Here is a 72,089-nt window from a genome sequence, read left to right as displayed (position 1 = left end):
GTGTAGAGAAGTGTTAGTCCAGATAGATCAAGATTCCAGGGGTTAAAGATGCTTAAAGGGAAGGTATACTAAGCTACAGCAATGTCTAATAAAAAGAAGGTCTACAACTCTACCTCATGATGCCGATGCCCAGTGCGAAACACTGACTCTGAGGCACTTTGTACACCCGCTGACCTTTATAAGGATCCAAGAGTTCACCTTGACAGTCTTAGCAAGTCATGACCTCCTTTTAGGTAGAGGGGCAAACTGAGTGGTTAGTGCCACCATGGAAACAACCATCAAAGCTAGCTCAAAACCAACAGCTTCTTACACCTCGGACAGCACTCTTGGTAGTTCTAAACGACTGAGTCAAAGGCCAATACATTAGTGGAACAAATTCCGGTAGATGACAGAGCAAGCTGAGAGAGGGAAGCTGATTTTGCCTGGGAGGGTGAATGTCAAAAAGCATCGTGATGAAGCCATCTTGTTCCAAAAATCTAGTGTTTGGTAAACAGCCCCTTAATCCTGCTGAAGAGTATTCCTATACCAGTCCTAATGCCACCTCTTAGCATCTCCCAGCAGCCTGGGTAAGCTCATCCTCTTAGGTCTCTGTGTAGGATGACATCAGTTTCTCATTTCCTGTTAATTCCCCAGTTTATAGTAGCTTTCTGCAAGGGAAGTGTAGACATACCACAATGTGCTAAAATTTTAATTGCTATTTATAATTTTACACAGCACGATTGATCCAAGTATACAGCTGAGCTCCCAAGGCAGAGTTCCCACTAAATCTGGTCCCTGTCTGTTCCCAGGCAGGTGACTTCTCATGCACTTAGCATTTGCAAATGGAGTTTAAAAAAGAAAATTGTAACCGCTGAAACATCATCACAGGTCCTTCCAGGCTCTGTGGGAAGTCACCCTTGTATTCCTGACCTTCTTGGGCTATGGTTTAGCAGGCTCGATACTATGTAGAGGAAAATGTGGGTGCTGCCACCCAGAAAAGGGATAATGACTTAGCCACCTGGTCCACTGAGCCAAGAAAAGAATTTCTAAAAAAGTAGGGAAGATGGCTCTGTTATAAAGAATTGTATAGATTCCGATCTAATTTACATATGACGACAGCCAAGTATAGGGTTAGGGAGATGACATAGTGCATAAAATGCTTGCCTGTGCAATCATGAAGGCCTGAGTTCAGATTTCATGGAAACAACTGCACAGAACTGCACACATCTTTAATCCCAGAGCTGAGGAACTGGAGACGGTGGAAACTTGGAATTTGCTTGCTGGCCATCCTAGCTGACTTGGTGAGCTTCAGGTTCAATTAAAGAACCTGTGTCAAAAACTAAGGTGGAAAGCAACTAAGGAAGCCATCTATACCAGGATCTGGCCTCTACATGTACATGCATACACACACACACACACACACACACACACACACACACACACACACACACACCTGCATGCATGTGCAGAGACAGAAACATATACACACATAGCAAATCATTAATTCTTCAACTCTCATTAATAATTAGTTATGAGAGATATCAGTCTTGATGCCCAACCTGTCCTGTGGTACCAACATCTGCTTCTGTACATTGTAAATTCGAACGAGGCATGAATACCCTGATTGTCAGTGTAAGTACTCACAGTCAGTATTAACTATGATGCACAGAAGACATCCCTGATTGGAAGAAGCAAGATCTCCGACTGAGTGCACATTGTACTACTGCTTGCAAATACTGACACTGGATAAAGCTCCTATCTTTCCAGACTTCATTTCCTCCTCTGTGAAATGAGTACACAAAAGGCCTAGATGAGCAGAGAAGTAGCACACAGTAGGCATTTCACGAATTGCAATTTACTACCAATGGCAGTAGCATTCTAATAAGAAAGGAATACTACCACAGCAGGCTTCTGTAGACAGTGCCTCAAACAAACTTCCTGAAACCCAGTCGATGCTGTGTCCACCAGCCCTTTTCTGAACAAACACTTTCGCCTGCAACCGAATATAAACCAGCTTCTCTCCTCTCTCTGCAGACCCTCTAATTATCTCTGCTGTTTACAGCACCCAGCCTCTGCGCTACCAAATTCTCCATTATTCTGACAGCCAGCAAACTAGACCTGTTAGAACTCAGCACAACTTCTGCCTAAGGCAGGAACTTTGTGAGACCACAAATCGTCTTGGTATTAAAAGTCGGTGCATAAGAACTGCCCTTAGCTTTTGCGCTAAATTGCTAGTTTGAAGACATTCATTGCAGTATATTGTATTTCCACTATATTTTGCTTTAATAGACTTCGTGGTAAAGTGTATAAGAAGGGTTTTAGAGCCCGAGGTAGCACATAGCCCACTCTTCCCCTCACCATTTTATGTATTTTTTTCCATCTTTTGTATGTCACCTTATATTGTTTTGTTGCTTCACATACATAAAACAACCTGGCAGTCATAGGACAATGCCCAGCAGTTAGTTGGCGGCGTGTATTGACTTTACTGTTAAAAGTTGAAACAATCAAGCTAAAGATTCTGTGGTGTATTTTTCTACTACTTGCATGAGACTTTAATTTTAAAAGGGATGGAAAACATCCCTTTAGAGTGTAACAGCGCCTGCATCGACATTGGCTTATTTCTGTTCTTTCACACCCTCTGCCTAGCACAAGCAGCAGCCAGGGGAGGTACAAGAAAGTATTTGCCCAGCATTTGAATCTTCATGCCGTATGGCCCTGGTTCTTGGTTTCAGAGTTGGTCACAGGCTGAGTGATGCAGCTTGATGTGACTTGGTTTAGGTGCTATCTGTCATCCCGTTATCCTCTGTGGTGGCCTGGTATCTTGTGTTTCTCATCGGTGGCATTGGAGGTTAAGGGAAGAAAGGTTTTGCCGCTCTATCAGGCAGCCTGGAATGTTCCAAAGCTTACCGATTGGGTTTTTTTCCTGAGTCCTTCATTGGGACAAACGATTAAATGAGTCATTTGTTATACATCAACCCAAACTTTTGTACCCCTTTCCTATATAGAGGTAAAGAGAGGGTGGGTCTGGACATTTCAAGCTTCCAATAAAGCCATTTCTTTCTCTGGTCAACAGCCACTGCAGTGAGACAATGTGAAAGATTTCCAGATGCCACCATTTCACGGCTATACAAGATAACTTATCACCTAAGAGATTCCAAGGATATTAGGAGCTGTGTGCCAAGATGCTGGGTAAAGATCAAAATAAATCTGTCTATGGCATCCCAGTAGCACAGGGTTCCAAGGAGGATCTCTGATAAGAAATGACAGGAATGGAAAGATGAGGAAACTCAATGAGACATGGGATAACAGGGGTGAGTTTTATGGAAATCTCCAGGGAGTATTTGGGAAGGAAGGAGCAGAGGCCAGCAGGGGAATAGGAAGAAGAACTGGAGTGGTGAGCAGGGATAAAGGCAGGTGTGTCCTGGCTACGATGGGATGGAATGGGATTTTATTCTCTAGACAACAGGAATGTGAAAGACGTAAGGAAGGTGGTCACCTGACCCATTTCCCTAGTTCTATACTAAGAATGCACTGGAAGAAGACAGGAGTTGAGGTTGGCAAAGGAATTCTGAGAAAAGATCAGAGGTGCGAGATAGAATGATTTGTAGAGAGATCATCTTGTGTGTTGACAGTTGCATCACCTGTCAATTAAAAAAAATATGCCCTATTGGACGGCACAGAATATAAGGTGGGACATTCAGGAGTCAGGAAGAATCCTGAGATAGAATCAGGCGTTGGAGAGTCACCACCTGAAGATGTAAGGAAGGCAGATGCATGGTGCCCGAGCAGAGGTAACCAGCCATGTGGCAGAATGTAGATTAGTATAAATGGGTTATTTTAAATTATTAGCTGGCCAGGGAATGAACATAGCTCTGTGGCCTAGGTATTTTAAAATATCTATTTTTTGAGCCTGAGTCATTATTCAGGGAGCAGGGGGCAGGAGGAAAAATGGCTCATCTTGCAACAGTGATTTGTAACATGAAGGGCTTAGAGAAAGAAGGGCTTGGAAGAAATAATTTCAAGGTGACTTCTGGGTATGTTTATTGGAGTAGAATGAGGATGTCTACTTAAGCAATGAGCACATGGAAGCACTCCTTTTAAGATCGAAAATACCAGAAGGAGTGTGGTTTGAAGAATATCAATATTGAATTTTGCGCTTTTAAGTGTATTTTTCAGATATGAGCAGTCATAACCAACCACAGCTAAAGGAGGACTTAGAGCAAGAATACCTGATTTCACAAATGTCACAAAAGGAATGGTACGTATGAAACGCATAAGGGCCATGCAGAAAATGAGCAACTGTCATTGGTTGATCCTCTGAGATCTGCTACTGACTGGACAGTTCAGCAACCTCCAGTCTACCTTCTCTAAGTGCAAGCACCAAAAATCAAGAAAGAATCATTGATCCAGGTTAGGGAGAAAGCCTACCATTTGCTAATCAGTAAAGCATAAAGAAACAGGACTTCCCAGGATCCCTGTGGCTTCTGTGGCCTCATCCAGATGGTTTGGTGGTACATCTCTGGGAAGGTTGTGGTTTGTGAAACTGTGAGACATCTCAATGACCTCTTGTATACATGGGATTTCTTTTGACCTTTGGAATTGCCCCTTGAGATCAATGCTGTTACAATCATGTTACAGATAAGGATATTAACCCGGAAGAAGTTATTCAACCTTCAAGGCCACGCAGCTAATGGATGATGGAGTTATGAGTTAAACATTTGTCTGCAATGCCCAATAGATTCAGGCTATATTCACAGCTTCTCACAATGCACTTTCCCAGCTGTGGCCTTATTCTACAGTGTGCTGAGCACCCCAGAGGAGGGAAGAGAGTTTGGTTAAGCTTAATTATGTTCTAGTAGATTCATCAGACTTCTGGAATCTGAGATTTATGCCTTTGCACAGATGGTTAGCATGGTGATTAAAAGTGCTTCAACCCAGAGTTAAATGTGAGGTTAGAAAAGGAATGTGATTGCTTCTTTTTTAAAGCTTGGCCAACAAAGAGACAGCATCCTTCCCTTAGCCGTAGATGTCTCCTTCAGAAACTGTCCTGCAACTGGATCACCTGAGTCCTGAAGAAGCAGATGAGATTCATCCCAACTGAAGTAGGAAGGATACCTCCATTGGCATCAGAAGGGGAAGACTGAATATGGAAAATCAACCATCATAGAGCACATCTCCTTTCATAAAGAACTTGTGCATAGAGGAGCATCAACCTTTCAGTCAGAAGAACAGAAAAACTGATTCCATACACTTTCTACCATGCAGAACAGCCTCACATTTAAAATTAAAAGAGACACTTTAGTTTTTGATATGGTACTTACGTTAACTTCCAAGATATCAGACAAATCTTTTTTTTTTTTTTTTTGGTTCTTTTTTTCGGAGCTGGGGACCGAACCCAGGGCCTTGTGCTTCCTAGGTAAGTGCTCTACCACTGAGCTAAATCCCCAGCCCCATCAGACAAATCTTAATTCCTGAATTCTGCTGTTTCTTCCTCTTCCCCTTCCCCCTTCCTCCTCCTCCTCCTCTTCTTCTTCTTCTAGACTCAAACTTTTTTTATAAATTTCTCTATTTTTTTTCAGTTTCATCTACAAGAATATACACTTTATAAAATCAGGGACTTTGTCATGTTTATTGCCTTTTCAAGGTCAAAACAAATATTTGAACCAGCATCATCATTCATAAATACAAGTGATACAATAGAAAGCCAGAATATTGCTGAACACAGATCCCCAAAAAGTGACCCAAAGCAAAGAAACACTACTTTGCAAAAATTTATCATTTTTAACTCCACCATGTTCAATTTAACGGGAGTCCCTTTTATGGTGAAGAAGTTGAATTAAAAAAATGAAAACAAGGACACACAAATAAATCTGTATCTAAATGATGACAGCCTCAAATCAACCTGAGCCTTTCTAACTGTTTGAAGTGGCTCCAGGAACCTGGTAGGTGACTAAGTCTAAAACACACCTCCCCATCCTCTGACACATCCTCTTGTTACTTAACTTTCAATTAATACATCTTCTGCTTTCCCCAAGGAGACTGAGAAGAAAGTTCAGAACAGTATGAACTCTTCCTTCTGACCCCACTCCTATTAAGGCTGAGTTTGATCATGAGTACAAAGGCATCTTCCCCAGTTGTCCCTCCATTCTCACTGAGAAACCCTCATGATGATGCCCACTGGTGTGACCCTCTCTCTGCACCTTCACCTTTGATTGATGGCCTCTGATCATGGACTGCGTCTCCGCTGAACTGAGGTTTGAAACACTGGCAGGCTCATTGGATGAAGCATCTTCCTGGCAATCCTGACTTTGATCCTTGGAATTGTTGTTGTTATTATTATTATTATTATTATTATTATTATTATTATTATTAAAGAATTGTCTTGAGAACACTGAGTAGGCAAGAACATTCCCTTCATTGAACTAACTTTGTGATGGTTTCCCTATCTTCTTGTTTGGAACAGGTAGTCATGACATTGAATGTCCACCATAATCTGACTGTGAATTAAATACTTGGAACCTGGCCTCTCATCTACTTCCCTTCTGCTACTTCTTCTGTTGTGCATTAAGGAACTCTAAGTGGTACCCTATGCTGAGTAGAGAGCCTGAGACCAAGACCCTGTTCTTGCAAAGAAGTGTGAAGTCGCTCCTCTGCTTAAGGCTGGTGAGCAAACAGATAAGGACAGTCCAAAGGCTAAGGCAGAGACAGCATCTGGATCCCTTAATACCCAGGCCTGTTTCCCAAGCAAGCTGCCCTTGTTTTGATGGTAACTCGGCTCCTCCCTTCTGTAACTAAAGAAGAGCTAGTTCTTCGCATCTCCTTACCTCACCCAGAGAAGTCCTACTTACTCTAGAACAGCCAATCAAATCCTCAGTGACTGAGTGGATGGAGCTGAACTGTCAATTTTCTCCAAGTCAGATACCGAGGCTTGTGGAGATGAGTAGCCATTAGTTACAACAACAACAACAACAACAACAAGAAAAGAAAAAAAAAATTTCCCAATGTAAGTTTCACCTAGATTGCTCATTTTAAGAAAGGAGAGGGAGTGGGGAGCAGAGAGCAAAAGCAACTTCTGCAAAGACTAGGGGCCCAAGGGATTTCTGAAATCCACACCAACATGGTAAAAGAAAATGGACTCCACAAAGTTGTCATTTGAACTCCGCATGCCCACCCTGGTGCCTGTGCTCACATACATCTCATATATGCACAAGATAATAATAAAATTTAAAATATTCTTGAGTCCCCCAAAAAATTGCAAATATGAAAAATACAGAATTTATATGACATAAAATATTGATTCTCACATTCTATCTCAAATTCAATTCCCTGATAACTGACCTATTTAGCAAGAACTATTAATGTTACCAGATGATTCTCAACCTGAGAAGTCCCAAGACCAGAGAAATTCAGGAGGTGGCCCAGCAAGTTGTGCCTAACATGCCTTCTAGGAGTTGTCATCATATACGGATGTTTGAACTACTGCCCAAGCCTGTTTCCCCTGAGCAGAAAATTAAATGCCGGCCTAATAAATTAAATGATGCCTTGGCTGCCCCAATGAATAAACTCTGCCTCCTAAGAACATTCTTTAAAAGGCACACTGTGGATAATGTTGAACTGACCAAACAGAAACAGAAATCTAAGCAAGGCCATGAAATCACATGGGCCTAAAATCAGAATTTTCTGCTGCATTACATCTGGAACCATTGAAGCCATAAAGACATTTCCATCCTATGACTGGATACACACAATAAAATGAAAATGGCAAAAGGCAGCCAGATCCACAAAACTGGAGAAAATGCTGCCCCACACTGCTCTCTAAATTTCTAGATATTTTGGTGGGCAGCAGTAAGGTCTCCTTAATTTCTTGAGACCAACCATTGTTAAAATCCGATTTTTAGCCCTAGAACCTTTTTCCAAAACAAAGTTCTAATCCCTGAAGAACACTGCTGTCTTAGTGCTATGGCCTTCATCACTGACTCAGAGGCTCTCCAGACATTGTCAAGAAACCTTACAAACAGGGTAAAAGCAGGTTGAATCTTCCTATTGTACATACTACTGCCCTCTTAATTGTTGTCATCAAATATGCAGAGAAAAAGAAATTTATCAGGATTATCAGAGTCATTAAAACGGAAGAGCATCATAAACTAGACTCAGTTGAGGTCACCATACTCCATTTGAAAAGATGGCTTCTTGATTTGAGATCCACAAGAGAGGTAAAGAGAAACAGAAAGAGAGAGAGAGAGAGAGAGAGAGAGAGAGAGAGAGAGAGAGAGAAAGAGAGAGAGAGGCACAGAGAGACAGAGAGAGACAGAATGAGAGTGAGAGACAAAGAGACAGAGAGATCAGAGAGACAGAGATGAAGAGACAGGGAAAGGGGAGGAGAAAGAAAAAGAAAATGAGAGACCTCTGAAACATCTGGATGTTCAATCTGGAAATGCCTGAATGAAATGACACTTGTCAACATGGGCCCAAGGCACTCCTTCTTTTCCCCACAGTGACTTCTGTAGGTGGTTTACATAGCACAGTGCAGGGCTGTGTCTCTTCAGCAAACTTCTTCACAGCAGTAGGGGCAAACAGGGTTTCACATAACTTTCTGTTTCTCAGCAGAGCCAAGAGTCTCTCCCTCCCTCCCTGTTTTTGTTTTTGTCTTTGGTCTCAAGGAGGGGGGCAAAAACCTGGAGATGGTTAGAGAAGGAAAATAGCTTAATTAGAAGCAGGGAATCCTCAGAAAGTTACAGGGGCCTAAATTTGCCTTACATTCTCTTCCGTCTCCACCGTGTATTTGAGAAATTTGAAAGTATTCTGTCAATTTGGGAAATCATAAAAGGGAAATATAACATGTACACACCCTTCCACTCTGACAGTTTATGTGCATTTCCTTGAGGCAGATGCCCTGGGCTGATTTAACCTTGGGGTTATTGTGTTGAGAAAGGTATTGGGGTTTAAGGTTTTCCGATGAGACTTTGGTTTTTTGGTTGACCTTTGACACGACCTTTAACAGGAAGTGCCTCCAGAGAAGTAACTCGCCTTATTCATCTTTATGACCCCTGCACCCATCATCACAGGGCTGGGCACAAAGTGGACACTCAGAGAGTTTATTGAGTCAACATAGGTTGAATGTCACAACCCCAAACTTTCATTTACCATCTGTAAGAGATAATGACAAGAATTCACAGTGGAGTGGGTTATGTCCTTCAAGCTTTTGTCAAATGTTTTGAAATTAGCTCCAGAAAGAGTGGTCATCCCTTAAGAAATAATATGTCAGAGGTGGGTGTTAGTTTTGAACCCTATCCTCTTGTATATCAGTGTTCTCCTCATGGAGGTATATCCACTCTCTCAATATACTTCAATGCCAGGTTCCGGATGAAAAAACACTTTGCAAAAAACAACCAGTTAATTGCATAAAATAAAAACAGTCTCGTACAAAGCACCAGGTAGCTGAGAAAGGATTTAATTTGCAAACTGATGATAAGAAAAATCTATATAAGGCGAGAAGATGTTCTCACCCTTGGAAAGTATCCCAGAGGTCAAATGAGTCCCAGTACAGCCTGGCCTCCAAGTGTGTTTGTATGAACATACACTTTAATGTAGAAACTATTCAAATCCTGAAGCTGGGACAGTTTTATATAAACATCCTGGTCTTTCTGAAGAGCGACCAGTTGGAATCCCCTATCCAAAGCTGTCCCTTACACAGTCGTGTGCCACACTCTTTGGGAACTTCTTTCATGAGAGCCCTGGCCTGTGTGTTCTAAAGGCCCTGGGAGCGACTGCCATTATTATACTCCATGCAGCACTCTGAACGATGCAGGTCACTTCACTTGTGATTAACAAGTGTGCATTGTTTCTTATATGTAACTGAGGGGAGAGAAAGACCCATGAGAAATATCTCTTACAAATCAGTAATTTAGTCTTCATTTGAGAGCTGTTGGAATTCCTGATAGACTCTGAACACAATTGCCTTGGCCACCTGGAAACTTACTGGGAACCCTTTCTAAACCTCACACAGTTAAATTGGTCCAGAATCGCAATGGAATACCGAATCTTCAGAACAACTCCCTGTATTTTGCTCTCATCAATCAAGACAGAAATGTTCTTAGATTACTGATTGAAAGTAGAGTCCACAAGAAAGGGGGGGAAAGAAAATATTTAGGAGAGATAGGGGTCAAGTTTCCAGTTAAAAAACGGTAAGAAAACCTTCTTTTTCATTTTGTGATTCTGGAATGTATTCCACCAGACAGGACATGATATGACTGGCTGCTGTTAACACTGTGCTGCACACAGGGGGGGCAGCAAAAGTGAAGAAGAAGGTTCTGTTGGGATGTGGGAGAGCAAGACAGGAAAGGCGAGCAGGAGAGAGCTGGTCAGGGAGACAGAAAGGAGGACAGGGCTGGGAGAAGACTTGAAAAATTAGAGCAGGAGCTCGGAGCACTCGAGAGAGCAGAGGAAATGACAGTTGAAATTAGAGCAGGAGCTAAGAAGTGAGCAGAAGGGGATGACAGCAGCAACTAGGAAATTTAAGGTGGGCAGAAACTACAGAGACAAGTGGCCAAGAAAGAAAAGAAGGCCCAGGACTGGTGTGCAAACGGGACACATGCCCTACTATAGATCACAAAATAAAAAAAAGTATTTGTCATTCTGAAATGACTCTGAAAAGGGGAATGGAGTTTGCCCCAACAATCAATATTAAATTTTATGCCTGCTGCACCTTTCAAAAGCCTCAAGAAGACATTGATTCAAGTAAGTGTCGCGTTTCTTAAATGACCTTTTATGATTCACGTAACTGTTTTGCAGTGGTGACTTGAACCCTTGAGATGGAGAGGAGTAGAAACCAAAGGATGAATTTCTGCAGTGGCTGCCAGCCTCCAGAATGGTCTCTCTGGTCATTGTGGTTGGGGAGGGGTGGGCTGGCAGGAAGAAGAGCTGTTTTCTGTCCAATGTTCATGTGGAAAGAAGGCCTGGGGATTATGGGTTTGGTTGAAACTAGAATCTGTGGAAAGCTGAGAAGCTTGCTGATTGGTTGAGTGGTTTGGAAGAACTTTATAAGCTATGTTTTGTGGCCTGTTCTACAAGTAGAAAATATCTGATTCTAATGGAATGATTTGGAAAATTTGAAGGTGTGTTTCCCACATAAGGAGGCCTTTGCAGAACTAGCCATTCAGGACTGCTTTTGCAGGGGTTTACTGACATCTCCTTATGTCACACAAGAAAACACCCATACTGGGTCAGAAACCACCTGTGATAAGTACAAAACCTGGTATGGATAGAGCTGACCTCGTGTAGGTGGAGATTTATGTCTGGGCCTGAGCACATTTGTGACGTATTTATGGTTTGATTTTCTATAACGCAGAGGCAGCATTTCAGTCTGGGAATACACTCTTGTTAGCTAAGATATCTGGCTGGCTGGCTGGCTGGCTTGTTCTCTTGCTGCTAATCTACCTTGCCCAATGCCTGACTTTTAGATGTTATCTGTCTAGGAAGCTTGTGTCAGGTATGATTTTTCCTCAATTGGAGTCTAGTTCTTGGATTTTGGTGATTTGTTTTGCCTTCTACTTTGATTGATTGCCTGGATTCAGTTTCTTGGTGACCATGTTGCACCTGGAAATCTTTCCCAACACTTGCATGGGAGCAGCCAGTCTGTAAGATCTATCCTTCCCTGCAAGAGTCATTTGAGCAATATCATGATGATTACAAAATACTCCGATGTCCTTACTTCCAAGGCTTAGTCTATGAGTGCATATTTACATGTTATTGAGTTAGTATTCAACACTATCTTTCTCCCATTGGCTCTTGACTTCAACACACAAGCAGATATAAGTCTCATCAATTCTAGAAACTCCTTCAATCAGTCAACAGATGCTGAAGTTGATGTAATGTCCTGGGTAGTGGACTAGTAAAGAAAGCAAGCATAGGGATTGCAGGACAGCCTGGAACTCCACTTGGTTTAAACTATATGCACTGACAATGTATCCGACAACCAAGAACACTTCCAGCTGTGGCCAGCTCTATGTATACTTGCTCTTTAAATAATGAAAATGAGTTAGTCCCCTTTACAACCACTTGGCAATTGCCTCTTTCTACTAAACATATGCCAAGATGTAACTGGGACCCAGTCTGAATTGGTTTGGGTGCATCCACAATAAATCAAAGTCTATCCTTTGAATGAACGTTTAGGGGCAATTCCATTTTACAGCTTATGACTTTTAATAATTGGACATGCATACAATTTAAATCAGATGCATCCTAGGAAAAGGACATGTGCAATAAAGAAAAGCTAACATAACACAAGTCTATCCATCAAACAGAGAAACACCCACTCTATACCCCTAAAAACCACCTAAAACTTTCCTGAGACCCCATAATGAGAACCCTGAAACAGCAACTAGGACCAGTGAGTTATCTCTTAGCCATTTTGCCCATCGCCTCTCTTCACCGTGAATACAAGACTTGTACTTTCCCTTTGCCCTCAGCGCTTTGCTTTTCCTGTGTGCATTTCTCTAATTTTTCAAATAATAAACCAAGAACCTAGAAGAACCCAAGTTAAGACATCAACCATAGATAGCATTAGGCACTATTCAACCACTCCTTGATCAGTTGAGTTTCAGCCACTCAAACACTGGTTGACCATGTGCCAGAGTGTCTATCTAAGTGGTCCACAAAGAAGACAGATCACTGCTGAAAATAAAACCCAGTGTTTACATATCATGAGGCAGGAAGCACACAACGAGTAAATATCAGAGGTTAGAAGATGATGCTCTGAGCAGAGAAGGAGGAACAAGAAGCTTGGATGCCTGGGATTGTATTTCTCTAGGAGTAGGTTCAGCTACTACTTTACTTAAATAGTTGTGAAAGGAAGTAAAGGAGCAAGTCATGCCAACTTGGACGGATGACTCTAACAGTAAGGAGAAACAGACTACTCACAGAACCTAAAATACTGAGTATGTCTTGAGGCTAGTAAGAGACCCCAAAATTTAACACAGAATAATTGGCAATTAGTGAAGAATATGAGGTTGAAACACTGGAGCCACAACAATGACTGCAGATCGGTGGATTCTCAACTGTGGGGGCATGACCCGCAAAGACCATCAGAAAGCACAGATGTTTTCATGACGATTCATAACAGCAGCAATATTGCAGTTATGAAGTAGCAATGGAAATAATTTTATGATTGGAGTTTATGACGACCTAAGGAACTGTATTAATGGGTCGTAGCATTAGGAAGGTTGAGAACCTCTGCTTTACATTTTGTTGTAGGTCTCTTAACCCAAGACATGGACAATGTTAGTGCTGGCTGCTCTGGAGCAAAGACTCTTGGATGACCAGGTAGAAGACTGCCATCATGGTTCAGAAAGAAAGTGATAATGGTGCAGAACAGGATGGTGATGCTGAATATGACTGGAAAGGATCAGATGTTAATTATTTCAAAGGTAGACAGTATTTACTGATAGAATAGATCATGGCATGAAACAAAGGACAGAGAACATTTACGTTATCTTTTTTTGGGCAACTGGATCAGTGAAATTGTTCAAAAAAAAAAAAATCTCCGAAGCCAGGCTTGGTGGTGAACATCTCTAATTTCAGCATTCGCAACATGGAGCAGGGACACGACAGATTCCAAGCTAGCCAAGTCAGTCTAGTGAATTCAGAACAGCATAGTGAGATCCTATCTGAAGAAAGCAACAGAAAGGAGGGAGGGAGGGAGGGAGGGAGGGAGGGAGGGAGGGAGGGAAAGATATTTTTCAAAACAATGAAAAAATAAAGTTAAAGACAAGAGAGGAAAGGAAGGAAGGAAGAAAGGAAGGAAGGAAGGAAGGGAGGGAGGAAGGAAGGAAGGAAAGAAGGGAAGAAGGAAAGAAGGAAAGAAGGAAGGGAAGGGAAGGGAAGGGAAGGGAAGGGAAGGGAAGGGAAAGGAAGGGAAGGGGAGAAAGGCATGCCTCCAAACTCATAAATGTATAAATCTGGGCTTTCAGAAGATAGTGGTCGTAATGACTCATGAGTGTGTTCTCCATAATACTAATTTAGAGTTACTATTTGAATACCCACAGGACTCCACATCCATACACACTAACTGGAATATAGTACAGAGATCTAGGTTCAAGATATGATTTTGGAATTATCAATTTTACATGATAAAATTCAAGCTAAAGTCAGGAAGTTCCTGAGATAGAGGAAATAAGGATGAGGTAGGGTCAAGAGATAAATTATTATTGTGTGCTAATGCATAGGAGTTAGGTGTGTGAGGGAGAAATACTGGCAAGGCCCAAGATGTATCCAGGACATAGAAAAAGAAGGAGACAGCTGTATCCGGAACTCGAAAGAAAGAAAACTCTTGAGATACCAGTGACATGTAAGTTGAGAATTATAGATTGATCTGTAGATTTAAAGATCTGAGCATCATGGGGGCCTCAATATCACCTCTTTCAGTGATGGGGTGAGATGTGGAAAGCTGCCTTGAGGATCTCAGTAAGGCAAGCTCAGAGAAGTTGGAAGCTGCAATTGTAGGTGGAGAGTGCAAACAGGAACTGGAGAAAGATGGAGTCATATGCAATAAGGAGCACGGCGGGTATCAGTTCATAATACGTAAGGGGCCAGTGATGCTGAGAATAGAAAACTCTTCAGGCCATCATTGAGTATGCAGAAAGGGATGGAAGGCACCATACAGACATGAGTTTGATGTGGGAATGTTGGCTGATTGCTCAGTAAGACGTGCAGACTACTATACAGGGGCAAACGTGTGCAAATCCCTTCCTGCTTGCTTCTATTTTTTCTATTAATTAAGCTGGTAATTTTGTAAGGGGATCCCTGAGGATGGTGTGGAGATGTTAATGATTTAGAAATGCTGTTCTGAAGTAAAACTTGGAAATAGATGGACATTGGGCAAATTGAGGTAGTTTCACTGGCCACTTCTAGGCCTCTCTCCCTTTGCAGCTACAATCCACCACTGTGGAGGCAGCTGCTGGAGCTCCTCTTGGCTTCCCCAGCACCCTTCACCCGCCAGAGAGGCCCATGTCCTTGAGTTGGCTTAGGTATTTCCAGTTGGATCATCCATGTCGTCACCAGGGTGATCAGTGTTCCCTTGCTGTCTTCAACATTCCTGTGATAAAGTTAGTCTGACTTTTCTTCATCCTCTCACAGACACTTCTACAATGAACTCAAATGGACAGAGCCGTGTTTTTATAAGGCATCTCACAGGAAGCCTCAAACAGTGCCTTAAACAGAACGAGTATAGAAGAGGGAGCCCTGAGTGACTTGTGTGGGTTGTGTGAAGTCTCGACGTGTATAATAGTAATAATAATATGTGTTATTATTAAAAAGGACCCCAATATCTCACACCCATGCTAAAGCCTTCCTAGGTCAGGCTTAGGGAATCAGCAAAGCCTTCCTCTTCTCAAAGTGTGAATGCTGACAGACTGTACCGAAATCATTGGCTGTGGCCTTCTCCTCCTGGATGTTTGCACCCTGAGACTGCTCCACTGCAGAGTCCTTCTACCGAGCTAACACCTCCTCCCTGTGTTACATGTGATTCTTTGCTGAAGTTTGAGGTTGTTGCGTCTTGATGAGACTCTAAAGGAGAGTACATGGCCCACAAACCCCCAGCTTTTCTGCATCTGTGATAAAGGTATCTGTGTGTCTGTCCTTCCTTCATTCACGTATTACCCTAGTCAGTTTTCCAGGACAAGGCCATGCTTGGATGTGGCACACCTGGGCGTGGCTCACATAGTCAATGAACACTCGTGCAATATTTAATACTTGAACTCTTGTCTATGACATGATTTGTACTCTCTCCTTGTTTGATGGAGATGAATGCCTTAGATGCTCCCAAGTTTCCTCTGAATGCACCAGCACCGGTTAGATTCACTGACCCAGAAAAGACACCACCCCAGTTTGTCACAAGTTAGAAGAGAAACAGCAAACAGAACGAAAAAATATGAGAGAACTCGTTGTGTATTCAGAAAAAAATAAAATTCTCCATGGCTTTGCAAAGAGGCAAAAATGTCAAGTCAGCTCCACTCTGAAGCCATTTGGAGACATTTGCAACAATGAATGCATGATTAAGTTTACTGTTTAGTAAACAGTTTGCAGACATTACCCAAGAAAGAGTTATGGCGGCAGTTTACAAATAATTGCATTAGGCAGACTGCAATGCGAAGGCAGAACAAACAACTTGCCAATTCCACAGAATGTTTGCAAACAGATTCTCGGAGGAAATAGAATGAGTAAAGTGGAGGCCCTAGAAAGGGGTGTTGTTGGAGGCCGCCATGAGGAGGCTCTGAGGATGCCCTCAAGTTTGACCGAGAGAGTGAAGTATTAGTGAGAGGTGTTTATTTCTGCTTGGTCTTGGAGACAGAACTTGGCACAGATTTAAGAGCAGGAAAAAAGGGTATGACTCAGGGATTTGGCACTTAACAAATTCAATTGAACAAAAGTGGCAGAATCCTTTTTAAACAGAGTATATGTGATCTCACTGAAGGGGAACCCAAGTGGGAAAAGCCAACACTATTCATAGCAACCAGCCTCTCTAAACACTTTTGGGTGTATACTCATACCCAATATGAGAAACTATGGATCTTCATTATGCTAAATTAAAGATTTTGGTTTAACTAAACACACATTATATTACATACAATTAATTAAATGATATATTTATCATATATAGGTATACAGATCTGTATGTATTGTGTATGCATATAGTATTGTGAATATTTGTATAACAAGCATATAGGTATACATATAAAATAAATAGTAACTAGTTAATAGTATATACCATATCTGCATCAAGGTTATCTCCCATAGATTAATGAAGAGCAAACATACTAAGCTGTTTTATTCATTTCTTTCCACTAGCTGGAAAAGGATGCAGACACAATTATCAACATATTAGATGAAGCTAAAACAAACAAAGTATTAGACAATGCTTAAATTTCACAGTTGAGCACAAGAATATTGAGGATAAGAATTATGCGGTCGGGGTTGGGGATTTGGCTCAGTGGTAGAGTGCTTGCCTAGCAACCGCAAGGCCCTGGGTTCGGTCCCCAGCTCCGAAAAAAAAAAAAAAAGAATTACGCGGTCACATTAACTTGACTACTGTTTAAAAAGATACAGAGGCGTTAGGCTCTGTGGGCAAGGTTTCCTCCTGTGAAAGCAAGGGAACCTGAGTTCTGATCCCCAGCACTGACCTACTCTATGAACAGGGGTACATATGATTGCGTCTCTAACACTGGGGATGAGAGACAAGCAGATTCCAGGATCTTGCTGGTCAGCCAGCTGGTCAAATTGCCCAGCATTGGTTAAATAAGAGACACTGTCTGACCAAACCATGTGGAGAGTGATAAAGTGAGACACCCAACACTCCTCTGGCCTTTGCTTGTATGCTTGCAGAACTCACAAAAAAGGGAGGAAATTATTTAAGAAAGAGGCTTTTCTGGATAAGGAGTACCCATGAGGTACATTAGTGGTTAAAGGTTGGCCTATTTTCTTCAAATACATCCTGAGCATGTGGTTTCCTTTTTCTTCCCACTCCCTTTATCATGTACTGTTGGTTTCGTAACTATCCAATTAGATTTTCATTTGGTGTTTTGACTACTATGTGATGGGAGGAATTTCTTTTCTGGTCCAATCTATTTGGAATTCTGTAGGCTTCTGATATGTTTATGGATATCTCTTTCATTAGGTTAGGGAAGTTTTCTTCTATAATTTTGTTGAAGTTATTTACTGGCCTTTTAAGTTGGGAATCTTTGCTCTTTTCTATACATATTATCCTTAGGTTTAACCTTCTGGTGGTGTCCTGGATATCCTGGATATTTGGGGTTAGGATATTTTTGTGTTTTGCATTTTCTTTGACTGTTGAGTCACTGTTTTCTATGTCATCTTCTACCCCTGACATTCTCTCTTCTATCTCTTATATTCTGTTGGTGATACTTGTGTTTATGACTCCTGATCTCTTTCTTTCCTAGGTTTCTATCTCCATAGTTGTCTCCATTTGTGATTTCTTTATAGATTCTCTTTCCATGTTTAGATCCTGGATGGTTTTTGTTCCTTCACCTGTTTGGTTGTGTTTTCCTGTAATTCTTTAATTGTGTGTGTGTGTGTGTGTGTGTGTGTGTGTGTGTGTTTCCTCTTTAAGGGCTTCTACCTGTTCGCCTTCGTTGTCCTGTATTTCTTTAAAGGAGTTATTTATGTTCTTCTTAAAGTTCTCTAACATCATCCTGAGATGTGATTTTAAAACAGAATCTTGCTTTTCCTGTGTGTTGGGGTATCCAGGACTTGCTGTGGTGTGGGAACTGGGTTCTGATGATGCCAAGTGGCCTCGGTTTCTGTTGCTTAGGTTCTTGCACTTGCCTCTCACCATCTGGTTATCTCTGGTGTTAGCTGGTCTTGCCATCTCTGACAGTGGCTTGTCTCTCTGTAATTCTGTGTGTCAGCACTCCTGAGAGACCAGCATACGCCAGCATGATTCGGGTACCAAGAGCTGTAGCACAGGGTTAACTCTGGGGACAGAAGGAAGCCAGAAGGATCCTGTCCCAAACTGCTCCTGGGTTTCTGTGTCCTAAGGGCTCTGGTCGGGTCCCTCTGAGCTGAAGTGGTGGTCTCACCTGTACTATGAGGTGTGTCAGCACTCCTGGGAGACCAGCTCCCTCCTGGCAGGTTTTGGGTACCAAGAGCTGTGCCACAGGGTCAGCTCCAGGTGCAGATGTAAACCTTTAACTAGATTTTCAGAAGCAAAAAAAAAAAAATACATTTAGGAAAAGACTTAAGACAACCTTTGAGGTCAATCCCAAGTAACAAAATGTAGGGTCATTTGTTCACCAAAAGAAAGGACCAATGCACTTCTCTTCTGACAAACTCTAAAAACCAAACATAGACCAGGGAAAGTCCAGTGCATGGATTCAGAAGTTCCAGTTAAGTGCCTTCCCGACAACCCTGGGAAGGCTGTAACAGGTGCAGAACTTGTGGGTTTCATGTGTATTAATTCTGCAGACCTGTGCAGAAGTTGAGACTAAAATCACAGGCCAGGTCCACTACTACTGGATGTTTGTTTGCCCTGAAACCAGATGCAAAAGTCTGCCCTTTGTTTCTTGGGGGCACATTATTGCCACCAAGTGTCTCAGTTTACCTAGTACATTGCAAATTGTTCGCTGTGTGTAACCCTTTGGGATGAGGCAGATGAGGCCTGAATGAAGAGTTTACGGCAATTTAGCTGCAGAGCAATTCCAAACCTTAGCGGTTGGACAATCAAGAACTCCAGGGTTGGAAGCGAAGTAAAAGAGAACCTGAGGTGACATGAATCAAGAGCATCGGCTTCCCTTTTTCGCCTTCTCTTTCTGTCCCTGGAAAGGGACAGCATTTTCTCTTTATGAAAGAGGAAAAGAGAGAGTCCTGATTTCTGTACTAGGTGATCCCAATCACTAGACAAGATTGACAAGAAGTATTCAGTTATGTCTCAGATGAATGTTGTTGTGGATGTAATTGCTGAAACGAGACTCCTACTGATGGAAGAGAGATGATCCACGGCTCTCCCCATGTGTTAACTACATTGGAATACAGCCATGTTCTATCAATTTAATTCGTGTTGCAAGAAAAAAAACCAAAGTGCATGCCTGATAACCTCTTATTTATTTCATTTTATTATTTTTTTAATCCTGCAATTTTTACTCTGCAGTGCAGAAGAAGTTCACATTCTCAACTTGCTAGTATGGGTTAGTATTTTTCTACCAGAGTTTTTTACGGCATAGAGGCTTCTCCTGGTTTGTGGTATCCTTTGGGGGGTCAAGGAAGAAAACGGAAAACAAAAACAAACAAACAAAAAAAAGAATACAAAATGTTATACACCAGTCTTCACAACTTTGCAAGGAAGTTTTGACCTCAGTTACAGCAATGCAATTTTCAACTCTTGAGAGGTTTGATGAGAGAGGAGTAACTATAGAATGCCTTTTTAAATCCCTCTGATTCTAAAATAACCAAGATTAAGACTTAAATAATCTTTTATCCATCTGGGACACTCTGTTGCACATTTGAATGTGTGTGTTTCTGATTGACAATGCTTTTTAGTTTTCTATGTGTGTGTGTGCAGGTGTGTGTGTGTGTGTGTGTGTGTGTGTGTGTGTGTGTGTGTGTGCTGTGTCAGTGAGTGTGTGTGCAATTTGCTGTGCTGCATGCATGGAAGCCAGTCCTAGAAGTATAAACACATGCTACCCTGCACATCTTTTATGAATCTGAACTCAGGTCCTCATGCTTGTACAGCAAGCATTTTGCCCACTGACCAATCTCCCAGCCCACAATTTTTTATTTATAAACTTCTTTGTTGCTGTGGCATGCTGTCCCAAGCAAAGAGGCAAAGGAGAAAGTTTGTGATCCCTGAATTATCTCTTATTAACAAAGTTTACTGTTTCCTTTACTAAAAGAGGAAGTTTCCTTCACTTTCATCAGCACAAGCTTTATGCTTTGAAGATCCACTCAAGACCGTTTCAGTTTGATAGAGTTTGGCCTGGTCTTCTGACAGGAAAATTCCTTGGCCCTGAACTTAGATGTTATCCCATCATGAACTGCTTAGGAAGTCCTACACACTGAAGATGAGTTTTCCTTTTCAAGGCCCAAAGCAGCTCTGTCCATTTTTCCTCTGGGCAGTTGACAATGAGCTTCAGCAGCCGCCCTCATTCTCTCCAGAGTATATGAATGCAGTGTGGCAAAAGCACAGAGCTACTCAATATCTCGAAGCATAAATCAGGTTTTCTGATTTCCTTCTAACAAGCTGGGATTCCCTTTTGATCCACCATCCTTGTTGAATGTCTGCTTCGCATTTTGTGCTAGGCAGCGTGCCACGGACTGGATCTGCAAAGCCCCTTGTTCTCACGTTAAGTAGTCTATTAAGCAGGGGGAAAGGATCTCCACCAAAGTATTCTTTTCCCTGCAGTGTGATAACACAAGACATCAGCAAAGGATGAGCCGGTATGACTGAATGCCACCCAGTAAAGTCTGCATGCTCTCCATCCCCAAAGAGCATGTGCAGACAGCTCCAGCAAGCATCGGATGATGAAACGCCTTCAAATTTCCAAGTCTAGAATGCGTAAGATGAGGACAGTCGCACAGAAATTATCTACTCTGATGAGCGTCAGGTAGTCCTTCGAAAATTCCAGGGGTGGGTCGGTCCTGCCTACAGGAAGGGGTCTATTCAGGTTCCACATCCCTGCTGGTAGGCATCTGGGCTAAGGTCACCACCAGCTTTAAGACTAGATGCAAGAGAGTGGGTGGATACCTGAGAGGAAGGCAGAACCTCTCAGAAGGGAAGGGGATCCTGGATGGGAGTGGGGTTCTGTGAGGGGGAGATGAGGAGGGGAGGCAGTGTTGGGATGGAAAGACAAACAGACAGAATATTCTAGGTTCCGAATCTTCCTATCCCTCCCCTATCTTGTACCCATCAATACCTCCAGTCATAGATGCCTTTTGATGGTGGGTTCTTCTGGGAATATCAACTGGTAGAAGGGATTGCTCAGTTTTGAACTATAGAAGATCAACTCCTTCCTCTGTTCCTTCTTTTATTGAATAGTAAATTGAATAGTAAATAGAATATTGCTTTTATTTATTTCTGGCCACCAAATCGTCAAGAACTACTATTGAATGCTTCTACTAACCCACAATATTCTCACATGATGTACATCATCTCACTGATCTTTACTCTAACACTGGAGACAATCACATCTACCCAGTTTACAGTAATATAAACTGAGGCAGAGTGAGACTAAGCAACTTGCCTGCAGAGCCAGAGCCAGAACAGTCTGGAAAGAAGCCTGGCCCTAGGAACACTTTGCTACATTCGTTTTCTTCTGCCATCTCTATGACTAGATTGTAGACCTTTGTGGGTAGTGGTGAGGTCCTACTACTTCCTGCTAATGAAATACCTGTGCTCTTGATAGTCTAGTGGACATCACATGACAGTGATTGAGTGGGTGGGCGTGAAAACAAATCCACGAATGAATGAGCTCTGTAGAGAGTTAGTGGGAAAGCAGGGTTGCCTGTAAAACACTGTACAAGAAAAAAAGAGTAAGGATTTGATGCCATTTTTAGGATGGTAGTGACAGCAGGGTGATACAAACTTCTCCCTAGGACTTTACAAAATTCCCAAGACTGATATGGAAACCTGAGCCAGCATAAAGGTTTTGAGAGAGAAGATGTGTTTGCTTACTTGTAACATTTTGAAGCAAAAGCTAAGTTACTATGAGACATCAGAAGGACATTATTGCAATACAAAAAGTCCTATTTCTTCTAATGAAAAAAAACAAATAAAAACACAAGTTGTTTCAGATTGTACCTCCTGATATTAGAAACAATTAACATTTTTAAAGTTACCAGCACTGCTTTTAAAATGAAAATCAACTTATAATATCAGAAAAGGCAGTAATATAAAACTATGCCAATTCCATTTCCAAAGTACTATACCATATTAATATCTACTTTGAACTGCCAAGCGGCCAAACTCTTTAACTATGTGGAAAGTGTGGAAAGAATCAAGTCATTGTAGTTTACATCCACCATCCTTGGTATTGCTCTGAACTGTAGGAATCCTAAATCTGGTTTTCGGAATAATGGTCCACGCGCTACCCAAGCATCCCTCACTTGAATGTCTGTTGGGCAGTGCCTCTCTGACACATTCCTGCTGTGCAGTTAACAGCGGCTTGTAGAGCTCTTTATGAATCCCTTCTGCCTACTTCCTGAAAAAAAAAACATTTTCACAGAAGCATTAAAGTGGTAAATATCATATGTGGTATATAAATGGTACCTTCGCCTCTGTAAGAAAATACTAATTAATTGAAAAGTTGCATTGCAGATGCCAATTAAGTAGAGCATTTGTTTCTCGGCATAGTAATTTTAAACAGGGTCTGCTATAAATTGAAACGCAAGCCTCTAGAATTACAAAGCCAATACTTTGAAAAGGGAGGAAGGAGCTATCGTTTTAATAAATATGTCCTGTGAAATATCTTCAAGAGGCGATCCTGGTCGGTTCCAATAAAACGTATTGATCTTGATTCATAAATGTCATATTTAGAGATCCTCTCTTCTGGACCACACACTGCTAGGGAAGGATACACACAGTCTACCAGAAGTGAGTCCATCAACACACACCAACAAAACTTGTACGTGACATTCTTCCATCAGAGACATTCATGAGATACCTGATGTAGCCTCAGTCAATCCACCCAAAGAGACTGATGCCAGAGAAACATCTACTTCGTGGATACTGACCATAGGTGACCCATGTTTTGCCACTGTTTCTACCAGAAGACTTCTTATTGCAAGTCATCAGCTGACATTTCTAGGACTGGGGTTATCTAACCTGGAAAAGAAACAAAGGTGATTTATGGAGTAGCTGCCAGATCATTAGCTATCGGGATGTTCAGTTGGAATACTTTTTTCTTAGCACCTGGATATAGAGTTGATATCCACCAATACTTATTAGTTTTGATGGTTCAATCGCTATTTTTAAAGGAAATGTGAAGTGCTATAAACTGCACCACACAGCTTTGCGTGCAGATCTCAGAAAACATACAACCTAGTTCATCACAGAACCTCTGTCAGTTTCTGACTCTTCAACTATGCAATTATATTAACTATGTCAGGCGTGTTCTTAAGAGCATAGGATACTAAATGCAAGATAATTTGTAAATTCTAAACAGACAACACAAGTAATGTTAATCTCACAGGTATGTTCATGTTTATAATATCTTAACAGTATTCTAATATTAATCAAAAATTATAATTAATCCTAGGGTAGCATCACCTGTCCAAAGTTCTTAGCTCACATGTTAGATATGTGAAAAGGACAATTTCAGAAATTGTTAGACATGGGTTATATGCTAGGGCCTTATGATAGCGCTGGATAACATCTTGAATCACCTAGGAGATGGGCCTCTGGGATGGCCTATGAGGAATTACCTTGAGATGGTTAGTTGGTGTGGGAAGCCCCACCTACTGAGGGTTCCATCATTCCCTGCTTGGGGTCCTGGCCTGCATCATGGGAGCTGAGCAGCATCAGGCATTCATTGCTGTTTGTTCCTAACAATGGAGTCTACATAAGCAGCTCCTTCGAGCTCCTTAGACCTTGACTTCCATCCCCTTCATGATGGGCTCCACCTTGAACTATGCTCAGGAATAAACTATTCATCCCTAAGTTGCTTCTGTCAGAATATTTTAACCATTATCAATAGGGGGAGTGATTAAGGGAAACATTAATCATCATCTCAATAGACAGAGTCAATGCTAATCCAGTCAGGGAAATAAAGATATCTACTCTTGATAATGTGACAGAATCCAATTCCGATTGTCTTGGGTTAAGGGAGCAAGTGCTTATAAAGAACTCTAGTAAAGCTTACAGGACACCTGATGCTAAGCCATGACAACGTTAGTTTCTAATGGAGTTTCTGCTTCTAGGCAAGCAACTTGAAGTGATGCATCTAAAGCTGACATCCTTAAGCCTGGTCTGTGGGCAAGTCTATCCAGTGCCAAAGGCCATGACTACACTAATCCAGGTACCCCAGAAATTCCTGGACTTTCACTGTGAAGGAAGACCCTGTTCACAGAAAGCAAACCTCACCCAGGAGCTCCCATGAACAAATTATAGTTACCATTGAAAGCATCACCACAGTATTTGAGGTTAGGAAAACATATTGCTGAGGCTATAAAACACTCTAAACTAGCATTCCAAATGGCTCGCCTCAAGCAAGCACTTAAATTAAAGTTTCAGACAGCTGGCACTGGCATCATAATGACGGTTTCCCACAAAGGGATTGGCTAAACATGATTATTGTTTTGATAATTTATTGTCAACATCCATTATTTTCCATTATTTTATTCTGATCCAAGCATTTGGCTTTGTTTCATTTTTATTTCTATTGTCAACAGGTGATCAGATCTGGCTCTGATAATGCAAAGGAGCAGTAATTGGTGTGGACTTGGGGAGCCCTCTCTCCCTCTCCCTCTCCTCTCCTTCTCCCTCTCCTTCCCCCCACCCCCACATGGCACATGCACATGGGAGGTGGTGGGAAGGAGAGGGAGGGAGGGAGAGAGAAGAGGGGGAAAGGAAGCACAGTATAATTAACTTCCATAGTCTGATCATTTTTCCTGTCTCCTGAGAATTGTTTTTTGTTGGTAAAAGTGGAAAATGTACCAGTTATATATTCTTCGTAGTATTATTACAAAGAGAGAGGGGGGAGAGGGAAGGAAGAAGGGAGGAAGGAGGGAGGGAGGAGGAGGATTCCTAAATACTATCTAGAGTCCCTTGGAATATCTGGTCTCTAGGGTTCCTCTTTGTTAGAGTTAATAGAAGCAGGGAATGCCACAGTAGTTCTTTTGTAGCTTCAAGCCTGTACAGAACACTGGCAGCCTTGTATCTCTTTAGGCATGTGAGTGCTGGCTCACCCAAAACACAGACAATGTGGAAGATAGCTACTTGCCCTTTAGCCAATTCTAAAACACAATATTTTGCAGGCTTATTACCATATTTCCAGGGATAACAGCATCTCTGTTCATTCCAACTGGGTTGAGTTGGAAAGATTTTCACTTTCACCATAGAGAAATAAACATGACTGGCACCAAGGCTCGATTTCAGATTTCATCCAGATCGGCGAATTCACAGCTTCTCTATGACTTAGTCCTATAAGGCCATATTTTTGTCACTTAAATGTACCATAGTATCATAGAGGCACTTTAACCCCTGACTTTTAGCCACTGGAAACAGCCCTTTATGATTTGATAAGAAGGTAGGCACTGCATGTCACCTGGTGGTACGGGTCCCTGTAGAAATCAGAATGGTTGCCTAGGTTGTGATACTCTGTGCACAAAAGAACGCACTAAAAATATTGGAAGTCATGAGAGTTGAAATGCTTGGACCAGGCAAGGGAGTCAGAAATGACACCTTTAAGTACTTTTTTTTATTTTGAACACAACTTTTCCATTGACTTTAATTAACATTTCATTAAAGCCTGAGTTTGGAAAGCTCTTAATTGAGAAAGTATTTGCTTACTTGGCGTATTTGGGGGGCTGTAAAGAGACTATCTCTAATTAATGACCCTTCCAACTTTATAGTTCAAGGTCAACTTTGTTCTACCTCTACAGAAATTACTTATAGATCCTCTCTAAAGGACAGTCCATGCCAGAGTCATGATTTCTGTCTTGTAATAACAAGGCACAAAGTTGGCCCTCGTAGACTTTATGACTATACCGCCTGGCGACAAATTAATCCACTTAGCAAAGGTGAAGGTTCAATATTGGGGTTAACTAGAATTTAACTGGTCATTGTTCATCAAACTTCTCTCCTCTCCCCCTGACTTGTCCCCCAAGGTCTCTTAATACTGACATCATGTCCCCAGATCAAACTAAGAGTCTGACATAAGGCATCCTAAGTCAAAGAAAGTGGAGGAAACATAGTGGAGTGTACTGGGGTGACCAGTGTGGGATGGGTAGGTGTCCTGCTGTGCAGGACAGTAAAACTCTACCCCACCCCCTCCCACCCCCTCCCACGAATGAGAGTATTTTTATATAGTTCAAGTCCCTCCTGGCCTCCAGTTTGCAGTGCGGTTTGAAAAGTAATACATCTTTTCTTAGATATACCCCAGTTTCTGCTTTTTAATAGATATGATAATGAGCTTCTGGGTCTTCATTTCCCAGTGAGCAGAGAGCTCGAATAAATCTTTGATTGTTCACAACCCAGGAGAAGGTTTCGGAGCACTGGGACCCACTGAGGTCTTTCTAAACAACTATTATTTTAAGTATTTTTTTTAAATGTTGGACTTTCCTGGTGCTGTTAGATTTTTTTTGACAGTGTAGTCAGTGGTATGTATTTATAACGAACTTAGAATGCAATTCCTCTTCCTGTGAATGAGAAAGAGGAAAAGTTTCCAACAGTTTTCACAGCCATAGAAGATGCCGTGGTTCTGGCCACAGGGAAGGTTTCCTGCAGGAAAGGGAAAAGGTTTCTTTTAGATTTATACAAAACTCACATTTGCTAGAAGATCTTAAGGTTAGGCTTCCTCGGTTTCAAAATCCTGGAAAATGTTATTATGCTTTTCTGTAGATGGAAAGATAGCAATGTAGTCTAACTACTTTGCTGGGGACTGGTCATTATTTGGGAAGAAATGACTTATCCAACAACACAGTTCTTTGTTAACAAAATGTTTTCATATGCGGTGAAGGCAGTTTCTAAGATCTGAGAACTTTATATAAAGATTAAATTTTCTTGATGTTCTCTAAGTTAAGACATTCTTTGAACAATATTTTTCAATTATATTAACAACTCTAGAAATAGAAATCCTGATCGCCACAGAGACAAGATGTTGCAGGTTTTCATAAACTTAATGGAAAAAAATAGTATATAACCCTTCCCACCGTTTGGATTGAGGAGTGAGTTGCAATGGTATCTGCCAAATATTTTGATATGATCTCATGTTATGACTAAAATTATATATATATATGTATATATATATATATCCTTGAGTCATATTATTTTTATTATTGTAGCTAAGGTGACAAATTATTCTTCCATTAATTGCGAATTAATTATTAAAAAATTATCTTCATAGTATAAAAGACTTCATCTCTTTTCCTAGCCAGCTAGATCTGGTGGGAGAAACATTTTTATTTAATTTTTTTATTTGAGTCCTTATTAAAAAAAAAAAGGGTAGCTTGATCCTATCCTGTCCCCGTAGCCTTAGTCAATTGACTATGATTGAATGCTTTTTCTTATTACTGCTCACTGGGATCTTCTTATGAAATGTACATTTCATTTTTATCCAGGACCTGGGGATATGGGGCGACAGAGGAATATTACTTGAAACTCAGTACTCCACAGTCTGTAGCAAGCGCTGTGCTAAGAGTGGGGAAGAGTTATAATTTTAATTCTTTTTACAGTGACAAGGCTATTCTGCAGGTAAATGATCATCTGTTAAACCAAAGAGCACTGCCTTCCTGGGACATGGTGGTTCGTTTTAATTGGCAGACTGCAGATTCCTGTGCTGAACTTCAGGTCTCAGCATTCCTAAATTAAAAAAAACAATTATCGAAAAAGAGGGATATATTTACAATCTGCTTGTCCTGGAAAGAATAAATGGTACCTTATCTTATACAGCAAACCATTACCATGATTTTGCTACTTGACTGGCCAGATAGGTCGAGGCAAGTACCTGCTCTTCCACTCACTTTACCATCGAATCTCTGTCAGTTAATTTCTGAAAATTCACTATCGAGGGAGAGAGATGTAAGCTTTCACAGTGTCAAAAGGGGATCATTGTGTAACACTGAGCTTGCCCGTGGAGTGGCTGTGTTTAGCTGAGTCCCAAAGGCTTAAGAATATGGATGTTCAGCGGAAATGAAACCGAATCGAGCACTGCAATATCCTGCCACCAAGCAGAACCCACTGCAACCTCCTTTCTCCCAGTGAGCACCCTTGTGAGCTTCTCTGATTATGGAGCTGGTAGTGTCAGCACACATTGAAGGGGTGACACATACAAAGACTCCTGGATTCTAATGTCACTGGCAATGCTCTCCTGGTCTTTGCCTAAAAGAAATTTATAAATTAGAAGTAGTCATTTTAACACCAGCAATAAACCAGAAGTAGACAATTTTAAGCACCAACTCCAAGCAAGTCAGGACCACACCACAATATTTACAACTGAAAAGTAAGAAGCCCTCCGAACTATGACAGTGTCAAAACATGCCCATGTGTTTACGCACATTACTTTCAAGTTTTGCATCTCTACCGTACAATATCTATTCTTCAACTTGAAAATGAATAAGGAACCACAACAAATAGCTTCACGTCTTTTCAGAGTAGAAAAAAATGTAAAATTGTCTCCATTTCTCCACATTGGCAACTATAATAGTTTGAATAGAATGACCCCCATAGAACCACAGGGAGTGGCACTATTAGGAAGGATGGCCTTTTCGGAGGAGGGATGACCTTGTGGAGGGAAGTGTATCATTTGGGGATGGGCACTGAGTTCTCATATGCTCAGACTACACCAGTGTGGCATATAGTCTCCCACTGTGGCCTAAGGATCAAGACAGAGCTTTCGGCTCCTTTTCTAGCACCATGTCAGCCTGCCCACCACCACGCTTCTCACTGTGACAATGAAACCGTAAGCCAGCGCCAATTGAATGACTTTCTTCTTAAGAGGTGTCTCTTCACAACAAGAGAAACCCTAACTAAGACAGCAACAAAGAGTTTTCATCATCACTTTGTAGTTAATGCCAGATAAAATTCATTCCCACAAAATGAGGAGTCGGGCTTTGAGTCGGCAGTAAATTACTTGCTTAGTGGGAGCAGGACTCTGGATTTGACTTCTATCATCAACAATGGTGAAGACACCACCAACAACAACATACCCCACCACACACATACCCGGGGGGAGGGGGGAGGGGGAGAGAGAGAGAGAGAGCGAGAGAGAGAGAGAGAGAGAGAGAGAGAGAGAGAGAGAGGGGGAGAGAGAGCACAAAGAAGAGAGTTAAGAAGCTAATCAGACTAGAGTTAACTCTTTTATTCTCCTTTCTTCTTAATGCACTCATAACAAAACATTTGCTATTTAAATCTGTGGTCAATATTTTACAATCAATATTATTCAAATAAAAACATAAATGCTGGGGTTTTTTTTTTGAACCCAGATGTAGGAATAGACTTTCTTTTACATCTCTGAAAGGTTTAGCTTCTGCGATATACATGGGAACAAGTACCTGGTCTCTTCCCATTTGCCATACCCCCTCTTGGCCCAGTCAACTGATCTAGCTACCGGAGTAACTGGTGTAGTCTTCTGGGTGGCAGCAGACCTCTAGCTTGAAATGGATAGAGTCCTTATCCCTTAATTCCCTCATGCTTCTGTGCTGTCTGGTACAGTACTTAGAGATCGTGCCAGGCCACCCGCTGTCTCCCCATCATCTTTTACTCGCTTATATCACAATAACTTCCTCCACTCACCCCTTCTAGTGAATACACATGTCTGTTCTTTGTCTGAAACTGTAGGCAACATTTCTCTCCAAATAGCATCTTGCTAATCCTCTGTTCTGCCTTGAGCTCTGTGCTATCCCTCTGGTTCTGTACACTTTGATACAGTACAGACTGAACAGAGTCTGTAGTGTCAGATAGATATTCACTGGAAAAAATGGCAAAGTTCTCTCAATTTCTTGACAGACATTCTTTCCCAAATCCCTGTGGAATTTTACCCAACCAACCCTACCAGGCCTTTTAACTCTTGGCTGTACTTTCCTGTGAATGGTCTAACCTCGGCGTCTAGATTCCCTGCATGGCATAAAAACTGCCAAAACAATGAGCCAATCCTCCATTCTTTTGTATCCCTTTGTACTCCTTCTAATGCTCTTGCCGTAATTTATATACATTAAATAGCAATGCGTTGTGTTTCCTCAAAGACTTAAATACTGGATTCAACTTTGAGCTCTCCTTAAAGATGATCCCCCTCCATATGTGTTTGCATTATTAGAAAGTAATCCATCACCAAAGGGTACTAAATGACCGAAAGTAACTCAAAATATCAATTCTTAGTTCTGGTATTAACAAGAAAGATGACCAATAATTCTCTTAAGAGGCAGACACTTAACGTGTCTACAATTTCCCTGAGGAGTTCCAGAGAGCTGGAGGAGCAGAGGAGATACCGATCCTATACGCATGCTCCGTGGGGCAGTCAGTGTTTGCTGCAAGATGCTATTTCCACTACCACATCGCCTTATTGCTAGTGATTGAGATAGTTCTGTGAAGGTGGTTAAACACGTATAAGCTCCTTTCTACCAGCACTACCTGCTTTGATTTAAGGAAGCAAGTTCTCTAAATCAAGAAGACACGTAGCTGGAAACGTATTTCTTCAAAGCATTCAAGGTAGAATTGATTGAAAAAAAGTATCCTGGCTAATATTGTATCAACTCTACACAAGTTAGAGTCATTTGAGAAGAAGGAACCCCAAATGAGAAAATGTCTCCACCGAGTCAGCCTGTGGGCATGCCTGTGGTACATTGTCTTGACAGATGATAAATGTAGAAGAGTCCATCTCACTGTGAACCATGACCCTCCCTGGGCATGTGGCCCTGGGCTGTATAAGAAAACAGGCTGAGCAAGCCATGGGGAGCAAGATGGTAAGATGCACTCCCACAGAGCCTCTGCATCAGTTCCAGCCTCTGGGTTCCTGTCCCAGTAGAATTCATGCCATGTCTACCTTCACTGATGGACTGTGTGGTGGATATAGAAGAAAATAGACTCGTTCCTTATCAACTCGCTTTTGGTGACAGTCTGTTATTGCAGCAATAGAAACTCTAACAAGACAGCATGTTAACTAGCCTTGAACTGTGGAAAGGGGCCACAATATACACGTGTTTTTGGATTGTAAGTTAAGAATGAGAACAAAAAGCAGAAGAGTTCTACGATGGAGAGTCATGGCGAACTGTGTAAACTAGGGCGAAGTAGGTATAGAGAGGGCGATGCCTTTATAAAGAGGGGGTTCTATGACTTTAAAAACAAACTTTGTATCTATCTTTCCTCCATCATTCCTCGTTTCTCATCACTGCATCAAATTTCATGGAGTTAGGAACGTGCCCTTGTCTCCCCTCAACACTACCATGCTTCTTAGTCTCTTACACCCAGTGAGTGTGCTTAGACACAATCATGTGGTCTGAGCTACTCTCTCTGTTTATCCCACACAGCCCAACCACAGGTGAGTGGCACAATGCTAGGCTACCATATCTACCTTCCAAGTCTTGTGTCAGTGATACAAGCTGGGTGTATTTGAATCCTGTAGTACATATCTAGGATCATCCTTCAAGTTTTCACATTTTGTATATTTGTATTTAATTTGAATTTTCTTTAAAGTTTACCTCCAAAACAACACCACTTATTTGGGGTTATAGGACTTCAGTAGAAGTTTCTTACATATTATTTCCTCCAATGTTATTGGCAAAGAAAACTGAGGCTGCCTTTGGGGTTATTGTAAAGATGCATAGATACCGTGAGAACTCCAATAGAAGTGTTGGGTGTGTACAGGACACTCAAAATCTGACTGTTCCTCATCATAGTATTCATTTCTTAAATATGTTCACATGATACTTTGTAAAAATTCTTAACTTTTACATCTTCAGACATGTCAAGAGTTTCAGTTTTATCAACCCTAGTTATGAAAGACTCTTAGAAACAATAGAGGTACAACAAGTACTACCACTAGCCCTCATCCCCAGAATTCTGATGTCACTGTGGAGACCACCAGTGCCCCATAAGGGAAAGCATCATGCCTGGTGTGGTTGTCATTTAGAGATTGAAAGTGGGAACCAAAGATTAGAGAGCTTAATGTTGGGCAGATTCTGTTCCTAGGGTTGATGTTTCTTGGATTCTTGCATATATATTAAGAGTTTCTAGAAGAAAAGAGAAATCACTTAAGTACCCTTCTCCAAACATTTTTTTTCAATGTCTCTGTCAATATTCACGTGGGATATACCACTGATCCCGAGATTGTCAAAGGACATTTCTCCTAGATTAATAGCCTAAATTAATTAATTAGCTTCGTTCTCTCATTGCCTTAACTTCCTTTCCTCTCTCTTTTTTCTCCACCTCCCAGTCACTGTCCCTCTGTGTCTTTCCTTTCCCTTCTGGAGGGATAATTTACCTCCTCCTTAAAGATTTGCCATTCCCCCAAGAGTTTTGTATATATGAGCTATGAAGCTTTACTAATTTACATTTCTATTTTGAAGTCATATCTGAAACATACAGCCAGGAAAAAAATCATCCAGGGATTTTACAATTATTTTCATTTTAATCTGGGGAAAACTGGAAGAGAATTTATGAGCAGCCTTGGAAGCCATCGCAAGAAACCTCAGTGCACCTTGAATCAATTAGACTTGGAGAGAGTTTCGGGAGTGATGGCTTGCAATCAGTCAAGAAATCTGCAGTGGCTGGGTTCAGAAATGAATCCATTGACACTGTGATAGTAGGCAAGGAATCCAAGGCTCCTTGTGTTTGGCTTCTCCATGGTCACTAAATTTGAGCCTCCTGAAGTCAAACAAAGACAAGAAAGAACTCATCAGCTACACCCATCAGTGAGTTATTGATGTCAGGATCCTCTGAAGTTCCAGAAGGCTTGTATATGTTTTGTTTAAGCCTTCACGTATAGGTAAACAATTATCTCCATCATGTTTTAAGTTTAATGGCAGTCAGTCTCTCCTTTACTCAGTGTTAAAAGGGAGAGTGAAGTAAGGAGAGCAGAGAGGTTATTGTAACTGAAACATGAACAATATGGCTAGAGTCTGTTCTTTTCTCTCCTTACCTGTGTCTCTCCTCCAACAGCTCCTCCTGTCTCCTCCTCACCCTGAGGGGAAGGCCCTAGGCAGAAGACAATTGACATAATAACAGTTAAGCTTGGAGTTTGGGCAGGTTAATCAGTATCTCTGTGGCTGCCCATTGTTTATAAGAAAGAAGTCCCCCCCCCCCAGATTCTTGATCCCGAATAGTGGAGGGCTTGCAAGTCAGGGCCTTCAGCTCTCCAACAGGCAGAGCTGCCTCAATTTAATTAACTGCCTACCCATGCCCTGGTGTGACTTCGTGGCCAGGAAGGTGTTTCCCAAGGAAATCAGAATGAACGGGGGTGGGCAGAATGGGGAAAGAAGGGGGGTAAGGTTCAGGAGAGCAATAAGGCGTGGGTTAACAGCACTGCTTAAGATCAAGGGCTGGAGTCCTGAGATGCTGGCAGACTTGAAAACTTTAATTTACTGTCACTGTTAGCCCCCTTTGAGGTTTATGGTGGTATTTATATACACGGCATCAATCACATGAAACAAGGAGGGGATTTATAGTTTGTTTTAAAGACTGCAAATGCAATGTAATGCAAATAGCTTGCCTCATGGGCATTTACGTTTAATGGGAAAATTACAGATGCAAAAGATTGGTAGAACAAATTTTAAATTGACTTTATTACATCTAGTGCTTTTCAGAGAATACTATTTAAAAAAATGCAGGAAAAAAAAAGCTGTGGTAATGGAGTTCTACACTCGTCTCACAACTTCAGGACCACTTAACTGACTCTCTCCTTCTCTTTCTTTCCCTGTCTATTTTTTTGAGGTGGGGGATGGGGATGGGGTGTTGGTTTGGGTTTTCCTGCTAACACTATGTCTACAAGAAACTTGACTAAATGAAAAATCCTCAGGCTCATAAACTGATAAGAAACTAGATCCTCTTCATTTGATTTCATATTATTTTTCAGCCCCAACGAAAAACATTTCCATAAAACTTACATACTGTGTGGTTGCACATACATTTTCAGCCTTTTCTAAAACAAAGAGGTTTCATGAAAAAAAATCTTTTCTAATGCATTTAGGTTCACAGAAAATGTGAACAGGACACGTAAATCCTCAACGTATCCCCTGCCCACACACATTCATTGCCTCCCCCAGCAGAATGGTAATTCTTCAGAGTGATAATCCTATAGTGATATTTTTAAATCGCCCAGCACTCCAGGTGGGCCTGCATAGTGTTCACTTTTGGTGACATTCAGTTTGCGATCTGTGAAACAGACATGTCATAACCTATCATGCCTGAATATTTCTGCCTGCCCTGAAGACCATCCCTCTCCCAGCTACCCATCCCTAGCTCTCCACCCTTGCAGCCCCTCATCTTTTTCCTGTCCAAAGTTTTGGCATTGGCAGATGTCACACAGTACTCGCAAGTGTTGTCCAGCTTTTCAAAATCATTTCACACGACCATAGGCATATAAGCCCCATATTCCCACCCCACCTCTTCTAGCCCTCACAGTTTGCTTTTATTTTGAGAGTTGAGTAATGCTCTACAATAAAACTCTCCTAGTGTCTATTGATCCCTTCATCTATTGAATATGATAATGTTTGGTTTTGAAGAAACTCTCCACCTGTCTTTCAATGGAGCTAAGTCCAGTAGAGCAGGACTCCTGTAGCTTCATGGTCTGATTAGCACTTGGTCAGGGTTATGGAGTTAGCCATTCTAAAGGCTCCGTAGGTGTGTCTACTGCAGCTTGTCAGTAGATATGATGTGGAATCTCATCACATGTGCTTGTTTGAGGTGATATGTCTTTTAGGAGTTTTGGTCCATTTTGAAATCTACATTGTTTCCTTATAATTGGATTGTTAAGATTATGTCTTTAATCAAGATTTAAAGTTTAAGGGTAGACTAGTTCTCATGTGTTTTGTGTGTGTGTGTGTGTGTGTATACACGCACGCATGTACACATGTGCACGTGAGTGTGTGTATATGGGTGTGTTATGTATTTGCGTGTGTATGCATGTATATACTTACGTGTACATACATGTGTGAGAGAGATTGAGTGTGTGTGCACGCTTCGGTCTGTGCCTGGTGTCTCTTGCATAATGCTGATATTCATACTGACACAAACTAATGGACGAAAGTGCAGCCATACAATGAGGAGAGAGGCACTGCTTTTCAGCTGGCAGCTGGAGAGACTCCTCCCATGCACAAAAGCACTGTCCTCCAAAAAGTTAATGAAAAATTATTTCAGAAAAAAACCCCTGCCTCCTCTAATTTAGAAGCAACATCTAAATTGTATTCTAAAAATATTTTGCCCGTAATCTTCATATTTTTGTTCTTTATTACCTCCTTTTTCATAAAAGACTGAGTATCTTGCAAAAAATCCACAGGGTTATAAGTTCATAGAAGACAACATTACATTTTTTGGCTTTCTTATTTTCCCCCATACATACAAAGATATTTTTAATGTATTGCTCTTATATATTCCACAATTCAAGCAAACATGTCCTAAAGCCCATTATTAAGGCAGGAAAAAAATTAGTGAATTACTTTTTTTCATAACTTTTCAGTTTGTGTCTATAAAAATATTGACAGAAAAGAAACTCAAATAGGAAAGGAATTCAACATTTCAAATAGTGTGTGATGATTTTTACGATTCCATTTTACTTTTACTTGGACACTTGTGTTGGTGTGTGTAAGCACATTTATGTATATACATGTCGCTAAAGCTACTCACAGAGTCCAGAAGACATATTAGTGGTTGTACATCACTCAAAATGAGATGCTGGGAACCATACCAAGTCCTCTGATAGAATAGGACAAACTTTCGACTGGCAAGCCCCTTCTATACTTCCACTTGCTCCCATTTTTATTGGAGGCAGGGACATTTTTGTAGGGACTTGTCCTTATTTGCTGTCCAAACACAACTGCAATATAACCTACACATTAAAGCTGCATTGAACTATTAATAATAGTAATTAAAAAAAAAACGAGTCACACAAATAAGATGCATCTGTACCATTTTAGTCAGATCAAGGGTCTTCAATTGGTTCCAGTCCCCAAAGTTCATAAGAATGCTTCTGTCATGATGCTTGATTCATAAGATTCAAGAGAATCCTCTTCTCATCTTTTAATATTACTATATTTGATGGCCTAAAGTCCTTAGAATGTCCAAGGTTGTTGTCCCATTTTTGGCCATTGTATGGAATGATTGGAAGGAAGGGAAGAGTTCAATGGGCCCCAGTCCCTGACAGAATAATCTGTTAGGAGTTGTGTACATCCTTGTCGCCATCATCATAGTTGAAGGTTTGCCTCATGTCCACCCTTATTGGTTTGGAACCCCGAAGGCATATTCTTTTATTTTCCTCAGACACTCTGACTACATTTTAAAGCTCCTATAAGTAAAAAGGAAAAAAATTAATATCAAAAAAAATATCGCACTATATTCCAGTGTAGGCAAGATGGGTTGGGAACTGATATCAATTCTCTCAATGGATGTAACCCAAACATGATAACATGACAATGAACAGGTTAATTCCATGGTTGTCAGGTTAACTGTCTTCGGCACTCCCTTCATGAAACCAACATTTCAGTTGTGCACTGTGGTCTGATTTTACTAACAGAAGATTCATTTTAACCATCACATCAATAACTGCCCAGTATTTTCTGGAGTTTATTGTTTAATTGTCAATAAAAGACATGCCTGTACCTGTCCTGATTCAGCAAATAACTGGAAAAGGGGAATATCTGACCTAATTTATTAAAATAAAAATCCCTGAAGAGCATCTTGTCCTCGGTCCCTTTAAGCAGAATCAATTGTATTTATAAATACCCAGCATCTGACAGCCATAGGGATTAAGATGCTTGATTCATTTAACTCCTGAGGTAGATGGGAGAAAGGACTAGCCTCTACCTCTGTATTTACACAACAGACTCTGGGGTTCAGAGTTAATGATATATTAGCTACTATCAGGACCAATATAATTTCAAACCACAACAGCAAATGAGGGATACTTAAAGATGTTCATTTGGACAAATATCAAAGAAAAAAGGCATGAAATTTATATTAATAGCAACAATATAACTACCTCGGATGATTAATCAGTGTGTAAAATGCAAAGGCAAGTAACCAATTAAGGCTTAATCTTTGATCTGTGAATTCACTACTAGCCTTGAATTATTAAGTTAAAAGCAAAGAGACACACATCTCTTCATTAAACTGATCTCTCCACAGATATTAAATAGATCTATTAGGATAAATGATAACAGAGCAAAATGTCCTCCAACAAAAAACTTTTTTTTTGTTTTCATTCATAAAATTGCAGGAGACCCCCCCTTCTACAAACAAATAAGAGCTTAGTGAAGCGGGCATTTTCTCACTTGAAATTTCTTCTATTTGTGAGGGACCAGATCTTTACATATAGGGGACACAGAGTTTCTACAACTTAGGGCGAATGATGGGAAGCTTTATGAAAGGAATACATGTAGAAGTATACTCAGATTATGTGATTGCATATATGTGTGTGTGGGCCTCGTCCTGACAGATGAGCAGGTACCCTAACAGATGATGGCTTGGCAGCATTTGCTCATGGATGAAAGTACCTGGACCATTGGGCCAGGACAACTCTGGAATCACTGCAACATCAGCACCTCCCCATTCATGCTCTCTAAAGAAGAGAAACTGAATCATAAGAACCTGGTTCTGCAGCAGACATCAATCAATGAAGACACTCATAACTGGGGAAATGGTTGAGGTGACCACTTTACTACCTCCCCTGACCCAAGACTCAGGACATCAGAAGAGGGGTAGCGCAGAAGCCAGAGGATGGAAGTGAGGGCAATGAGATGCTGGGTGCAAAATGTACGCACAAACTTGAAGAAGCTGTGGTTGCCGGTACAAGATTAAGGTCAAACAGGTTGAAACTCTAGCATGCATAGAGGATGGACTGATGAGACCTCACTCCTAGCAGTTTATGGTGGGTGGGGGAAGAAATAGGCACATGGAAGGTAGCCATTGTTAGTTGCCTATGCTCCAGTGTATACCCTATCCACTCAAGTGCATACAGACAGCATGCATTGAATGCAGTGGGATATTACAAATCATAAAGACACCCAGTTGGAGTTCAGGAAGGAGTTAGAGGGGTATTAGGGTATATATGATCATAATATGTTATATATGTATATTTTAATTGTGATAACATATTTTTCTTTTAATAAAGATACATTTTATTTTATACTATATATTCTGATTATGGTTTCTTCTCCTTCTACTACTCCCTCCCATTCCTCCTTACCTCCCATCTGTATATGCCCCTTTCTATCTTTCATTAGAAAACAGACAGGTGTCTGTGTTAATAAGAAAATATAATATAATAAAAAGGAACAAAGCCAAATTCTGAATAGGCAGATAAAACAGACAGAAGGAAAGAAGTCCAAGAACACATCTATTCCCACATTCAGGAATCCCAAAACACACACACACACACACACACACACACACACACACACACACACACACACACACACACACACACAAACCAGGAAGACAGCACATACACCAAACACCCCTTCTACGTCTTCTTTCACAGGGCTCCCTGAGTCCTGATGGGAAAGATTTTATTTTGATGGAGATCATGTTTAGGGTAGTGACCTGGGGTCTCTCTGCATGTTGTCTGGGTTTGGGTCTCTGTATTTGTCCACATCTGCTACAGGAGGAAGCTTCTCTAATGCCAGCTGAGCAAGGCATGGATCAATGAATACAGCAGAATGTCATTAAGAGTCATTTTAGTGCTATGTTCCTTTTGTAGAATTAGGTATTTAGTTTTCCTCTAGGTCCCTGGTTGTCTTGTCTTGCTATCTTGACCACCCAAGCCTATCCAGTATGTGTTCTACCTCGTGGAGTGCACCTTAAATCAAATCAGATATAAATGGACTACTCTCACAAGCTCTGCACCACCATTGCATTGGTGTATCTTGGAGGCAGGTCACCACTGTAGATAGATTGATTTGTAGTTGGGCTCATGTTTACATTGTTCCTTTTCTAGCAGCAAAGTTCTTTCTAGTACCAAGAATACTAGCTAGTAGTGGTAAAGACTGCTCTGTGATCACTGAGTTACATAGGTGTGGTTTTCAGCAAAGGTCCTTGTCTGGGTTGTTTGGGGATACCCATGGGACCCCCTTTGGCCAACAACTCAACTATATGTAACTCATTCCTGGTACTGAAGCTTCATTTAGTGACAAGAGATACCTGAGGCTCTGACAACTTTTCTTGGTGATTTCATTTAGATCAGCTTTGTGTATGTATATAATTGAGGAAACTTCTACTGTGTTAGGTTTCCATACAACCCTTCAAATGGCCCTTAATTTAAGCCATTTTCCTTGCCATCCCTCCTTTTCTCCCCCTCCCCATTTCATCCTACCATTCCAGTCCCAGCCCTTTGTCAATTCACAACTATCTATGTCCCCTTCCTAGTAAGATCTGTCCCTCCCACTTAGTCCCTTATTCTATGCCTCATCTCTGTGGTTCTATGGGCTTTAGCGTATTTATCTTTAACCTAATCCCTAATACCCACATATATGGAAATAAATATCACATTTATCTTTTTGGATTACCTCACTCAGCATGTTTTGTTCTAGTTTTATCAATTTAATGCAAATTTTATGATTTTATTTTTAATGGCTAAGTAATATTCCATTGCACAAATGTATGACACTTTTTAATCCATTCATTTGTTGCTGGACAGCTAAGGTGCTTCCAAATTTCTTTCTATATGTAGTATCACAATGAGCATAAGAAAATGCCTCTGTAGTAGAATAACATCCTTTGGATATATGTTCAAGTGTGGTACCACTGGACATTGAGGTAAACCAGTTCCAATTTTCTGAGGAACTGCCCCGTTGATTTCTACAGCTTCTGTACAAGTTTAAACTGTCACCATCAATGAAAGAAATGTTCCCCTTAAGCCACATCTTCACCACCATGAGCTGTTATTAGTTATATTGATCGTGGACATACTGACTGGTGTAAGATAAAATAAGAAAGTAGTTTTGATTTGCATTGACCTAATGACTAAGGATATTGAACATTTTAAGTGCTTTTCAGTCAGTTGAGTTTCTTCTTTTGAGAATTCTCTGTCTAGATCTGTACCCCATTCTTAAATCGGATTATTTATTTTCTTTATATACAGGTGTTTTTTGAGTCTTTATATATTTTGGATATAATCACTCTATTAGATGTGGAGTTGTCAAAAATAAATAAATAAAGCCTTTTCCCACTCTGTAGGCTGCTGTTTGTCCTATTGATGGTGTTTTCTGCCCTACAGATGTTTTTCCAGGCCCTTCAATTAATTGTTGATCTTATTGCCTGTGTGAACCATATTCTATTCACAAAGCCTTTTCCTGTAACAATGAGTTCAAGGCCATTCCCACCTTCTTTTCTATCAAGTCCAGTGTATCTGGGTTTATGTTAAATTCTTTAATCCATTTGGAGTTGAGTTTTGATCAGGGTGATTAGTATGAATCTATCTGGATACTTCTACATGCAGTCATCGTTTGACCTGCACCATTTGTTGAAGATGCCATCTTTTTTACAATGTGTATTTCCAGATTCTTTATCAAGAAGCTGGTCAACAGTGTCCATGGATGTGTGGGTTTATATTTTGGTCTTCAATTCAATTACATTGGTCAGTGTGTCTGTTTCTATACCTATACTATGCTGTTTTTATCAATATTTATTTGTCTGTAATACAATTAAAGTCTGGGATGTTGACCCCTCTAGTAGATCTTTGATTGTTCAGGATTGTTTCAGGTATCCTAGGTTTCTTTGTTTCCTTATAAAGCTGGAAATTGTCCTAACAAGATCTGTGAAGAATTGTCTTAGAATTTCAATGGGGATTGTATCGGATCTGATTTGGTTTTGGTAGGATAGCTATTTTTACAATATTAATCCTATTGAACCATGAGATTGGTGGAATCTTTCTGTCTTTTGATCTTTTCTTTAATTTCTTTGTTTGGTTCCTTGAAGTTTTTATCATACAAGTCTTTCACTTGCTTGGTAAGAGCCCAAGATATATTAGATTTTTGAGGCTCTTGAGAAGGGGCTTTTCCCTGATTTCTTTCTCAGTCCATTTATCATTTGTGGAAGACCACTGATACCTATGAGTTAACTTTATACCCAGCTATTAAATGTTCATCAGCTTCAGGGGTGTCCTAGTAGAGTTTTTCATGTCACTATGTATACTGTTGTATCACCTATAAATACAGATACTTTGGCATTTCCTGTCCCATTTCTATCCTCTTAATGCTCTTCTGCTGTATTTTTGTTCTAGCTAAAATTTCAGGTACTATACTGAAGAGGTATGAAGAACATTTTTGATAGTGCTGGCTAATCTTAGGTCAAATTGACACAGAAACTAAAGTTTTCTGAAAGGAGAGAAACTTAATTGAGAAAAATGCCTTTAATAGGTCCAGTAAAGTTTTTTTCTTAATGAGTGATCGATGGGGAGAGCCTATCCCATGGTGGGTTGTTCCATTCCTGGGCTGGTGGTCCTGGGTTCTATAAGAAAGCAGACTGAGCTAGCAATGGGAAGCAGGTCAGTAAGCAGCACCCCTCCATGGCCTCTGCAGCAGCTCCTGCATCCAGGTTCTTGGCCTGCTTGAGTTCTTGTCCTGACTTCTTTCAGTGGTGTTCAGTGCAACATGTAAGTGTAAGCCCAATAAACCCTTTCCTTTCCTTTCCTTTCCTTTCCTTTCCTTTCCTTTCCTTTCCTTTCCTTCCCTTTCCTTTCCTTTCCTCCTTTCCTTTCTTTTCCTCCTTCCCTTTCCTTTCCTTTCCTTTCCTTTCCTTCCCTTCCCTTCTTCCCTTCCCTTTCCTTCCCTTTCCTTTCCTTCCCTTTCCTTTCCTTTCCTTCCCTTCCCTTTCCTTTCCTTTCCTTTCCTTTCCTTTCCTTTCCTTTCCTTTCCTTTCCTTTCCTTTCCTTTCCTTTCCTTTCCTACTTGCTTCTTGGTCATGGTATTTCAGTGCAGGAATAGAAAAGCTAAGACATTGATCTTGACTTGTTCCTGATTTTAGTGGAATTGCTTTCTTTTTCTCCACATAAGTTGACATTGGCTATGGGCTTGATGTAAACTGTCTTTATTATATTGAGATATATATATCCTTTGTATTCCTAATCTTACCAGGGCTTTTATCATAAAGGGGTTTGGATTTTGTCAAAGGCCTTTTCTGCATCTAATGAGATGATCTTCTGGGATTTTTTTCTTCAATGTGCTTGATAGTGGATTTCATTTATCTATTTACATTTGTTGGGCTGTTCCTGCATCTCTAGGATGAAGCCTACTTGATCATGGTAGGTGATCTTTTAGTTGTATACTTGGATTCAGAAAGTATTTCATTGGGGTTGGGAAGTTAGCTCAGTGGTAGAGCGCTTGCCTAGCAAGTGCAAGGCCCTGGGATCGGTCCCCAGCTCCGAAAAAAAGAAAGAAAAAAAAAAGAAAGTATTTTATTGAGAATTTTTACATCTGTGTTCGTAAGAGAAATTGTTCTGGAATTCTCTTTCTTTGTTCAGTCTATATACGGTTCCCATATCAGGGTATCTGTGGCCTTATAAAACAGATGAGACAATGTTCCTTCTCTCTTATTTTGTAGAATAATTTGAAGAATATTGGCATTAACTCTTTGTTTTTTTGAGAGTCTGGTAGAATTCTGCACTGAAACCATCTGGCCCTGGGAGTTTTCTTTTATGATGGATGAACTTTTCGTGACTGCTATTTGGGTTATAATTCTGCTTAAATTGATTATCTGATCTGGATTTAACTCTGGTAAGTGGTGTGTACCAGAAAAATTATCCATTTCTTTCAGACTTTCTGATTGGTTGCATACAGGTTTTTAAATGATTGATTAATTTTTTTTAGTGACATAATTGATTCTCTGCATTTCCTCAGTGTCTGTTGTTATGTCCTCCTTTTCATCTCTAATTTTGTTAGAGATGAAATACGGTCTCTCTGCCTCTTAGTTAGTTTAGAAAAAGGTTTGCTTATCTTGTCCATTTTCTCAAATAACTAAATATTTCACTGATTCTTTGTATTATTATATATTTTCCTATTTTATTTATTTCAGCTTTGAATTTATTATTTTGCACCATCCACTCCTTTCTGGTGTGATTTCTTCGTTTTGTTCCAGAACTTTCAGGTTTTTTGTTCTTTTGGGTTTTTTTTTTCAGTCCAGGTCCTTTATTTCTTTGTATACATTAGGCCATGAATTGATATTGAATGGGCTCCAGCAGCTCAGGCTCCTTTCCGTTAGTCCTCACAAAGTGGGCTTCTCTGGGTGGCCAAGGCTGGCGCTTCAGCTGAACCCAGGTGCCCTTCTCTTTGGCTTCCTTTTTCTTCTGATCGTTCTCCTTCACCCGCTTCAGGAAGCTGTCTCTGCTCTTTGAATGCTTGATGTGCTCAATCTGCACATTGATCCTCTTGGCCAGAATCTTGCCTTTAACTTGCTTGTTTACAATGATGCCCACAGCATGCTGGGTGACATTGTAGACTCTTCCGGTTTTGCCGTGGTAACACTCATGGGGCATCCCTTTTTGAACAGTGCCCATTCCCTTGATGTCTACAATATCACCCTTCTTGTAGATTCGCATGTATGTGGCCAAAGGAACGACTCCATGTTTCCTAAAAGGTCTAGAGAACATATACCGAGTACCTCTCCTCTTTCCTTTTGTGTTCGTCATTTTGGCGAATTACTGGAAGATGGCCGCCCCGGCAAAAAGGTGAGCTTTCAGGTTTGGTGTTACATTACTAGTATGAGATATCTCCAATTTCTTCATTTTACACTTAATGCTGTGAAATTATCTCTCAGAGCTGCTATCATGGTGTGCCAGAGTTTGGGTATTTTCATTTTCAATTAATTCTAGACCATCTTATATTTTTCTTAATTCCTCTCTTTGCCCACTTTTTTCATTCAGTGGTGAGTTATTCAGCTTCCATGAGTTTGTAAGCTTTCTGTTCTTGTTAGCCAGCTTTAATCCATGGTGTTCTGATAGGGTATATGATGTTATTTCAGTTGTCTTGTATGTGTTGAGATTTTCTTTGTGTCCAAATATGTGGTCAATTTTGGAGAAAATTCTATGAGTTACTAAGAAGAATGTATATTATTCTGTGTTTGTGTGAAATACTGCATAATTATTTGTTAGGTGCATTTGCTTTATAATGTCTGTTAGCTCTAACACGTCTGTTTAGTTTTTGTCTGGATGACCTGTCTATTGGCTATAACAGTGGGATATTGACATTATCCACCACCAGTGTATGAGGTCAATATGTAGTTTGACCATAGTTTGCAATAGTTTTTCCTTTATGTACTTGAATGCCCTTTTGGGAGGGCAGAGATGTTAAGAATTGTATTCTCAATGGATTTTCTTCTTTGATGGCTAGGTAGTGTCCTTTCCTATATCTTCTGACTAGTATTTCTTTGAAATCTGTTTTATGAATAAGATTGCTACATCAGCTTGTTTCTTAGGTCTATTTGCTTGAAATATCTTCTTCTATCCTTTTATCTTGAGACAATGTCTATACAGCTAACCTTGATATTGAGGTGTGTTTCTTGGATGCAGCACAAGGACGGATCCTACTTTTACATCCATTCTGTTAGTCTGTGTCTTTTCACTGGTGAAGTTAGACCATTGATGTTGAGAGTTATCAATGAGCAGTGTTTGTTTACTGTTGTGTTTTGTTCCTATAGTGTATTTTTGTTCCACCTCTTCTGATTCAATGGATTAAGATGATTTAATCTTTGTGTTTTCTTGGATATACTTAATCTCCTCAGCTTGAGGTTTTCCATTTAACCCTTTTTGTAGAGCTGGATTTGCAAATACCTATTTCTTAATTTTAGTTTTGTCTTGGAGTGTCTCTCTTTATCTGTTGTAATAGAAAGTTTTGCTAGATGTAGTTGTTTTTAGATTAGTCTCTTGGAGTTTATAGAATACCTATCCAGGCCCTTTATAGTTTCCATTGAGAAGTCAGCTGTTATTCTAATAGGCCTCTTTTATATATTACTTAGTCTTTTTTCCTTGCAGTTTTTTTCAGTATTCTGCTCTTTCTCCTGTATGTTTATTATTTTTATTATTATGTGCTGAGGTGAATTTCTTTTCTGGGTCAGTCTATTTAGTGTTCCATATGCTTCATGCACTTTGATAGACATCTCCTTCTTTTGGTTAGGAAACTTTTGTTCTATAATTTTACTAAAAATAGTTTCTATGATTTTGACCTGGTTTTCTTCTCCATCCTGTATTCCTATTATTCACAGATGTGGTGTTTCGGTAATGTTTCTGATTTCTTGGATGTTTTGTGCCTGGATTTATCTTGATTTAACATTTTCTTTGAGATCATTTCTTCTATCTTCTCTCCAATGTCTGAGTTTTTTTCTTCCTTGGTCTGGATGATCAGTAGGTTGGTTCCCAGGGTATCAAGTACTTTTTTTAATTTAAGTTTTTAAAGAATTAGATTTTATTCTCTGTTTGGGGGAGATACACAAAAATATGCAAACCTTTCGTGAGACACAAAAACGAAGTAACCCATGAATTTTCATTAAGAGGCAGATGGGAGGCAACTGTGGTTCCACATTCAATACAGCTTTAGAGTGCGTTGATAACAAGGTGCTTACGTTGGAGCCAACCTGAGTGTTATGAAAATAATATAATGCATTGTTTGGAAATCTTTCCATTTCTCTCCTAGAATCAATTGGCCTGTCTGAACTCTTATTTAAAACAGGGACTCTCAAAAGCACATCTGGTTTGAGGCTGAGTGTTCGATTGTGAACTCGTCATCATCACAATCCCCTTAGCTTCTGAGTGGCTGTCACTATAAGTGTCCTTCACCTTGATACACTAAAGATCATTTAGAGTAGAGATTCTTCAAGTAAAGTCTCCAGGAACTATAAGCATTAGCAAGGAAGGTGTTGGAAATGTCAGATCTTCATCCTGTCACAAGATCTATTGGATGGCAAAGCCCAGGTGTGCAGGGAAGAGTTTCAAGTAACTTGAATGTTATATACTTAAAACTTACACATAGAAATCCAAAACCTTAGTATACATTAAAAAAAAAAAAAAGCTTAAGCCTCTCACCTATGTGGAATAAATTACAGGATAACAACACTTTCAATTATCGCTACAATTTCCTTATTCCTCAATGAAGTTCTCACAAATAAATCACACACTAGGTAAATGATGGTTGACCAACAAGGCAACTCCATAGCATCGGTTGATATCTCATTCACAGATATTGTCATGGTTGCACTTAATAAAGACTTGTGCTTTGGCAATAGTTCTAATGGGTGCATTCGCTCATGCTTCCACTGTTTTCCAGACTAATTATAATCTTGAAAACTATATCCACATCTGAAGGGCATTGCATTAAGTGAAGTAAACCATACACAAAAAGACAAATTCCCCAAGATTTCATTCATGCAGGACTTAAAACTGATCAGAGATTGAATGGTTAGGCAGGGAGAGAAGAGTGGAGACATACTGGTGAAAAAATGCAACTCTACTTATATCAGAGGAACAAGTTTAATAGTTTTACTGCACAACATTATATCTGCCTATGGTTCATAACTAGACACTGCACTCCTGAAAAATTCAAAGAGAGCGGACGATGCATTATCATTGCATAAGTGATAACTATGTAATATAGTTTTTTTAATTTTTTATTAGATATATTTCTTTACTTACATTTCAAATGTTATTCCCCTTCCCGGTTTCCTACCCATAAGCTCCCATCCCCTCCTTTCCCCCTCCCCATATGGGTATTATCCCCATACATCCCCCTTACTGCATCCCCCATATTCCCCTGCACTGGGGGTCCAACCTTGGCAGGACCAAGGGCTTCTCCTTCCACTGGTGCCCCAACAAGGCTATTCTTTGCTACATATGCAGTTGGAGCCCTGGGTCAGTCCATGTTTAGTCTTTCGGTGGTGGTTTAGTCCCTGGAAGCTCTGGTTGTAACATAGGTTATTATTAATTAGAAGTCACCACTCCACAGTTTTTTAATACATCATGTTGTATGTAGTAAATGCATATACACTTATTGTTTTTAAAGTTAATCCTGGCTGTGGTAACCTCTATTTTATGTTCTATATGCAGTAGGATGGGTACAATTTTGTAATTTTTCTACAGAAAGTCACCTACCAACTTTATACTTACTCTTTACACAGTAGTACCCTTTCTTTTATGTGGTTTTGCTCTCTTGGTTATCAATGCTTAACCATAGCTCAGAAATATTAGATAAATATTCCAGAAGGAGATAATTTGTACATTTTCAGTTACATTGTCACCTATTGAAATTATTCCTCATTTTGTGTAGGAGATAACTCGCCCCTGTGTCCATCATGTCCACGTTGTCTATCCTACCCTCCCACCCAGTATTTAATAGCTATCTTGATTATCAAAATGAACTGTCTTGATAGCACACTGCTTGTGTTGAAGTGACCCTTATCTAGTAGACTAATGCCACATCACTATCCCTATACTATTCACTTCATCCAGAGGTGAAGAGTGTAGAGATAGTAATGTGTTATCCATTGGATAATAGTAGTTATCCAATGGTTAATAGTAATGTTGTTATCCATTATAACAACAAAGAGAAGAATGGGTATCGTTGGACAGTTTTGAGAGTCCACATTAATATAACTTTTATTGAACTCTATTGTCATCATTAATTGTTGTATTTATCATTAGTTCTTCATCTCTTCTTATGAACAATTTATCAATTAAACTGTATGTGTGTACAGGAAAATCCACATACATAGGGTACTACCCAGGGTTTTAAAGCTCCACTGTGGCTCTTGGAAAGTCTCTATTATGATTAAGATTGAGCTACTTTATTTTTTTTAATTAAGAAATAAAACTCCATTGTATGACTGTCAGGGCTTGTCATCTGATGTTAGTTCATCCTGGGTTCTTTTGAAGGTTTTAATGTATACTATAGCCATATTCTCCAGTGGTACTAGGAGTACTCTAACAGACTACCATTATACGATGCTCGTGCACTTTGGCCTCCGAAGTTGTCTGTCTGCATCACAGCACTATTTTGAAACTAATTCAAAGAGGCATTATTCCGCGCTTCTTCACCACAGGCAAAGGGACTGTTCTCATCTGGGAACTGCCCGGCGAGAGCTGCAGGCCAAATCTGGCATGAATTTATCCAAAGAGTAGCCTCAGTGTTCCCGTTTCAATGCTGAATGGGCTATTGAGCTCTCACACTCCCCTCCCCCAAACCTCTTAGGTTAGGCTGTCTCCCATAAAGGAACTTGTCGAGTTTTATTAACTTGTTCAGATCTTGGGAAGGGACTGCAGCTGCATGCTTGGCTTCATGTATATAGAGGAACAACAGCATTGCATTGGGATCAAGGTGCCTGGCACTGTTATATACCAGAGAATTAAAAAAATAAATAATTTCATATGCTTTGTGGATGGCTGCTCTGTTTCCGAGATACATAATCTAGTTTATAATCCAGTTTGTTCATCCATAAGTCTGTTCTGTTTTAAAGTCCAGTTTGGAGTGGACCAGAATTCTTTTGGCATTGTCACATAGCTCAGAACTCAGGTCCCCTCCAATTTATTTTGTTTTATTATTTATTTATTTATTTATTTATTTATTTATTTATTTGTGTGTTGTTTGTTTGGTTGGTTGGTTTTGGATTTTTTGGGTACAGGTTGACTAATGTGGACTTTCTTTATCAGTTGAGACATTGGGATCACAGAGTAAGCAAGGATTTTCTACTTGAATGGCTTTTAGTATTCTGTAGATACATTACACTTCTCTCATTAACTAAGGTTGAGAAGAATGAGTCAGGCTTCTGCAGTCTGGCCTGTTGGAGAAGTACTCCTAGAAGCCCTTGCTTCATTGGCTAATAAATCATTTTATTCATTGATTACTTTGCAAACATCCATCCTTCTTGGTCTTTCGTGGGACCAAATATTGCATCTCCTGAAACTTGCTGAATATTCTTCACTTAGAAAACTCTACATACACACTGTGAAGAAGCTATACCAAAACTTGAGCACTATTCTTTATTCTCTGAGTATCTGTAGGACATGAGAGAATATTGGCAGGTTAAATGCACAAGGGAAAGGATATTGTAAGGGCTGGGAATCCTGCCACCAAGATGGTGGGTGTTTCAAAACTATTTGCTAGCTGTTCCGAGGCCCAGGGGCCATCACAGAAGAGGGAGTATGAAGATGAGGAAAGGAAGAGGATGAGAAGAAATATTATAACATGTTGACTTCTGGATATGACATGTCTATTGCAATCATGAGCATACATACACAAGTAGCTATGACCACCTGTGCAGGACTTTCATAGAGGGTTTGGGTGGTGATGAGTTAGAGAGAAAAAGGCTTTGATCAGGAGTGAGAGGGAAATAAAAGAAGGTAATGGAGGAGAAAACCATGGCTAAAATATGTTGTATATGAGCAAAAATTGCCCAAAATAAAATAAAAACTGAAATATATATTGGTTGAATAACATGTGAGAAAGGACTTTTATACAATTTTAAACTATGCCGGTTGCAGTTCCTTCCCACCCCTAACAACAGATGTCTCTTTCTAAAGCCACTTCCCTCACTCCTTAAGAATTAAAGGAGACTATTTTTGTTCAAGCGTTTTGGGCTAAAAGGGTGAATGTTCTAAAGGCAAACTAGAAAGGAGACTGAGAAGCTGAACATGGGCCAAACTGCTTTACATTAAAAGAAACAATCAAATGGGAAATTTAGGTGGGGAATGGATTAGGAGGACCCAAGATCAAAGAGGCCAGGAGAGGAACTTGCTCTTCAGGCACACTTGCTGCTGAGTAGAGCTCACAGGGACCTGGGGCCATAGCAAGGCCGGCAAAGGATTATTGCAAACAAATACATGTGATATTTAAGTCACCTTGTCCCGCAATAAAGTGAAGCCATTGCCTCACATCCCTCCAAACCACAAAGCCCTTAATGAGATCTCTACATTTGTCAAACCCCACTATGAAAGTATCATGTATGCATGTGTGAGGGAGTTCCATGGGAAAGGACGAGTAACAATAATCTACCCTGGAAACTCATAGAACTCTCTCGAAGGATCAACTTATGCAAATTTTAGGAAAGGTTGTGCAAGTCAGTTTTTATTCATCCAAGGTCACCTCCATTCATGTTTATTCTCCAAACCCACTCATACTTACTCTATACTAAAAGTTGGTTTCCTAAGCAACTAATATATTCTTGTAGTTTTTCCTAATCATGATAACAAAGTTCAGGGAATCAAATATATTATAATACATTGGTACACAAATGTATACAAATAGAAGTGAAAAGGAAAAATAAAAGTAACCACTAATCCCTTCCTTCCACAGCAGCTATATCCATCTTTAGATTGCTGTGTATACGTCCAGGGTTTTTCACCTCATGCCTTCTATATTGCTGGCATGGTAACTTGAATAGACAGGAATAATAACGCCCCAGTCCCAAACCTCAAGAAACCTCTAGATGAGCTCACTTCTCCTATTGAAATCTTTGTTAGACAAGTAAACAAGTTCGGAACTTGATACCCGTGAGAGAAACACCAGTGTCCTCGATAAAGACACACTGGCCTACCTTGTCACCAGTCTGCTCACACACATAAAGGAGGTGAGCTGAGTCACCATACAAGGAACTAAGAACCTGAGTAGCCTTGTCTTTTCCAGAAAAAAAAAACACTCAGGTAATCTGAATATGCATGAGCAGATTAAGTATTTACTATTTCAATCCAAGGCGTCTTGAAGTGAGTTTCATTACTCAGTAATCGCTTAAACATACATCTCATTGAACATAAGCAAAATCACATTCAAGACAGACTAAATCATTTGCTTAAAAAACATATCATTTAAACCAGAATTAAAGTGCCAACATATGTCTATGTTAACAAGACAGCAAGTTTTCCTTTACATCAGGAAAAATGGTTTTGGTAGTGAGCTAGAAGGATGGCTCAGTGGTTAGGAGTACTTGCAGACAACCTGGGTTCAATTCCCAGCACCCCTGTGGCATCTTACTATCCAGTTCTAGGGGCTCCTGTGCCCTGTCTTCTGATGTCTGTGGACACCAAAGACACCTGGGACATGTTTATGCATGTGTACATGCACACCCACACCTACATTTAGGCAAATCACTCATACCCACAAAATAAAAATAAATGGCTTTTGTATACTCATATTTTTTGAACTTGAAATGTCTCTGTAAGTTACATGCTTCATTATATTTGATTTCCATATACATTAAAAGGTAGCCTGTGTCTCCATTTTCCCCTCTATTATTTCTGAAAAGTTTGATCCATTAGAGTCTATATGTTCTCAGAATAGCTTCATGTTAACTTAAAATTTATAAATTCTTGCAGACCTAGTGTAACTGTCCTCTGAGTGGCTCCTCCCAGCAGCTAACGGAAGGAGACGCACTCCCACACTCAAACATTGGATAGAGTTCAGGGACTCTTATGGGAAAGCTGGGAGCATTAATGGACTTGAAGAAGACAGGAATGCCACAGGAAGACCAACAGAGTGAACTAACCTGGACCCTTGGGGGCTCCCAGAGACTGAATCATCAAAGCGGGAGCCTGGGCTGGACCTAAGCCCTTTCATCTATGTGGATGAGCAGCTTGGTCTTCATGAGACCCTGTCACGAAAGATAAAAAGCTGAGTTTAGTTCTTGTCCAAACACTAGACTGATGTCTAGTTTCCACACATATATGTGTTGACACACACAGAGACACATACCCAGAGAATTGATTTGGGAGAAAAATATACTAACAAATGCCAAGTCAATACAGAAAAAAAAAAAAGGTTTTCTTTGTTTTTTGTTTTTTTTTTTTCTTGAGGTTCTGTAGTTTAATCTGGGAATTTACACATGCAAGGAAAGTTTCTATACAGAAATACACATCCAGATATTCATTCAAAGTTCTCTCTTAATTATAAAATTACATATAATTACATACATAAATACATATACATATATATAATTACATAGAAAGAGATTAAAATTTTCAACTAGAAAGTGTTCTGAGTATATTTAAATCATCAAAATCAGTTCCTGTCACTTATTCTGTACACATGTGAACATAAAACAATAAAGAAAGAAACGGCCGAATGATAATGACCGCTGTCCAAGAAAGATGCATAGCTAATTTTACAGTTGTGTTTGCTTCTAATTTCTCCCAGATGTTATTTGCTAACTTAGAGTCTGAGAGTAAAAGAAAGTATCTCGATTCATTTTTACAGAGAGTAAGTACAATACCTTGAAACTTAATAAGGATGGCATTGACAAGAGAAAATTCCAAATACATCTAGTTTACTAAAACTATTAGAAACATTATTAAATAAAGCCCACTGAATGAAGCATGCCATCAAATTAAAATACAAAATAATTTAAGTTTATCTCTGACTATAGATATCATTAAATACATAATGCCTACCATGTGATTGCCAGTAGAAGCAAGATCAGGTAGGGATAGTAATTGATTTCGACCACTTATTTAGAAAATTTTGTATTCTTTTTTTTTTTATTAACTTGAGTATTTCTTATATACATTTCAAGTGTTATTCCCTTTCCCGGTTTCCGGGCAGACATCCCCCTCCCCCCTCCCTTTCCTTATGGGTGTTCCCCTCCCAACCCTCCCCCCATTGCCGCCCTCCCCCCATAGTGTAGTTCACTGGGGGTTCAGTCTTAGCAGGACCCAGGGCTTCCCCTTCCACTGGTGCTCTTACTAGGATATTCATTGCTACCTATGGGGTCAGAGTCCAGGGTAAGTCCATGTATAGTCTTTAGGTAGTGGCTTAGTCCCTGGAAGCTCTGGTTGCTTGACATTGTTGTACTTTTGGGGTCTTGAGCCCCTTCAAGCTCTTCCAGTTCTTTCTCTGATTCCTTCAACAGGGGCCTATTCTCAGTTCAGTGGTTTGCTGCTGGCATTCGCCTCTGTATTTGCTGTATTCTGGCTGTGTCTCTCAGGAGCGATCTACATCCGGTTCCTGTAGGCCTGCACTTCTTTGCTTCGTCCATCTTCTCTAATTGGGTGGCTGTATATGTATGGGTCATATGTGGGGCAGGCTCTGAATGGGTGTTCCTTCAGTCTCTGTTTTAATCTTTGCCTCTCCCTTCCCTGCCAAGGGTATTCTTTTTCCTCATTTAAAGAAGGAGTGAAGCATTCACATTTTGATCATCTGTCTTGAGTTTCGTTTGTTCTAGGGATCTAGGGTAATTCAAGCATTTGGGCTAATAGCCACTTATCAATGAGTGCATACCATGTATGTCTTTCTGTGAATGGGTTAGCTCACTCAGGATGATATTTTCCAGTTCCAACCATTTGCCTACGAATTTCATAAACTCGTTGTTTTTGAGAGCTGAGTAATATTCCATTGTGTAGATGTACCACATTTTCTGAATCCATTCCTCTGTTGAAGGGCATCTGGGTTCTTCCCAGTTTCTGGCTATTATAAATAAGGCTGCGATGAACATAGTGGAGCACGTGTCTCTTTTGTATGTTGAGGAATCTTTTGGGTATATGCCCAAGAGAGGTATAGCTGGATCCTCAGGCAGTTCAATGTCCAATTTTCTGAGGAACCTCCAGACTGATTTCCAGAATGGTTGTACCAGTCTGCAATCCCACCAACAATGGAGGAGTGTTCCTCTTTCTCCACATCCTCGCCAGCATCTGCTGTCACCTGAGTTTTTGATCTTAGCCATTCTCACTGGTGTGAGGTGAAATCTCAGGGTTGTTTTGATTTGCATTTCCCTTATTACTAAAGATGTTGAACATTTCTTTAGGTGTTTCTCAGCCATTCGGCATTCCTCAGCTGTGAATTCTTTGTTTAGCTCTGAACCCCATTTTTTAATAGGGTTATTTGTTTCCCTGCGGTCTAACTTCTTGAGTTCTTTGTATATTTTGGATATAAGGCCTCTATCTGTTGTAGGATTGGTAAAGATCTTTTCCCAATCTGTTGGTTGCCGTTTTGTCCTAACCACAGTGTCCTTTGCCTTACAGAAGCTTTGCAGTTTTATGAGATCCCATTTGTCGATTCTTGATCTTAGAGCGTAAGCCATTGGTGTTTTGTTCAGGAAATTTTTTCCAGTGCCCATGTGTTCCAGATGCTTCCCTAGTTTTTCTTCTATTAGTTTGAGTGTGTCTGGTTTGATGTGGAGGTCCTTGATCCACTTGGACTTAAGCTTTGTACAGGGTGATAAGGATGGATCGATCTGCATTCTTCTACATGTTGCCCTCCAGTTGAACCAGCACCATTTGCTGAAAATGTTATCTTTTTTCCATTGGATGGTTTTGGCTCCTTTGTCAAAAATCAAGTGACCATAGGTGTGTGCGTTCATTTCTGGGTCTTCAATTCTATTCCATTGGTCTATCTGTCTGTCTCTGTACCAATACCATGCAGTTTTTATCACTATTGCTCTGTAATACTGCTTGAGTTCAGGGATAGTGATTCCCCCTGACGTCCTTTTATTGTTGAGGATAGCTTTAGCTATCCTGGGTTTTTTGTTATTCCAGATGAATTTGCAAATTGTTCTGTCTAACTCTTTGAAGAATTGGATTGGTATTTTGATGGGGATTGCATTGAATCTGTAGATTGCTTTTGGTAAAATGGCCATTTTTACTATATTAATCCTGCCAATCCATGAGCATGGGAGATCTTTCCATCTTCTGAGGTCTTCTTCAATTTCTTTCCTCAGTGTCTTGAAGTTCTTATTGTACAGATTTTTTACTTGCTTGGTTAAAGTCACACCGAGGTACTTTATATTATTTGGGTCTATTATGAAAGGTGTCGTTTCCCTAATTTCTTTCTCGGCTTGTTTCTCTTTTGTATAGAGGAAGGCAACTGATTTATTTGAGTTAATTTTATACCCAGCCACTTTGCTGAAGTTGTTTATCAGCTTTAATAGTTCTCTGGTGGAACTTTTGGGATCACTTAAATATGCTATCATGTCATCTGCAAATAGTGATATTTTGACCTCTTCTTTTCCGATCTGTATCCCTTTGATCTCCTTTTGTTGTCTGATTGCTCTGGCTAGAACTTCAAGAACTATATTGAATAAGTAGGGAGAGAGTGGGCAGCCTTGTCTAGTCCCGGATTTTAGTGGGATTGCTTCAAGTTTCTCTCCATTTAGTTTAATGTTAGCAACTGGTTTGCTGTATATGGCTTTTACTATGTTTAGGTATCGGCCTTGAATTCCTATTCTTTCCAGGACTTTTATCATGAAGGGGTGTTGAATTTTGTCAAATGCTTTCTCAGCATCTAATGAAATGATCATGTGGTTCTGTTCTTTCAGTTTGTTTATATAATGGATCACGTTGATGGTTTTCTGTATATTAAACCATCCCTGCATGCCTGGGATGAAGCCTACTTGATCATGGTGGATGATTGTTTTGATGTGCTCTTGAATTCGGTTTGCCAGAATTTTATTGAGTATTTTTGCGTCGATATTCATAAGGGAAATTGGTCTGAAGTTCTCTTTCTTTGTTGTGCCTTTGTGTGGTTTAGGTATAAGAGTAATTGTGGCTTCGTAGAAGGAATTCGGTAGTGCTCCATCTGTTTCAATTTTGTGGAATAGTTTGGATAATATTGGTATGAGGTCTTCTATGAAGGTTTGATAGAATTCTGCACTAAACCCGTCTGGACCTGGGCTCTTTTTGGTTGGGAGACCTTTAATGACTGCTTCTATTTCCTTAGGAGTTATGGGGTTGTTTAACTGGTTTATCTGTTCCTGATTTAACTTCGATACCTGGTATCTGTCTAGGAAATTGTCCATTTCCTGAAGATTTTCAAGTTTTGTTGAATATAGGTTTTTATAGTAAGATCTGATGATTTTTTGAATTTCCTCTGAATCTGTAGTTATGTCTCCCTTTTCATTTCTGATTTTGTTAATTTGGACGCACTCTCTGTGTCCTCTCGTTAGTCTGGCTAAGGGTTTATCTATCTTGTTGATTTTCTCAAAGAACCAACTTTTGGTTCTGTTGATTCTTTCTATGGTCCTTTTTGTTTCTACTTGGTTGATTTCAGCTCTGAGTTTGATTATTTCCTGCCTTCTACTCCTCCTGGGTGTATTTGCTTCTTTTTGTTCTAGAGCTTTTAGGTGTGCTGTCAAGCTGCTGACATATGCTCTTTCCTGTTTCTTTCTGCAGGCACTCAGCGCTATGAGTTTTCCTCTTAGCACAGCTTTCATTGTGTCCCATAAGTTTGGGTATGTTGTACCTTCATTTTCATTAAATTCTAAAAAGTTTTTAATTTCTTTCTTTATTTCTTCCTTGACCAGGTTATCATTGAGTAGAGCATTGTTCAATTTCCACGTATATGTGGGCATTCTTCCCTTATTGTTATTGAAGACCAGTTTTAGGCTGTGGTGGTCCGATAGCACGCATGGGATTATTTCTATCTTTCTGTACCTGTTGAGGCCCGTTTATTGACCAATTATATGGTCAATTTTGGAGAAAGTGCCATGAGGAGCTGAGAAGAAGGTATATCCTTTTGCTTTAGGATAGAATGTTCTATAAATATCCGTTAAGTCCATTTGGCTCATGACTTCTCTTAGTCTGTCTACATCACTGTTTAATTTCTGATTCCATGATCTGTCCATTGATGAGAGTGGGGTGTTGAAATCTCCCACTATTATTGTGTGAGGTGCAATTTGTGTTTTGAGCTTTAGTAAGGTTTCTTTTACGTATGTAGGTGCCCTTGTATTTGGGGCATAGATATTTAGGATTGAGAGTTCATCTTGGTGGATTTTTCCTTTGATGAATATGAAGTGTCCTTCCTTATCTTTTTTGATGACTTTTAGTTGGAAATTGATTTTATTTGATATTAGGATGGCTACTCCAGCTTGCTTCTTCTGACCATTTGCTTGGAAAGTTGTTTTCCAGCCTTTCACTCTGAGGTAGTGTCTGTCTTTGTCTCTGAGGTGTGTTTCCTGTAGGCAGCAGAATGCAGGGTCCTCGTTGTGTATCCAGTTTGTTAATCTATGTCTTTTTATTGGGGAGTTGAGGCCATTGATATTGAGAGATATTAAGGAATAGTGATTATTGCTTCCCGTTATATTCATATTTGGATGTAAGGTTATGTTTGTGTGCTTTCATTCTCTTTGTTTTGTTGCCAAGACGATTAGTTTCTTGCTTCTTCTAGGGTATAGCTTGCCTCCTTATGTTGGGCTTTACCATTTATTATCCTTTGTAGTGCTGGATTTGTAGAAAGATATTGTGTAAATTTGGTTTTGTCATGGAATATCTTGGTTTCTCCATCAATGTTAATTGAGAGTTTTGCAGGATACAGTAACCTGGGCTGGCATTTGTGTTCTTTTAGGGTCTGTATGACATCAGTCCAGGATCTTCTGGCCTTCATAGTTTCTGGCGAGAAGTCTGGTGTGATTCTGATAAGTCTGCCTTTATATGTTACTTGACCTTTTTCCCTTACTGCTTTTAATATTCTTTCTTTATTTTGTGCGTTTGGTGTTTTGACTATTATGTGACGGGAGGTGTTTCTTTTCTGGTCCAATCTATTTGGAGTTCTGTAGGCTTCTTGTATGTCTATGGGTATCTCTTTTTTTAGGTTAGGGAAGTTTTCTTCTATGATTTTGTTGAAGATATTTACTGGTCCTTTGAGCTGGGAGTCTTCACTCTCTTCTATACCTATTATCCTTAGGTTTGATCTTCTCATTGAGTCCTGGATTTCCTGTATGTTTTGGACCAGTAGCTTTTTCTGCTTCACATTATCCTTGACAGTTGAGTCAATGATCTCTATGGAATCTTCTGCTCCTGAGATTCTCTCTTCCATCTCTTGTATTCTGTTGGTGAAGCTTGTATCTACAGCTCCTTGTCTCTTCTTTTGGTTTTCTATATCCAGGGCTGTTTCCCTGTGTTCTTTCTTGATTGCTTCTATTTCCATCCTCAATTCCTTCAACTGTTTGATTGTGTTTTCCTGGAATTATTTCAGGGATTTTTGTGTCTCCTCTCTATGGGTTTCTGCTTGCTTATTTATGTTTTCCTGGAATTCTTTCAGGCATTTTTGCGATTCCTCTCTGTAGGCTTCTACTTGTTCTCTAAGGGAGTTCTTCACGTCTTTCTTGAAGTCCTCCAGCATCATGATCAAAAATGATTTTGAAACTAGATCTTGCTTTTCTGGTGTGTTTGGATATTCCATGTTTGTTTTGATGGGAGAATTGGGCTCCGATGGTGCCATGTAGTCTTGGTTTCTGTTGCTTGGGTTCCTGCGCTTGCCTCTCGCCATCAGATTATCTCTAGTGTTACTTTGTTCTATTTCTGACAGTGGCTAGACTGTCCTATAAGCCTGTGTGTCAGGAGTGCTGTAGACCTGTTTTCCTCTCTTTCAGTCAGTTATGGGGACAGAGTGTTCTGCTTTCCGGCGTGTGGTTTTTCCTCTCTACAGGTCTTCAGCTGTTCCTGTGGGCCTGTGTCTTGAGTTCACCAGGCAGCTTTCTTGCAGCAGAAAAGTTGGTCTTACCTGTGGTCCCGAGGCTCAGGTTCGCTCGTGGGGTGCTGCCCAGGGGCTCTCTGCAGCGGCAGCAACCAGGAAGACCTGTGCCGCCCCTTCCGGGAGCTTCAGTGCACCAGGGTTCCAGATGGTCTTTGGCTTTTTCCTCTGGCGTCCGAGATGTGTGTGCAGGGAGCAGTCTCTTCTGGTTTCCCAGGCTTGTCTGCCTCTCTGAAGGTTTAGCTCTCCCTCCCACGGGATTTGGGTGCAGAGAACTGTTTATCCGGTCTGTTTCCTTCAGGGTCCGGCGGTGTCTCTGGCAGGGTCCTGCCGCTCCTGGGCCCTCCCCCACGGGAGCCCAGAGGCCTTATACAGTTTCCTCTTGGGCCAGGGATGTGGGCAGGGGTGAGCAGTGTTGGTGGTCTCTTCCGCTCTGCAGCCTCAGGAGTGCCCACCTGACCAGGCGGTTGGGTCTCTCTCTCACCGGGTCTGGGAGCAGAGAGCTCCTGCGGGCCGGGATCCGCGGGTGTGGGACTTCCGGTAAACACAGAACGTGCCCGGTCCTAGAGAAATTCTGCTTCCGTGTGTCCCAAGCTCACCAGGCAGCTTTCTTGCAGCAGAAAATTTGGTCTTACCTGTGGTCCCGAGGCTCAGGTTCGCTCGTGGGGTGCTGCCCAGGGGCTCTCTGCAGCGGCAGCAACCAGGAAGACCTGTGCCGCCCCTTCCGGGAGCTTCAGTGCACCAGGGTTCCAGATGGTCTTTGGCTTTTTCCTCTGGCGTCCGATATGTGTGTGCAGGGAGCAGTCTCTTCTGGTTTCCCAGGCTTTTCTGCCTCTCTGAAGGTTTAGCTCTCCCTCCCACGGGATTTGGGTGCAGAGAACTCGAAAATTTTGTATTCTTAAATGTCTGTTTTTATTTTGTTTTGGACTTCATTCTGTTATTTGTTTTCTATATCAAACCATAGCAAAGCTCACCTATATTGGTTTAAAGTTAAATTTTAAGTAAAAAGTGGAGTGCCCATAATCATCACAATTAATCTAGATTATTTTCATATAGTTCTCATTATCTATAAGTAGGTCATAATATAATTTGAAGATCATAGGGTTAGATTTTTCAAAACCCACTTTTAAAATAAGGTTTAATAGATATTTCAAACCCCACCCCTTTTAGCCCACCATCCAAAGGTAGGGGAGAAAAGGGGATATGGACCTGTTTAGAAGCACTTCTTTGGGGCAATTCCAATTTCTATTTGCCCGGATACCAGAAGTTTAATTTGGTAGTGTCAGGATACCAAACATGAATCAATAGGAATGGGAAAATCCAACAGAAACCACCAGGCCTCCACTGAATTGGCACAAGTGAGCAAGAGCAACCAGGACCAATCTGGACACCATGAGTTCTTTCTTTTCCATGCCCCTCTCAACAAAGTGAAGAGCAACAAAGATGTGAGGCCAATGAAGCATTGCAAAGCTAACTATGCAAGCATACTGTCATTGTCTTTTGAGTTCTATTTATACTCTCTCCAAATGTCATATGTCTTCCCATGGGTCTTGCCTCAGCAAAGCACCATGTGAGTCTGCATCACATGTTATACTCAGAAACTTTCCACTTCAGAAGATAATGTGAACATCTTTCAAGTACTATGCCCAAAAACTCAAGTAAAACAAGTTATACCTATAAGAGAACTGTCAATGAAATAAAGACTGCAGACGTGAACAGTGCTTACATATATATTACTCTTTTCCACTTCTGGGCAGATGGCTCCCTGTCCCCCTTAAAGTTTATTATGAGCATGTGACTAGATCTGGCCCTAACATGTGAAGGGAGGGTTGGCATAAGTTTGCTTTTGACCCAACCACTCTACCTAGCAATGATTGATTCTCCCATTGAGTTTCACCTAACTAATGCAATAGCAAAAACCATTTGTTGATATTAAGGTCCTTCTGGTAGTTTCAAGTAGCTCACAGAGCTGACGCAAGGGTGGGCAACTTCCCTAGAGTATGGCTCCCACCTGGTGAGCACTTTCCTTCTGTGATGAAAACCAGAGATATATTTATTTTCTTAAACTCCTCATAATTGGGGGCTGTCACTAGAAAATGAGTCTATTTGTCTAAAACAATGCCATAACTCTTCAAAAACTGACCAGGTTTCCAAAATAGTAATGAGAATGTAGAAGAAAATTAGCTAAGCATTAACAAAAATAGCCATAGCTGTATTAAAAACATGTGAGCTTTATTTCAAATCTAAGAATTTAATAGATGGAAACCTACCTTGGAGGCAGAAACTGAGGTCAATCTATAAAGCCGTGTCTTGTCTTTCAAGACCACTGAAACATTCCATCATTTCTGGTCAAAGCGCGAATGTATTTTTTTTTTATAACCTTAGGATTAGAACATATCTGAAGAGAGAAGTATTTGAAAAAAAATGTTCAAAACATCTTATGGTTGAATAATGAAAAGGCCATAGTACTCTAAACAAACAGACAAACAAACAACGGGGAGGGTACTTAATAGGTAACTCAGCAGTTAGGAGCCCTGGCTGTTCTTCCAGAAGACTCTGGTTCAATTCCCAGCACTTACATGGCAACTCAGATCTCTCTCTCTCTCTCTCTCTCTCTCTCTCTCTCTCTCTCTGTCTCTCTCTCTCTCTCTCTGACACCCTCTCTCTCCCCCCTCTCTCTGTCTCTCTCTCTCCCTCTCTCTCTCTCTCTGACACCCTCTCTCCCCCCCCCTCTCTCACACACACACACATGACATTCTATATCAAATGTTACGTCAACAGAACTTACATTGATAAAATACAAATTAAAACCAAAATGAGGAGCTCCTGGTCACATAATGTAACAGGTCTGTTTTTAAGACTAATGACAGCAAGTACTCCATCAAACTGAGCAGCTGGGGGAAAAGAACATGGGAAGAAGATGATAGCATCATTGGAAGCTAAGTGCATACTTACTACTCAACTCCACAACCCACTCCTAGGTATTCAGGGAAGAGAAAAGGAAATGTGTGCCCATGCAGTCTTTCTGAAACGTTCATTGTAACTTTGATTACAGTAGAAAGAAACTGCCCAAATGTCCACCAACAGGTTAAAGGATACAGATACATTTCTATCATCCAACAAAATAGCTCCCTACAAGAAAAAGGAATGAAAAACCAAAAAATGGATGAATGGTGAGAATCGATGTAAACAAAGGCATTAGACATAACTGGACACTAGGAACCAAGTACCATTATTGCCTGTTCCAATGAGATGTAAGAGAGAAGTTGTCAGGGGAGGTAATGCAATGTTAAACCTCTTGGTGATATATATGACTCATGGTACAGCAGAACAAACACTTCAGTGATTACATTTTACATGCAAATTATACATATAGACAAACTTTTAATGTGACTCCCACCTTTTCTAACCTTAATATGTTATGACATATGGTCAACAAATTATGGTAAATAAATGAAATTTAATTTTTTTTCCTTTTCTAGGATTCTTCCCAGCATCCCTTGTTTTAGAAGAACCAGACTCTTGAATCAAATGAGTATCTCATGATGGAACGTTAAAAGTAGAGGGCTGGGGTTGGGGATTTAGCTCAGTGGTAGAGCACTTGCCTAGCAAGCACAAGGCCCTGGGTTTGGTCCCCAGCTCAAAAAAAAAAAAAAGAAAAAGAAAAAGAAAAAGAAAAAAGAAAAGAAAAGAAAAGTAGAGGGCTAAATGGCTGTCACTTCTGGTCTACAGACAAGCCATCATAAACACACTGTTCCTGAGCAGGACACTCCAGCTTGGCTCTTCATTTTGCCATGTGGTACTTGATTAGATCCAACTGATTTCATGGAGAACTAGCATTGTATCCATATTTTCTGCTTGGAGATTTAAAATGTCTACTTTTTAATAACATGGCGGTACATGCCTTTAATCCAAGCACTCAGGAAACTAAGTTTCCTCAGCTTTGGGTACAGGGCTATATCCCAATTAAAAGAAAAATAGAAATCCAAGTGTATGTGCCAAAGAAGAACCAATTAGAACCAGAAAAGAAAAAGACCAAAAAGGATGAGAGAGAGAGAGAGAGAGAGAGAGAGAGAGAGAGAGAGAGAAAGAGAGAGTTGCATAAGGGTAAGGAAAGAGAGTAAAGAGAGACTTCTACTAATATCATGTGCCAAATAAGAAGAAGATAGCACCTACAAATAGATGGATGATAGATGAGCTAGATGATAAATAGACACACAGAAAGATAGACATGATAGGTGATAGAGACGATAGAGATTACAGAGGTAGATATAATAATGATGTAGATAGATGATAAATAGATAGATAGATAGATAGATAGATAGATAGATAGATAATAGATAGATGAATAGGTGGATGGATGGATGGATAGGTAGATAGATGATAGATGGGCAGATAGATATTAATAGGTGATAGACAAACATAATAGATTACTTTTCTTAGATTAAAGTCATCTTTTTCCATAAGAATGTATCTGGAAACTCTTATAACATTAGTCAAAGGCCAGTGGGTAAGGCCATTTCTTCACAGATGCAGAATTGTTAAATATGTTCTTTGAAATTTATTATCTAGAGAAATTATCAAAACAGAAATGTAGGTTTTCTTAGCTTGTTCTCACTTAATACTTTTTTTTTTGAGACAAGGTTTCAGGTTCTGAAGTTGGCCCTGAACTTACTACATAGCCAAGGATGACTATAAATGCCATTGTCTTAAATTTTTATTTTATTTTTATGTTTGAATGTTTTGCCTCCATGAATGTACCCACAGTAGCCAGAACAGAGCTCCAAATATCCTAGAATTAGAGCTACAGATGTTTGTAAGCCACCATGTGGCTGCTGGGAATCCAATCTGTGTTCAGTGGGAGAAGAGCCCGTGTTTTTACCTGTCCCTTTCCCAGTGCTAGGGGTACACGTGTGCAGCACCACAGCTTACTCGTGTGGTGCTAAAAAGCAAAGCCAGAGCTTTGCACATGCTAAGCAAGCACTCTACCAATGGGGATTTATCTAGTGTCCCAATATGTTTATATTCGTTGGCAAGATTTTTCAGTATACTATTTTTTGAAAAGTCTCTTTGGAATTAAAATATTCCAGTGTTTTAGATCTTATTTATCAGCTATCATCAGGTTGAATTACCCACTATTCATTCCCCTCTTGCTCCTGTTCAAATGCAAGGTTGGTGGAGATCGTTCTTCCTTCCTTGGAGAAAATGACAGAAACGCTAGATAGTCTAAGGAGGCCCCAAGGAACAAGTTAAGGGTGGGAGTGGAGAGGGTTTCAGGTGCATGATCTTGATAGACAGGTCAGAATTAAGTTTCTTGTAATAGCCAGATACCTATTTCTGATGGCAAGGCTGGCTTCCGGTGTACATCACACCACAGCCCAGGCAAGGCCTGCTGCATTGTAAAAAAGCAAGCCTGTGGATGTCTTGAGGCAATTAGAAGATCAAACACACAGAAGAGGTGAGGGGCTCTGGCTGGGTCTGCAACTGTAGAATAGGCCATAAAGTTCTGGAAATGAAGGTTTCTCGGCTATCAAGCCAATGATTGCCACATGCCAAAGCATAAACCAGATTGCATAATGAGTTGGGTTTTCATAATTTCCTCAAATTAGGCTTTTATTAATGCCTGTCAACAGCAAATGATAGGCATGTGTAGCATTAACAGCTGCCGCCGGTCATGCCAGCTCGGATATCGCAGCCAATCGCAAGCTTGCGGTGAGCTGAGGCAGGCCCTGCCTACTGGAATGAAAGTTCAAACACTTGGAAATAAGGAAGAAGCAGTCTCATTAGAATTTCACCAGCACCCGCAAGTATTTTGGGGAGTTTTATAGAAGTTTCGTTGTTGTTGTGTTTTTTTGTTTGTTTGTTTTCTTTTTTTCTTTTTTCTTTTCTTTTCTGAAGGAGGTTTGTTGTTCAGAGAAAAACCGATTTTCATCCTTAAATGGTTGTGTTTTCTCTTGTTGCAGACAGGTTGATTTAGTGCAGGGGATCTTGGGATATTTCAAAGGATCTGGCCCATTTATGTTCTGCCTTCCTTTAGCTTCTCACACATAATCATGAAAAACTTCCCTTAAAACAGGGTGCTTGGTGATGGGGTCAATTTCAAAGATACAATGACATGGCAGGCTTCTAGAGGGAAGAGGCTCAAGGCAGTCAACCATTTTAAAACTAAAGTATTAGTTGGATAATCAATCTTTGTGGCTGATGTTTTTCAATTAATGAGAAATACAAAGATAGAAATACCATTTTGCTAAAAACTAAAAACAATTATTTGAATATCATAAATGTAAGTTTTTCACCTTGATAGGAAACATTTTTCTTAGGAAAAAACTTGCAGTTCAAGGGGATTCAATTTGGTTAAATCTAGACATCTCCTAAGCACAGTGGAATGGCAGAAGTCTCTACCCACTCCCTCCAACAAGAGTACCAAATTTACAGGAGTGTTGCCCTAAAAGAGATGGAAGGAAAAGAAGCCAGAATTTGGAAGGTGAATTCAATGGAGCCCAAGGGTAAATTTCTACCCATGTTTTGGGAAGAGAATTTTTATCAGATAATTTCAAATAGTAGCTTAAATATAGATAGTTGAAGCAAGACAAAGAAGGTGAAAATAAATCCAATTATGTAGAGAAGTGAGGGGAAAAGGATGGGTTAGGATAATGACTAGAAAGACAGAAAAAAACAAACCTATGTTTTAAAGGATTTGAGGATGCAGTAAATAATGCCAGGAATGCTAGACCAGGGAGGAGGCATACACTAAGATTCAGAACCCGAGAATAAAGAGAATTCTGATGTTTTGTAGTTGTTGTTTCGTTATAGAAATAGAAAAGTTGGAGAGGCTGAAGGTACAAAGATGGCATATTCTGCTCTTGGTGATTACATCATCTTTGAAATTTACAAAAGATCTCCCCCTTTTTCCAGCATGGTGGCATATGCCTTTAATCCCAGCAGTCCACTCAAGAGGTAAATGCAAGCAGAACTCTGTGAGTTAGAGGCCAGCTTGATCAACATGTCCAGTTGCAAGACAGCCAGAGAGACATAGGGGAAAAAAACTATCTCAAAAGACAAACAAAAAGATCCATATACCCATCTTGGCAAGCAAACTCCAAGTTAAAGCTCAAGTCCTTTAAAGTAGCGTGCCCTTTGGGTGTGACCCGTAGACATCTTCTAGCATATTTTATAGTCACGTATTTTATATCTGCACATTATTCATTCTAACTAGTAAAACAGAAATATTTTCCAAATAATTATACCATACCATAAAGAGAAAGTGTGTGTGTGTGTGTTTACATTCAATACAATCCCTATTTCCTTTGATCACTTTCAATGGGTCGTTGGTTGAATCTAGGGGTGCAGAATAAGCAAGCAGTGGCCTGGCTGGATTGTAGGCATGGAAAATGATGAGAGGGTTAATTTACTTCAGGATGGATGAGAAGTTCACTGGGATGGGTGGTCAGCTTTATGGAAAGCTGGCTCAGATACATCTGTGATATTTACTCCCATTAGGCCGGCCACCGTGGGTTCATATGGGTTGAGTCATATGAAGGGCCAGACTCACCACTGAGCAACTCAAGTTAATCTCTGCGTCTAGCCCAACGTAAGGTTAACTAACAATGCATAGAAACAGAAAGGTCGAGAATTCCAAAGATAAAGAAAGATGTCATCCTTGGAGTGAGTAACAACCTGGACTGAGGAGCAAGAGAAACTCAAAAAAAAAGACCCTTAGTTTCTGTCCTCTTTCCTCTGAAATCAGCCGGAGCCCAGCTCCCTCTTTTTCTTCCTTCTCCTCTTCCTCTTCCCTTTTGCTTCAGGTGGTTTGGGCTGGGCTCTATTTCTGGTGAGAAGAGACTCTTCAGAGTCATCAGGCTGACAATGGATCATAGTCTAGGATGTCCCCTGTTTATGTCAGGTAGCAAGGAAAGAAACCATTCCAGGGAGCAGAGAACAGTCCCTACTAGAATGACTACATGTCCAAAGTCAGCAAAGGGAACAGAGGGAGCAAACTGTGCCAGATTCTCTACAGATTGTCCTGGTGACAGCAAAAGACAAGAAGGTGCCCAGTGGGGCACATGTGGAAGGGTGGGAACTCAAATCTTGTCTTCTGTTTTGGTGTTGATGAAGGACAAGCAGAGGACCTGGGCAGAGGAGTTATTCTTGGGTAATACAGGACTGCAGATCCTAGCAGAGGCCCTCTTCCTGGACTGGGATAGAATCCTAAGCAGTTCTGCAGCTTTAGCAGCCAGAATCCCTCTCTCTGCCAACCACTATCAATGATTTCATTAGTACTTGGGAATAGCTGGAGTGGGTCTTCATTTCCTCCCATCCCCCACTCTGCCTTCCAGTTGCATGCCATGATCACAGATGTATTCGCAATGTAGAAATAAATCCTTTAGAACTTCAAAAGGGTTAGCAGGAAGGATATGAAATGATTGCATAACCACGTTACTTAATCCTTCCTTCCTTGTTTTCCAGAAATATAGAAAAGCATGACTTGGGCAGAATGTGCTTGACAGCATCATTTTTAATGTATAGAAAATCATATTTGTATGCACTCAATAATTGGGATTTGGTGCCAAGTCTAATTTTTCTACCCGGAATGAAGCTGGCATATCTTCAACTGTCAGTTATTCATGGATGCACACACCCTTGCCTCAATTCAAAACATAAAGTGCAAAATTCTCTGAAGCAGGATTGGGTCATTTTAGTAAGCCGACTGTATTGATTATTTAAGTGCTCAGTAAATTCAAGTGCTCAAAAAAAAGTTGTTAAATCAAAAGAGAAATACTTTCATCACTTCACCAAATCGCTACCACTTCACAACATGCCAATCATTTAAAAATATTTCTACGACAGGAAAATTTCCAGAGGAAGATGAGTCAAATTTAGATTTTGAACAAAACCTGTAAGCAAATAGAGAAAGCATATTATTTGAATTAGTTCCTCCCCACTCCCGGTACCTTTTGCTGAAAACCTTTTGACTTTAAGTATCTGTGTGCTATGACAACAGCTCTTTTAACTGAGGAAAGCAATCCAATTAACAAACAAGTAAACAAACTTCCGGGGTGGGAGTAGAAGGGAGGTAATAAGTTTTTAAGTGCCCAGAAAACAGTTACTTTTTAAATAGAGTGTCTTTTTAAATAAACGGAGTATGTGCAGTTTTGGGTTGTAATAACAAATTAGAAGTGAAATGCAGGTAATTTCAAAAGTTTGAAAGAACGAGCGAGTTTACAAAACGCGGGACTTCTTTTTATATTAGGACCTATGGAGCTGAAAGCCTTTAAAAGTGATGAAATAACCCCCCCCCCCCGGCTTCACAGAGTAGCTGACAAGGAAGTTCCTCTGAATCTGAAAACCTTTCGAAAGCCCCTTGTGCTATTTTGAGAGGAATTTCTAGCTCGAAGTGAGATCCTGGCCTTTGCTTTATCATTGCATGACCACTTCTCAGAGCCCTGTCTCATGGCAAACTGAGCCCAAAGACACCTAACCCAAAGAGAAATGATTTTCAATCTGTAAAATGCGGTGGATAAATCTTAAGTGATCATAATTAAAATGGCAGAGCTTCCATTGTCCCAGACATAGTCCTATATGCATCATATACACATACATTCATGCATGCATACTCGCGTGTCACATATGCAGAGACACCTCAAACCACATACCATCAAAAAGGCTTCCATCTGGAGTGCCACCACTCTGTCCTGATCTCACGGGGACATTTGTTCTCACACAGGAGGGTCTATGTGTGATAATTCGTCCATCTCTACCTTTCCTAAGGCCCTTGGTAAACCACACTTTCCAGAACAAATGTGGCATGGACAGACTGAAGGACCCCATTTCTCACAGTCACAAGTGCAACGAACATCTCCAGCTTTGGAAATGAATCTTCAGTGAGCCTCGTGTTGCAGGCCTTTACTCCTATTAGCAGGAAGAGGGTTTTCCATGACCAGACACGACTATTCAATCCGTTGCTCGTTTCGGTAGGAAGGAGGGATCGGAGGCATGTCCTTCTAACACACAATGGAAATTGAAATTAATCTGAAGGAGCACCTCAATACCAGAGTGATCAGTTTGACAGAGAGAAATGAAAGATAGGCATGAAGATGAAAACCGATGGTTATTTTCTATCTAGCTTTAGGTCGGAAATCATTTTTGAAGATGTATTTGACCATTAAAATTCTGTATACTGCTAAGACTAACTGCTTAACTCTTTAGCACTTCCAGAGAAAATGGTATATGTACACACACACACATACACACACATACACACACACACATACACACACACATACACACACACACACACACACATACACACACACACACACACACACACACACATACACACACACTCCTGTATGGCAGATGAGGGTTTGTAAACAGAGCAAACAGTGGTTCTGCCTTCTGTATTTCTACCTCAGTTTTGATGACCTTGCAAGGCCCAGTTGGTTGCTTGTTTTAGTTTTTCAGTGTTAAGCCTTTTAACTGGAGTAACTACGATGACATTTGGGATTACTAATCTCCAGTACATGGAGTTTCAGGGGTCCTGTTTCTGTCAGAATGGTAACCTTGTTGCACCAATGCAGAGACAAAGATTTTATCTCCTTCCCTTATAGTAGCAATATGATAAACATTAGGCCTCTATGTCTCATGAGTGGCACACATTCAAATACTACAAAAAGAAGCTCTTAGGATGTTAGTAAGAAGTCATGATTGGCACTGGAGGGATGACCCAGAGCTTCTTCATAATCGTTGTAATAATAAAATATTCATGTTATCACATACATCCCATCAAAACGGATGGATATTAATGCCGCTCTAATACTTTTTTTTCTACTAAAATAAAATTTTAATTAAGGCAGAAAAACATTGCCCGAGGTAAGCTCAACTGTTTGAAATTATTAACTTCTTGAGCACTTGTTGCTAAACTACAAAACCTGTAGAAGGAAAGAAATTAAGGGCTTTCGGGATTAACAGTTTTGAAAGCCACACCCCCTCCTCCTACCTCGGCCTTTTAGATACACCTAACTCAGCTATAACTATTTTTCCCCACTCAGCCAGAGTCCAGCTTGGAAGCTTTTTTTTTTAATAACTGGCTTTTCAAGGCCGTGCTCCTCAGAGCCTTTTCATTTGGCCGCAGTACCTACAAGCAAATTTCTTCCAGTTGCTCAACAGTCCAACGCCTCCCTGTCTTCACTGCCGAAGCATCTCATTGCAGTCTCATGGACAGGGTGGTATTCTGTTACAGTGGCCTCAATAGCTCTGTGCTTCCTAGCACACCGATTAGCTTGTCAGTCAGGGCCTGGGGGAGGCAGTGTAAATCCCAGAATACCAGGGGCCAAGAGTTTGAACACCAAGGAATGCGCACAGGCCCTGTGGTTGCCTACCACCTGTCGTTCGGCAACATGTGCAAAGTGAATTAACTTTTCTGCTACAACATGCCTTAAAGGACACTTGCAATGGCAGACTTAAGCTTTTGGAATATTTTAACCCATTATCCAAAATCCACCCCTCCCTCTGTTACTGCTTCTGGGACTCCTTGAGAGGCTAAGTTTGACAAACAGGTTGGTTGTGGCGAGGGGGAGGACGTGCTAATTGGGAAAGGCTACGGAGGGAAGCAACTGGTTTCTTATTTTATTTTTCAAAGTCAACAGCCTGCCTGCTTCTTGATTACACATTAATGGAAAACAGTTCCCACAGTTTAATGTGAGCATGATGTGTGGGTTTCTGTACAGGGGTGTATGTCTGTGTGTGTGCTTCCTTCTTGAACTTCCAACAGCGCCTTTGGGATTATCTGGGGAGTCGTGAGGTGAGATTTCCTTGTCTGAATGTTGGAAACACACAGGAAAATGTAAAAGTAAAGGAAGGAAGGCAAGGCTGGCACAAAGGTTACTGTGCACACCTTTGGCTCACATCCTCAATAGAGCTTCAATATTACTTAAAATAGGATTACACAAATTTTATCTATTAGCAGATAATTATAGGATGATCTCATATCACACACACACACACACACACACACACACACACACACACACTTTTCATGTTCCAGCTCCACTAGGAAAAACTGTGAAAGCAGCCACATCCAGGGTGTCAGCCATGCCTTCCAGTCCACCTCAAGAAATCGTCTTATGGATATTTATTATCTAAAGCCATACCACCCTGACCACAAAAGGAAACCATGCTTAGTGCATTGAGGCACCACAGGCTGTGAAAAGTTTTGCTTTCAGCACTTGGAGTTTTCTCGGAAAACCTCCACAAACTCACCACAAACCACAGTGTCAACTGGCAGGCTTCAGATAGGAACTGTTAAACTAATTCACCCGTTTTAAAGGGATTCCTAGTGATACAAACAAAAATCTCCAAAGCCATGCGTACACACATTCAAGTACAGAGGTGAGCATGGGACGCGCGCGCGCACGCATGCATACACACACACACACACACACACACACACACACACACACACACACAGAGAGAGAGAGAGAGAGAGAGAGAGAGAGAGAGAGAGAGAAGACATGTGTATCATGGTCTGAGTTGATTAAGTCTTAGTCCATGTCATGGCCAGGAAATATAGAAGGAGAAAATGGCATCCCACAATCCCCTTCAAGGGCACACTAGCAATGACTAACATCCTTGCAACAAGACCCAACTTTTATGATTCTGCCACCTCCGAATAGTGCCAAGGGCTGAGGCTCACGCCTTCAGCACCTTAGCCATGGAGGGATATTACAAACTCAAGCTACAGCATAGACATTGGAAGATGTATCCTTTTCTGCTCCTGCCATTACAATAGGCAATGTAAGAGTTAGAGCTATGACACAAGAAAAATCAGACCCAACATCTGAATCCCAATTAAGTTTGTAGAACCCAACTCCTGGGTAGCTTAAAAGAAGAGCTTCACTTGTGAGCGATGGCACAGGCTTTTAATCCCAGCACTTGGGAGGCAGAGGCAGGTGGATCTCTGAATAGGAGAACAGCCTGTGGCAACCAGATCTGCACAGAGAAAACCTGACTAGATAGGTAGATAGATAGATAGATAGATAGATAGATAGATAGATAGATAGATAGATAGATAGTAGATAGATAGAAGATGGATAGATAGATGGATAGATAGATGAGAAATTAATTTTTAGTAAGTAATGAATACCAGCATTTTTCTACATCACACACACACACACACACACACACACACACACACACACACACACACACTGATATCCTCAAGTTATGGGTAGGATTAGTAATGGCATGGTTTCATACAATGCATGAGGCCCTTGAATTCAGTCTCCAGTGCTGGAAGAAAAGAGGAAAGAGAAGGGAAGGGGAAGTTTTATTCGATCTTCTCTATAAGCATATTTTCCTAACTTGAACATACTTTCAGAAAC

At 40.4% G+C, this 72,089-nt stretch overlaps 1 pseudogene; it reads right to left on the bottom strand.

Annotated features, from left to right (window-relative positions):
* Nucleotides 43,485-43,994, bottom strand: Rpl21-ps25 (ribosomal protein L21, pseudogene 25; annotated as a pseudogene).

The sequence above is a fragment of the Rattus norvegicus genome, chromosome 1 (assembly GCF_036323735.1).
Source record: "Rattus norvegicus strain BN/NHsdMcwi chromosome 1, GRCr8, whole genome shotgun sequence".
NCBI classification, from domain to species: domain Eukaryota; kingdom Metazoa; phylum Chordata; class Mammalia; order Rodentia; family Muridae; genus Rattus; species Rattus norvegicus.
The sequence above is the reverse complement of the archived record's forward strand: the minus strand, read 5'-3'. Positions and strand labels throughout refer to the sequence as shown.